This window comes from Notamacropus eugenii, chromosome 4 (genome assembly GCF_028372415.1).
Source record: "Notamacropus eugenii isolate mMacEug1 chromosome 4, mMacEug1.pri_v2, whole genome shotgun sequence".
Classification (NCBI taxonomy): domain Eukaryota; kingdom Metazoa; phylum Chordata; class Mammalia; order Diprotodontia; family Macropodidae; genus Notamacropus; species Notamacropus eugenii.
In genome coordinates, this window is record NC_092875.1 from 128900278 (window position 1) to 128972366 (window position 72089).

Sequence of the window (72089 nt, forward strand, 5' to 3'; positions counted from 1 at the left end):
TCTATAATGCCTAAGATGACAGGCCTACAGAGAAGAGAGTATTAATGTTCACGTAATGAACCCAATTTCTTTCTGAAATGGGCTCTTTTATTGGAAACAAAAGCAGATTCTGAACAATTTCATTTCCCTTTTGCATGCCACTAAAAGTAGGTTTGTCATAAGAAATGCTTATGCAAAGTGGATGCAGGTAAAGTTTATGGTGCTATCTTTTAGTTAATAACTCCAAACCTTCCCTCTTTATAGTTCACAATCCAAAATTTTTTAGCTTAGCTATAAAGCAAGGAAAGTATTAGGGGATCCAGGCTAACAAAAGTTTGTTAAATTGCCTGCTGTGTTGTAATGAGATAATCAGGGGACTGGGAGTCATGAGGCCTGAATTTTAGCCCTGACTCTGATATGAGCTAGCTGTACGATATTATCTAGGTCATTGTTTTTTGGGGGCCTTTGCTTCTTTAACTGCACAATTTAGTTCTTTTCATGTATTTGATATGATTTGAGCCTCACGACAGCCTTCTGAATTAGTCAGGTCAACAATGAAGCTCCTATTTTAACAATGAGGAATCTGAGTCTCACATGAAGTAACTTTTTGCTTCTAATTAATTCGTTTGTAATGGTAATTTAAATGGGAAGATCTTTCTCATTCATTAATAGGCCCATGTGACCTGCTTAGGTTACATGGAAGCCTGAGTCACATGGAGCCTGTAGTGGGAGGAGCTTGCTGAATGGATGGGACAGGAAGAGGCTGAGCTAGAGCAGAGCTGAGAGGAAGTGAGTGAGAGAGTAGTCAGAGGTGAAGGAGGCAGGGGGCAATTCCACAGCAGGCTGTGAGTGTGAGAAGGGAGCTTTGTTTAAGGGAAGGCTGTTTCTGATTTGTTTAATTGAACTGGTTTGTGGGAAGCCTGGCAGGGGAAGGCTTGGGGATGGAGTTGTTCTCTACATTGTTACTGTATACAGATTTTTGTTGCTATGATGGATTTGGCTTCCTGGTGTCTGAATGGATGTTTTGGTTCTGTCTTTCATGGGGAGAGTGTGGTATTTTGCAATTCAGAATTGTGCCGGGATATTCATGGCCTCCACAGGCGCTGTGAATATCACTACCTTGCTCTATACCACAGTTAGACTAGATGATCCCTTCTGTCCTTTCCAATTTTAAATTCTCTGATTCAACAAGATGAATTAAAATGGAGAAATGAATTGAGGAGTTCATGTGGTACCTTCCCTTAAGTGTGATTGATTTGTCTCTGAATGGGCCTGGATAAGTCTACCCATTCAAAGAAATGAAGAAAGAAGATACTTGCAAGGTCCAGTATCAGAGGAAAAAGGGTAGATCCAATCCTACCAGATGGAAGGTAGGTTTAAATTAACACTTTAGGGAGACTCAGAATTGCCAGCCTTCCTCTCCTTTCTGTTTGTTACTACCTGCCAAACTGCCAAGGGTTTCAAGAAATTCAGTAGGACTCTGTCCCTATAGTGACTGCCAAGAGCAATACCTCTCTGTAAATGACCTTGTCTCCTAATCCACTAAGAAAATGGAAGCTATTCATGATTCTTCATACCTTAGAACTCCTTTATGTCCTCACCTTCTCTCTGATTTCATAGGATGGCATGGTCTTCTTGCCAAGGCTAACCCTTCTACTTTTACCTTTGATTCTATCCTCTTCCATCTATATATATTTGACGAATTTAGTTCAATTTGCATAACTCCTATCAAGAGCGTTAAGTCTGTCCTCCCTGAATATTCTGTCTGCCCCTCCCACTCAAACCACAGTTGATACGCCCCTACTAATTTGTTTTCTTTTACTATGCCAACAAGAGGAAACAGTTCAAAACAAAAGACATTTAAGCAGAGATATATAATCAGTTAGCAAGAATTGGGGAATGGAGCCAAGATGGTGGAGTAGTAAAAAGAAACACAAGTGAGCTGTACACCATAACTTCTCCAAATTGATCCAGGAAATACATATGATTGTGTGTTCTTATTGTGAAAACTATTTTTAAAAAAATCACAGTCAATACCTTTTTTCAGCCCTGGTCAACATAGACAGGCAGACAGAGAGGTCTGTAAAAGAGGACATTCCAGCACAGGGGAAAGCTGTGCACCAAGGGAAGAAGAAGTTTCCAAATCTACCACAAAGGGGCTTAAACTTGTGTAGAATACCATAGGTACCAGCTGGCAGCTCTATTGCTTACTACTGAGTTCCACACAAGAACATAGGTGTATTGTTCAGGCCTGAATCCAGGTCAGAAACTTGGAGCAGTCAGATCAGGATGACAGTGATCACACTTTGCCCTGGATCAGACCATATTGAAAGCGCTAAAAACTTAAGGGTCACCACCCTGAGCTGTCCCTGAAATCCTGGAACATTATAATACAATACTCAATACCCAAAAAATAGTAGTAGCGTGAATCTAGAGGACACGAATATCAGTCCAGATGTTCCCTTCATAAATGCACAGAGCCTGACCCTCGTTTCAGGTCTGAATTTAAAAAGAAAAGTAGACTAGAATAATGAGGGGGCTGCAGAATAATCCCATTATAAAAAGCTATTGTAGTGAAAGGGATACTAAAGACACAAAGCCAGAAGAGAATGACTCCAAAACATCTACAAGTAAAGCATCAAAGAAAAATAGCTTGTACACAAATTCAGCTAGACATCCTGGAAGAACTGAAGCAAGAGCTTTAAAATATTTTTAAATTGGTTGAAAACACTAGAGGAAAAACTGATGGTGGGAGAAGAAATGACAGTTATGGGAGAAAGAAATGAAAAGAGAATTTACAATCTGGCACAAGAGGTGCAAAATCTTGCCCAAGCAACAGTCTCTCTAAAAATTAGAATGGGTCAAAAGAAGATGAAAACTCCAGGAGTCAACAAGAAATATTAAAACCAAGTCAAAAAAACTGAAAAAGTAGAGGAACATATGAAATATCTCATGGTAAAAAAAAATGACTGATCTGGAAAACATTTTAAGAAGCACTGGACTGCCTGAACATCATGCCCAAAAAAAAAAGAACCTATATAACATATTTCAAGAAGTCATAAAAGAAAACTGCTCATATCTCTTAAGAACTAGGGGTCAAAGTGGAAATAGAAAGGATCCACCAGTTACTTCCTCAAAGAAATCCCAAAACAAAACCTTCCCAAACATTACAACCAAAGTCCAGAGTTTCCAAATCAAATTAAAAATACAGAAAGCATCCAGAAAGAAAATTCAAGTCCTGAGAAGTCAAAGTCAGGATCACATGGTTTGGTAGCCACCACTGAAAAGGAGCAGAGAGCTTGAAATATGAATGAATTTTTAATGACATAGAAGACTTCCAAGTATTACTGATGAAAAGATAGCTGCATAGAAACTTTGAAGGGTCAACACAGGCATCAAGAGAAACATAAAAAATTAAATATAAGGGCAGCTAGGTAGCACGGTGGATAGAGCATCAGTCCTAGAATCAGGAGGACCTGAGTTCAAATTCAGCCTCAGACACTTGACATTTACTAGCTATGTGTGACCTTGGGCAAGTCACTTAAGTCTGATTCAAAAAAAAGTAAATAAAAGTAAGCCATCTTAAGAAACTAAAAAAGACTGAAATTGTTTGCATTCTAATATGGAAATATTTTATATATATATACATATATATATGTCCCTTTAGACCCTACTATAGTGAGGGGTCATAGGGAGAAGTTGACTTAGACAGAGGGCCTGGAAATGGTTCTATTTCAATGGTCTTAAAAGAAGAATGGAAAGAGACTGGAATAGAAATGCACTGGATGGGCAGAGGGTGAGGGAGGAGAGGGAAAATAGGGAAAATTATATCACATAGGATATGTAAATAGAAGCCTTGTCATGAGCCCTCTTTTATGTATATTTTCATAGAGCAAACAAGGGCAAAGTTGTGGGGGAAGTTGTTGATGCTTTGAGTCTCACTCTCATTTGAATTGATATGAGGGAAGAAGACACATACACAAATATACACACTTACAATTGAGTACAGAAGATGGAACAGGGAAATAGGAAGGAAAGGGATGAAAAGAGAATAAAAGGAAGGATTAAGGGAGGGATTTGTTGTTGTTTAGTTGTCTCAGTCAGATCCAACTCTTCATGACCCCATTTGGGGCTTTCTTAGCAAAGCTACTGGAGTGGTTTGCCATTTCTTTCACCAGCTCATTTTGCAGATGAAGAAACTGAAGGAAACAGGGTTAAGTCACTTGCCCAGAATCACCCAGCTAGTAAGTGTCTGAGGCCAGATTTGAACTCAGGAACATGAGTCTTCCTGATTCCAGGCTTAACCCTTTGTGCACTGCACCACCTCACTGCCCCACCAACCACTCTCTCTTCAACTTCCTGCAGTCTGGTTCCTGATCCCTCAAATCTAACAAAGCTGCTCTCTCCAAGGGATCTCCTAACTGCCAGATTCTGTGGTCATTTCTCAGTCCTCATCTTACTTGATTTTACACAGCATTTGATACCATTGACAACTCCCTCCTCTAGATCCTGTTTCCTCCTACTTTTGAGGTTCTTTGTCCTCCTTTAGCGGTTCACCCTCTCCTGCCTCTTGCTTGTCTATCCTCCAAGGCTCTGTCCCTCTTTTCTCTTCTCTCTCCTTTATTGATCTATTCTTCTACCATGACTTCAACTATAAACTCTGTATGGATGACAATCAGACCTTTGAATTAGTTTTAATCTCTGAGCTTCAGTTCCACATCTCCAATATCTCTTGGAAAATTTTAGTAAATATTATACTACACTGACAAATGTGACACATCTGCAACTCTCCTATTTCTTTTTATGACATCATCCTACCTTTCACCTAAGCTCAAAATCTCTGAGTAATCTCCAACTCACCCTTATTTCTCACCCCTCACATCCAATCAGTTGCCAAGATCCCATTTTATTCCTTCTATCCATCTCTTCCTCTCCACACATCCTGCCACTAATCTAATTCACATTCTTATCACTTCTCTCCTGGACTATTATCATGGCTACCTGACCAGTCTGCCTGTCTTCAGTCTATCCTTTCTATAATTTATCCTTTAAACAGCTTCCAAACCAGTCTTCCAATGCATTGGTCAAACTATTCACTTTTCTGATCAAAAACCTCCTCTTCCTGTAAACTCAAGTACCACTTTTGACATGAAGCCTTCTCTGACACTACCACTCCTCCCTCCTCCAGTTGAAAGTTATTTCTCCTCCTTAACATTTTCCTGGAGTATTTTGCATGTGTCATTTGTCTCTATCACATTTTATTTTGTATCCTATTTCTTTGCAAATATGCCTTAACTCCCTCATAGACTATAAAGTTCCTAAATTGCAGAGACCTTATAATTTTTTATTTCTTTACCCAAGTGCCAAGTACAATGATGTGCACAGAGTAGGAGATTATCACAACATTATTTAATTTAATTCAACAGCACACAGTGCATTACTAACCAAGTCCTATCAACAGCAACTTTTCTTCAGCTGTTTCCTTCCTTTTTTATTTTTCTTGCCACCACTCTAATATAAGCCTATGTTACCACCCATAGCTGTCATAATAGCCTTTGAATAGTTCTTTCTATCTTCTCTTTCTCTCTAATACAAACTGAAGTTTCTATTACTGTCAAATTGATCCTTCTTAGGCACATATAAAGAGAGAAACTTGACGATACCTAAAAAAATGCAGAATAAATGTCACTAGTTCCACCCCACTCCTTCATTGGCCTTGTTAAAGAAAAATCACTACGGGTAATTTGTATGACCTTAACTCAATAACTTGGTTCATGATAGAAGTTAAAAGGATATAATCCCTCAGTAGCAGATTAGGTTCAGAGAATTGCTGCTCTGAGAAAGAAAAAGCAAGACAAAAGACATATATGACCTAAAGGACTTTTTAGTTGTATTGGCTGGGTCCTGCTACAAGTCTGAATCACAAAAGAGCTAAAAGAAGCTGGGGATTATGGGCCAAGTATTCAAAAGCAATGCACCTTCCTGCCAGTCGCAAGTAAAAGGGAAAACAGTAGATGCCAGTAGTAGCCCAGTAAAGAGCCAGCTAGTTACAACGGCAGCTTACAATTTATAGCTAAGACAGCAGCCCAGTTTACAAGTAAGAAATCAGCTCAGGCAATGACGTCCGTAGATCAGGAGATAAAATGAGCATCTCTGTAGAAGAGCCCACGTGGCATCTTTGTAAGCAGACAGAAGTTCAAGTTGGGATACATTCTTAGGAGAATATGTTGTTTGGGAGGCATATTCTCTCTCCTACTGGTGATGTAGGTAAAAGAATGTACCTACCCTCTCTGTGTTTGGTACTATTTTTCCCTTGTTATTTGCTTTGCTATTTTGCTTAATTGAATGAAATAATATCTGAAAAGTGTTTGGCACATAGTAGACTTTTAATAAATATTCACTTCTCCCTTCCTTTTTGCTTGCTCTGGTGAAAGGAAAATATCAGATGAGGGCATGTGAATTGTGGATTTTAATAAATGCTGACCCAAAGTAAGACTCCACTTGAGGGAGATTACTTTTGAAGGGATTCTGGATTTCACATAGATACATAATAATTACTTGTTGAATTGAACTGAAATCAATCTGATCATTTTACTCCAGTGTTCAAAAATCTTCAACAGTGTTCTATTACTTATTAAAGTTCACACTCCAAGGAGTGGCCTTCAAGGCCTCCCACAGTAAGCACAAGCTCACCATCACTACATCCGGTGTACCTCATATCAGTCCAAAATTCACATCCCCTCTAGCTATTGGCCCTTATCATCTTGCCACCTGTCTGGCTTCCATGCTGGCCCCCTCCCCACTCCCTGCTTTCCACCTCTTGCTCTGAGTTCAGTAATCAAAATAATACTACCATACCACCATTGTTTATGGAAAGGGCATGTCAGTCAGTTGCCCTGTGAAGCTACTTACCATCCCTGTGACTCACCAGACACACTCTTTCCTGGCCAGAATTCCTCTATTTGCATAATCTATTAAAATATAAGTTCCTTAAGATCATGGACTGCTTCATTTTCATATTTGCATCCCCAACACAGCTTAGTACCTGACGCATGGTAAGCACTTAATAAATGTTTTTTTTTTCTTCTTTCATTCACTCCTTCCCAAATTTGCTTTGCTCCAGATGGACTAGACTACTCTGCTAAAATTACCCTGTGCTTTCTTCACTCTCCACTTTTGAACAATCTCACTATTCCATATATCTCTTCACCTGCTGAATTCACACCCAGCCTTTAATCTCTAACTCAATGTCACCTATTTCAGGAAACCTTCCATGATCTTCCCCTTTTGGCCCACTGAAACCTGTAAATCCAAGCTTTGTCCATCATATTGTCAGAGTGAAATCATTTAGGATTAGAGAGGGGAGGGGGACAGAAGGGCAGGATATTATGGGCTGTGGGACTTTCTACAAATCCACTAGGGGGATTCACAGGATTTCACAGGATGAAAATATTTCAAGATAGTGCACTGTGTATTATTTTCTCTACTGTGCCTATTAAGTTACTGTCAGCTGGCCGCTTAGATCGATGTCTGTGTACAAGCTCTGGCTTTATTAATTTCCATAAACTAGCCTTTTCTCAAAGAGCCTTGTTTGTAACCAAGCACCCAGGTTCTATGGTGACGGGCGTCTTTAAATACACAGCTGGCAGATAAGTTTCCTTTAAAAAAAAATAAAAACCAAGAACCTTCTATAAGCCTGATAAGCAACTGTAGTGCAGCTGTGAGTGAATAGCTGGTGAGTATCTTTTAAAGGCACTGTCTGCAGCAACAAGACTGTCTGAGTTTAATTTGTCATTTACACTGTTATCTCCAAGAAGCCGTTGTGTAATACTGCTAAATCAGAGTGCGTAGCTTGTTTAGCCACAGCTTCACAATTCATTTTAAATTAATAGCTCTCAAACTTGGGTTCACCATCATGCAGAGCCATCTTATGAACAGAGATAAATTAGCTAATAGATTTAACAACCAAAACTGGTATGCTTATACTTCACAATAAATGTCTATTTTAATAAAGAAAACTATTTAGGGAAATTTTATTAGGAACAATAATTTGAACACAGGCAAAGGTTAGCTTCATCCTACCTGTATCCTCTGAACTGTGTCCCCCAAAGATTAAGAAAGCCCACCCTCACACACACATTAATCAGATTTCATGTATATTTAAGGAACTATCAACCCCTTCGCAAATTAGTCCTTAATGGATGCTTGAGAACATAATACCTTTAATTTATAGAAAGTCTTTTTTCTGAATAGAGGTCTAAAACAGTTTTACAAAGATTATTAATCTTCGTAATACCTCTTTGAATTTGCTAGGAAGAATGAGTTACCAAGGGCAGATGGTGGGGGAAGGGTAGGGTGATACTAAAGGAAATATTCTTCTTTTTAATATTAAGAAAGACTCTCACTCTCACAGAATGCTTCATTTAGGGGTCTGGAAGACTTGGGGTAAGGCTAACCTTCTCAACCTTATACAGGCTCTTTCTAAGGTTTATAAGAGAAATGGAATCACAGCTGAAATTATTTCTCCTGAATCACACAGCGAACCTATATCTCGAGGATCTGAGAGAACTTCTCCATCCTTAGAGCCCTTAAATGCATTGGAAGAATGCCTTTAACTGGAAGGGACTTCAGAGTACAATCTCCTGTGAAGGAATAGGTCCAGAGACAATAAACGACTTGCCCACAGTCAGCCAGGTAGTAAGCATCAGAGGCAGTTTTGGAACCCATTTCCTCCTAGTGCTCTATCCACTATACAAAGCTCACTTCCATCCTCTATTCAAAAATACATTCCCACTCCTCCAGTACCATTAGAAGGAAGCAACCCTCCTCGGAAACCACCGACAGCCAGATTTTTGGTGTTACTTTCATAGCACTAACATCCTGGGAGGAGTGGGGAAACACCTCCTTACAGAGATCAGGTTGAGAGTCATGAAAAGAACAGAAGTTAAGAGAATGAAAAATCTCAGCACATCCAGATCATGATTAACAGCAACTCTGCTTGCCCATTTGAAAATCAAAGAAAAGAGACATTTCTGGGTAAATCATCTACATCTTTAGGCTCCCTTTCCTATTCTCTTTTCTCTGGGTATAGCAGGGAACAAGCACTGAACTGGAAATATTCAGATATGGGCTTTGCCATTTACTAACTACGAGATCTGTGACAATTTACTGAACCTGCCTATGTATCACTTTCATCATCTGCACATGGAAGGACTTTGACTAGTTTTCTTCTCTGTTCTTTCTCAGATCTAAATCTATCATCCTTATATTTCTATGCAATTTTAGTTTTGCAAACAAATAGGTGGGAACTCTGCCCTGCACAAACAGTTGAATGTAGGTAACCCATCATTTAAATTCATTCAATCAGTTCCTTTCAAAATAACTAGTTGGTGTACCTCCCTGGCCAAAGACAGATATCGACCTTTAGCCTGCCACTGGATTTCAATGAGTCTGCAAGAGAGAGTGAGCTGATGACTTTGCACAACTCTGCCTCCCTTAAATCCAATTCACTTGCAAATCCAGACATGACTCCATGATATCAATGGTCCTCTTTGAAAATGAAGGACAAAACACAACTATTTGGCTGAAAAAAAAGAGGGCCAAGGAGGGAGGGAAACTAGCTACACCTTCAGCAGAGGGGTCTTTACCAGAAAGAATCTTTTTTTCCCCTAAGTAGTGTTTTGTGAACACTGACTTAGCATAAATCAACAGAGTTATTTGTCTGATAAGGGAAAATGCTTCAAATTACAAAACCTTTCAGCACTGCACTTTGTGTGAGGGGGACGAAAGTAGCAACAGAAATGAGATAGAGGATTCTTGGTCAGGACTTCTTTCAGGCAGGATCTAAGGTTTGATCTGTTCATCTTAGATTCTGTAATGGGAAAAGGCTCCTTGATTCAAAGATTTTGTTTTTAGTAGTAAGGAAAGATAGCAACCATATCTCTCTCCCTTAAATTAAGATCAAAGAGATGAAGATAATACTTGGGTCTTTCTTCAAAGGAGCAAAAAAGCATTTTCCAGGCGGCTCATTAATTTTCACAAACTCTCAGGGAGACAAATTCATTATCCCTATCTTACTGATGAGGTAACTGAGACACAACAAAGGTTAAGTTCACTCATCTGAAGATATTCAGTCCATTAGCATCCAGAATGGATGCAAAATCAGCCCTGGGCAAAATGATGAAATAGATAGTCTGTCCTTGACACTGCCACCAATGACCTCCCCTTTCTGTGTCTCTGCTCACTCATTCCTTCCTCTTTATGTCCTCCCCATCCTCCTACCAGTAACTCAGTGCTATCACATTGCTTCTTGGCAGTGACTTATCAGATCTTTTCCCTCATACCTTAGCATGAATTAGTGTAATCTATCACCCCTGTCAGGGGGTTGCATTATAAAAGAGTACTGAGCAGAAAAGGCAATGTTTAACACAAAGAAATGAATGCCTAGTGGTAGAATTTGGGGAGTGAAAAATGAATATTTCTCAGATCACACTACCTCCATCTACAAGTAAAGTTGGCCCTGCTATCACTTTTCACCCTAACTGCAGAACTCTACTTAGTACCAACACTTAGGGACATTTGGGGGAAGGCAACTACCATCACCCTTCATACAATGTTACTGGAATTTGGCAATAAGCACACCCTTCGAATTGTTTCTAAAAAATCGTTTCAATAAGAGCGATGGAGCTTATAAGAGCTAACTTTTTGCTAAAACCTTGTGAAGATATAAAATTTAAAATCTGATAAACTAGCTTACGGCACTAGAGTGCCAACCTGGAGCCTGGAAATACTATTCTCCCTGATTTCAAATCTGTCCTGGGATACTTTCTAGCTGTGTGACTTTGGGAAAGTCATTTAGCCCTGTTTGCCTCAGTTTCCTCATCTGTAAAATGAGCTGAAGAAGGAAATGGCAAACTACTCCAATATCTTTGCCAAGAAAACCCCAAGAAGGGTCATGAAAAGTCAAGCACAACTGAAACAACTGAACAACATTAAACACTAGTTTACCAACTTATGCTTTAAAAGTATTGATGTAACCCAATAAATATTTATCAATTTATTACCCTATTCCAGGCCCCCAAGAAGCTCACATCTAATGAGAGGAGACAAGCAAATAAATATGGGCAAACAAGTTCAATGCAGGATAAAGAGGAAACAAATTAGAGATGGAAGGCACCAGAATTAAGAGGAGTTGGAAAAGGCTTCGTTAGAAGATGAGATTTTAAGTTGGGAACTTAAAGGAAGCCAGGAGGCAGAGATGCAAAGAGAGAATGTTTCAGTCAAGGGAGACAACCAGAGAAAATATCTGGAGCTGAGAGCTGGGGTGTCTTCTTCATGGAATGACCGAGAGACCAGTGTGGCTAGATCAAAGAATATATAGAGTAAGCTGTAAAAAGACTGGAAAGGTAGAAAGATACTAGGTTATGAAGGGCTTTGAATGCCAAACAAAGCAGATCTTGGAGACGATAGGAAGCCACTGGAGTTTATTGAATAGGAGGGGTGATGTGGTAAAACCTGTGCTTTAGGAAAATCACTTTAGTGACTGTATGGAGGATAGATTGGAGTGGGGAGAGGCTTGAGGCAGCTACTGCAATAATACAGGCATGAGGTGATGAGGGACTGCACTGGAGTGGTGGCAGTATCAGAGGAGAGAAGGGGAAGTATTCAATTAGCAATCCTTAAAAACAGATTGGACATAGAGCGTAAAAATTTGAAGCTGATGATAATTAGGTTGCCATTCTGAGGGACTGGGGGAAATGGTGCTGTCCTCTCTGGTGTGAGGAAAAGTAAGAGTAGGGAATGTTTAAGAGGAAACAAAATGAGTTTGGTTTTGGACATGTTGAGTTTTAGGAAATTACTTAACACTCATTTTTTTAGCTACTGAATAGAATATTTCATATCCATCAAATTTAAACAGATCCCAAGACCAAGAGGTATTTAGGGAGTGGAAGAATGGGGGCAAGTTCTTGGCAGTCTGGAACATGAAACACTGGAATCTTCAGAAGAATAGGCTGTATTTCCATCTAAATGACTCCAATTTAATAATGATGGGTCCTTTACTTTTTTTCTTTTAAAAACACATTTGAAACATTTCAGCAGCAAGCAGCATTTTGGCTTCCTTTGGGGTTCTTTTCTGATAGATATCAAGTACAAAATGGCATGGTAGAGGTCAGAGTAGAAGAAGCCCCCATCTTTGCTGAAATATGAGTATACTTAAAAATCAGTATATATGTGTGTGTGTGTATATATATATATATATGTGTGTGTGTGTGTGTGTATATATATATATATATATAATATGCATGTGCCGGTGTGTGTTATCAAAGGCTTCTGGAAGGCAAGTAATGTATATAAGAAGTGGAAAGGTAGAAAGTAGCCAGAATATAATATCACCTACCTCCCAGGGTTGTTGTGAGGATCAAAGGATATAATAACCTCCTAACTCTCTGTGGATATAAATCTTGTAGAATTCAGAGGCAAGAGAATGCCATGAGGATAACAACAGGAACAGCTGGCACCTGGGAGTCTAGAGAAGTTGACCTTGGACTTAGGACTGCCCTTATACCTGGCTCTTCCATTCATTGTAGATTTTGATGACTTTCTGACACTTTGCTGTCTCTTCATTTGCTCTGCTGCTGGCGTTGCTCAGAAATCAGACTCAGAGGCTCTCAGGTCCTTACTCTGATCAGTAATACCCAGCCACCTACACCTCAACACTGACAGCTAAGCAATTCCCTGTCACCCCTGGATATCTGTCTGTAGTTATTACTTATAACCAGACATCATTATCAAAGACATAGCATGCTCAACCACATATGTGTATTAATCACATATATTCTGTCTATTCCCTCCCTCACAATTGGTGAGTTGGAAGAGTATGTATAGCCAATCTTTTTTTATCATATATTTTAGTAGACTAATTGTTTTAAATGTGCCTTTCAGCCATTGTAGAAAGGAAACGCATTGTTTGGAGCTCATTAGTTATGATTTTTGAATGAGTGGCTAACCCAACAAAATACCTCACACCTGGGTTAGCTTTTTAGGGGTTAGCATTTTTTAGATAAAATGAGGGTTAAGTAATTTCCTAAAACTCAACGTGTCCAAACCAAACTCATTTTCTTTCCTCTTAAACATTCCCTACTCTCTTTCCCTCATACCAGAGAGGTCAGTACCATTCTCCCAGTCCCTCATGTGTGAAATAGGCCCTATATACTAAATTAGTATGCCCTTAAATTTCAGTGTCCCAAGCACTAAAGACATGGACATAGTCCCTAAGGTGAAAGCTGATATTATTCAATCCTTCACTAGATTGTAGCACTTGCTACTGGAAATAAATAAATAAAAACAAAGTTTTGAGTAGTTTTCTCTTTTCCCTGAAGTGCAAATGTGACATTTTCTCCTGGTTACAGATTGGATGTAAAAAATAACTACAGACAGATATCCAGGGGTGACAGGGAATTGCTTAGCTGTCAGTGTTGAGGTGTAGGTGGCTGGGTATTACTGATCAGAGTAAGGACCTGAGAGCCTCTAGTCTGATTTCTGAGCAACGCCAGCAGCAGAGCAAATGAAGAGACAGCAAAGTGTCAGAAAGTCATCAAAATCTACAATGAATGGAAGAGCCAGGTATAAGGGCAGTCCTAAGTCCAAGGTCAACTTCTCTAGACTCCCAGGTGCCAGCTGTTCCTGTTGTTATCCTCATGGCATTCTCTTGCCTCTGAATTCTACAAGATTTATATCCACAGAGGGTTAAGAGGTTATTATATCCTTTGATCCTCACAACAACCCTGGGAGGTAGGTGACATTATTATATTCTGGCTATTTTCTACCTTTCCACTTCTTATACATTACCTACCTCCCAGAAGTCTTTGATACACACACACACACACAGGAACACACAGGAACACACATGCACACATGCACATGCACTCACACATACACATGCTCATGCACACACATACGCACACATGCACACACATATGCACATGCACACATGCACACATGCACACGCACATGCACACACACACTCTAATTAACCCCCTTCTCTAACTCTCCTTGGAATCCCTAGCTCCCTTCCAGGCTCAGTTCATATCCCTACTATAAGAGGCCTGATCTATCCCCTCAGTTGTTCATATTATTAGTAGTGTCTCCTCCTCTACCTAAAACCCCTTCATATTTATTTGGCATTTACTTTTGCAGCAAAATGTAAGCTTCTTGAGGGTGAGATCTGCTTTTCGTTTTGTCTTTGTGTTTTCAAATCCTAAATCCAGTGCTTTGCATGTAGCAAGCCACTTAGTAAATGTTTGTTGATTGGAATTGGAGTTGGGAGACACTGGTCTAGCAAGTGGCATAGCTTATCCTACAAGCCAATGTTGAAGGAAGCAAAGGGAGAAAAACAAACATTTATATAACACCTACTATGTGCCAGGCATTGTGCTAAGTGTTTTACAAATGTTATCTTGTTTAAGGATTCCTGGTAGTATGTGAGGTCTTTAGGAACTCAGATTTCAGATAGAAAATAGGGAATACTAGATTCATTTCCCAGGAACTCAGTAGCCCTATATCACAAAACAAAATTTAGATAATGAATGTTGATTAGCCATCTGAAGTATTAATCCTCTAGGGCCAAGGAAGGCACATACATGAAAGGACAGTATGGTATAGCCAGGACTGATCTCTTGGTCCTTCTCTCCAGCATCCTCCCTTGTTTGAGTTTCTTCCCATAGTCATTCCAAAGTTTACAATCTGGCCTCAGTTCCCACTTGTAGGTCCAGTTCCTTTGCATTAAAGCAGTTAGCCACCATGCCCCTGAAATAGCTATCAAGCAGAGGCACAGAATGTCTCAGTAGGTGACCTGAAACACCCCAGAGAACTGAATGTACCACTCACTGTCATGCACCAAGTCTATTATGAATAAATATTGTGAATCATTTCATTATTCACGGGTCTTGTAGGAACACAGAACTTGTTTACTTTAATGGTTAGTGTGTGAAATTGGACTGATATCTAGTGGGCCAATATGCCTTGTAAAAAGCTATCCTTTTACCTTCTTCAAGAGGCCCTCTGAAATTTGTCCTAATCACTAATCCACCAATGTCTGAGTTCATCTAATGAGGCCATATTATTCTGAAAGTATTGAGCCTTTTGTGATGTTCTGGGAAATTTTACTCATGAAACCAGGTGATGGATTTGGGGGTGGGGGTAGGGAAGGTGGACCATGATAATGAGAATGGCCTTCTGTATTGGTGATGATGATGTGCTGACACAAGTCTACCCCCACTCCTAAGCAAGGTTTCAGAAGAATAAGATACTACAGGACTGAAGCGGAGAAAGGTGATGGTACTATTGCAGAAGAGCCTGGAAGGAGAGACATTCGTTTATAATTTTTCAGGGGCCATTTAGGCATATCAGAAAGTAGACAGGGTGTCTGCATGTGTGACAGGGAATAAGGAGCCACAAACCTAAGTGTCCTTGAACACTAAAGTGAAGCAGTAGTTTTGAGGGTGCATTTTGGAGTATATATTTTGGCATGAAGTCAGCATATGATCTTAGACAAAGGTAGAAGCCAGGAACATACAACAGCATGTTTGGGGCAGGGATTTCCAGTGAGAGCAAAGAGTAAAGGGACTCTGGTTTTGTGTGTGTGTGTGTGTGTGTGTGTGTGTGTGTGTGTGTTTGTCCTTCTTTGCCAAAGAAGACCATACCATCAAAGAAATAATGACATGACTTGCGCTTGACTTTGTTTTGAGTGAGGGCTGTGGAGGTCACCAGCCTTACTTCTTCTCCAAAGCCACCTGAATCCAGTGACCAGATATTCATCAGGATGATTAGAGATGACCCAGGACAAGGCAATTGGGGTTAAGTGACTTGCCCAAGGTCACACAGCTAGTGAGTGTCAAGTGTCTGAGGTGAGATTTGAACTCAGGTCCTCCTGACTCCTGCGCTGGTGCTTTAACCACTGCACTACCCAGCTGCTCCTGAGGTTTTTGTAGTGTCATCCTGAATATATACTCATAAGGTTCATAGCTCCTGTCTTGTTCATTTAACATAAATCTGTCCCTGAAGCAACAACCAAAAGCATTCACATGCCCACTTAAGACACCAGGGAGAAAAGACAAACCAAACAGTGGACTTTGCATTCTAGTGGGGGAAATGATGTACATTAAATATCAAATGCAAAATATACACAAAGGAGCATAGTCAGAGAGTTAGAGTAGAAATGTACAAGGTCATGAAGTCTTCATTTCACAGAAGAGAAAACTGAGGCTGAGAGGTTAAATGATTTGTCCAAGGATAAACACTTTATAAATATCTGACACAGTATTTGACTTCAGTTTTTTCTGACTCCAGGCCTGGTTTTCTGCCCAACTAGCTGTCTAGTTTATAAATAAAAACTAATTTCTGAAGAAAGAGGGTACTAGTAATCTTGGGAATCAGAATAGTCTTCCTTTAGCAGATGGCATCTGAACTCAACCGTGAAGGAAGTCAGAAATTCTGGGCTGAAGGTAAGGAGGGGATGTAGTATTCCAGGTTGGTAGATGTATTCCAGGCAGGAAATAGAATGTTATATTCCAGGAAGAGTTAGCAAGTCACTTTGGCTGGAACCTAAGTAGGCTGTTGCCAAACAAAGCAGTTTCCATTTTATTATTGTTCATGGGCAGCTAGGTGGCAATGTGGATAAAAGTACAGAGTCTGGAATCTGGAAGACCTGCCTTCAAATTTGCTCTCAGCTGTTTACTAATTGTGCTACCCTAGGCAAGTCATTTAGCCTCTGTTTGCCTGTTTCCTCTTCTGTAAAATATGGATAATAATGGCAACTACCTCCCAGGGTTGTTGTGAGGATCAAATAATAAAGTAATTATAAAGTGTTTACTTAACCCAGTAAGCTATATAAATGTTAGCTATTATTACTACATATGATTCTTTTATATTCATAAAATAAGAAACCCTTCTGGGAACTTATTACTTTTTAATTACTTTTAAATTTTAATTACTTTAAATATTACTTTGAAACATACACCTGCATACAATAAGTTGTGCTCAGTCTACATAGTCTATTCTGATTTGTCTAACAGTAGAATGAACAGAATATTATTTACCAGAATGTTATCATTATTATACTAGAAGAAATAAAAAGTCATTGGGCTATTTCACCAAGGGAGTGACATTGTCATGTCACTTTTAAGAATATTAATTTGGCTTCTATGTGAAGAAGGATTGGAGAAGGGAAATATTAGATTCAAGGAAACCCATTAGGATGACTTCAGTAGAACAGGCAAAAGTTGATGAGGAGTTTAATGAGGGGAATGGCTGTGTAGATGGAGAAAAGGGAACATGTTGTGCTATGTGGTGGTAATGGAATATTACTGTGCCGTAAGAAATGATGCGCTCAATGATTTTAGAAAAACAGAAGGATTTGCATGAGATAATGAAGACTGAAATGAGCAGAACCAAGACAACATTGTATCCAGTAGCAGCAACATTGTTTTAAAAATGTCTTTGAGTGAAGAAGTCATTTTGACCATTGTAAATATTCATGTTGACTATAGAAGATACATGAAGAAAGATGCTCTCTGCATCTAGAGAAAGAACTGATAAATAGAAGTATATAGAGAATAATTTTACATATATATGTGTGTATGTGTGTGTGTGTGTGTGTGTGTGTGTCTAGTGGTAGCCACCTCTAGGGTAGGGAGGAAGGGGAAAAAAAAGGAAAAAAATTTACATGACAATTTTGTGTCTTTAAAAGAAATAGGAAATTGTACATCATAGATTTGAAGTTTCGTGTGCAATCATCTTTTTCATTCTATATTATAGAAATGCTTGCTTTATTCCATAAATTAAAAATAAAAACAAATCTGAAAAAAAGGAAAGAAAAGAAAAAAGGAAGAGTCCTAGACCCAGGAGATAGAATGGGATGAAGAATTTGTAACACTTAGCAACTAATTTGATATGTGGGGTGAGGGAGTGTGAGGAGTCCATGATGCCTCCAAGGTTACTCACTTGGGTACGTGAAAGCATGATGGGGCCCTTGACATCAACAGGGAAGCTATGAAGAAGGGAGAGATAATGAGTTCTGTTTGGGATATGTTTGTAGTTTAAGATGCCCATTGGGTATCACTTAATCTCCCTGGGTCTCAGTTACTTCATCTGGACAATTAGCAGGTAGGACCAAATGGCTTCTAAGGTCTTTTGTGAGAGTTATGAGTTATCTTACGACTTTATGGGATAGTAAGAAAATAAGCAGGAGATTGTTTGAATAATCAGACTTCTCCAGTAATGGCAGCTGAACTACCCCCATCGCTACCCTTTGCTAACTACCTTTTACAAATCTTAATCCTTTAAGAGTATCTGTTTCCCACCTCTTACCTATGGCTACCTAGTCTAAAGAAATTTCCTAGGCTAATTTCCTTATTCCTCTAGTAAGTGTTCTTTATGTACAGGTTATTTCCCTCCAGTTGAATCCTAGAAAATAGGGCCATTTTATCCTAACCTACTATAGTGTCTATAGGTACCTAATAAGTGTTTATTGAATTAAAATGAGAGGCTCTTAAAGGCTTAAGACCAATCCCAGCCATGCTTCACTTTACTCCCTACTCTCTAGTCCAGTAGAAATAGAATACATAAAGAATTATTATAATGGATAATACATATTATACATATTATAATTTATAAAAATATAATTATATGATAACTATAAATTATTGGTTTATAAATTATAATTCTATATTATCACTTATAAATTATATAAATAGCTACATGAATGATAATTATGATATAATTACATAAATCTATAAAAAATTACAGAGTATTATAAACAGGGTTACCCAAGTATCACCTGTGCCGCTGCCATATTGATTCTTCTCAGACTGCCTACCTGTGTCTCCTACCACACTATGTCTGTGAAAAGTTCATCAAATCAGACCCTCCCATCCCCCCCATTGAATACTTACCCAACTGTAGCTTTCTGGTAGGGAGGCATTCCCCACTTCATCACCGTGTTTAGGGATGCAGAATTTCTCAATGCACCAGAGCCTCTAAACATCATAGGATATCTTATCTCTTCCATAGCAGGGCTTCCCAGCATCTCTACCCAAAATGGGGAAGATGATAAAGGATTCTTTTCCCTTATGGAGAAAGGGGAAGATGAAAAGGATTTTTTTCCCCTTATGGCATTTGATCTTGACCATTAGCCCAAAATTTCTACTTCATTCCCACTTGAACTCATATATATATATTTTTGTCCTTTAACAGAATTCCCTTGGCTTTATGGATATTGTCTACAGAGGTGAGTTAACTTTTCAAAGTCACACAGGGCCAGAGACAGGATTCAAGTAAGATTCAAAGTATCACAACTAAAACACAGTTCATGAGGACTCCAATATTTTCATATATCTAAGCATCCTTCTGGTTCCACTCTGAACCAGCTCCAGGCCTCAGAAGCCTTCTACTGGTTTCAAGGTTCTCTGTCCAGATACCAACTCTTTCATTTCCGGAGAAGTTCACTAAGTACATTGTCAAATTACTAGTATTTAAATATGCTGAAACACCATGCACCTGGCTAACTGATCCTTAAGCTTTTCATTTAATCCCCTCTTAAAAGTCTCAATCAGCATTGCTACTTCCATGCCCATTACAACTCTCAGCTTCAAGTTCCTTGAAAGAACCAATTAGTAACCTGGCATCTTGCCTTAATATCACCATTACAGGTTTTGTGTCTTTCTTTTTATGAAGTTACCAGAAAATTACCTGGAGCTCTTACCACATGTTTTTGGTTCCCTTCCTTGGGTGGGGTAGTGGGGTAGAAAAGGGGAGAGAGGAACTCCAAGCCCATACACAGCAAAGAGGCGACAGGAGAAAATCCAGGAGTACCAAATGATTACCCCTGTATCTCTGTGTCCTTGCTCATTCTTCATCTGTGCTGCACTCTGACCTCTTTCTCACACTACACATAATCACAGAATTTAAAAATCAGAAGGTGCTGAAAAGGGGCTACATCGGAAGCAATCCTATATTTGGAATCAGGATCTCAGTTCAGACTCCACCACTCATCTTGGACAAATCATTCCTATAAAATGAGGAAAATTGCCTATGTGACTTCTAGCCCTAACTCTGTGATCCAATGATCCCTTTCATCATACCAAAAATGAGCAAGAATCTTTTTTACAGCCAAAAATAATTATTCTCTAGCTGTTCAGTTTTTTCCTGTGTGCATTAATTCTCAGTCTTTCTCACCTCCCAGAGAAGTGTAATAGGAGTGATTGGTTACCTTTTCATGTTTCAATTATTTGTCAATATATATTTATGAGTGTTGGGGCAGCTAGGTGGCACAGTGGATAAAGCTTTGGACTTGGGAGTCAGGAGAACTCATCTTCATGCGTTCAAATCTGGCCTCAGATCCTTACTAGCTGTGTGAACCCAAGAAAGTCATAACCCTATTTGCCTCAGTTTCCTCATCTGTAAAGTGAGTGGGAGAAAGAAATAGCAAACTAGTATCTTTGCCAAGGAACCCTCCTCCAAAAGTAGGGCTGTGGAGAACCTGAAACAACTGATCAACAGCCAAAACATTTATGAGTATTTTGTTTTAATCATTTCTTTTGTAGTCAAGGGAATAATTAAATACCTGCCCTATTCCTGATATCTAATATTTTGTACTGTGAGTAACTTTTCTGGAAGAGATTCCCTGCTAATTTCTTTTGGGAAAACACTAGACATGAACCAAAACTAAACCTTTTTTAGAAGTTTTCCACAGAAATCTACTCTGGGGTGAGCACATAGTAAGCTAGAGAGTTTAAGAAAAGACTGACTTTTCTTTAGGATCAAGCTTCCACAAGGATGGACCCTGGTCCACATGAGTCAAGAACCAAATTCCTTTGTGAAAAAGGAATTCCCTGACCCCAGATTGTGGGTTAAAACAAAAACCCAAAGAATCTGTCTACTTTAATGATACCATACTAGAGTGGCCTATCTATAGGGTATGCCAGGCAGCTGGTCTAAAGAGGAACTCTATAGTAAGACCACATGAAGAGTGTTGCATACCATACTAGAGGTCATATTGCATATCTATTAGGAGAATCTTTCTGTTTTTCTTGCCTCTACTGCCTTCCTGTGGATCCAGGAGTTAGTGTTGGCTTCCAAGACATCAAAAAGGAAGCTACCACTTCAGCTGCCTGGATGGGAAATATTTTCTTAGCCATGGCATGGTTGGTAAGATTGAAGTTTTGAGTTTGTGGAACCCTAGGCTTAGGAAAACTACCTTAGATACTTACAAGCTATGTGACCCTGGGCAAGTCAATTCATGGATTAGTTTCTTCATTTTGAAAATGGAGGTAATAATAGTACCCAACAAGGTTGTATCAAAGACTAAATGAGATAATAGTTATAAGATATTTTGTATAAAGTGCTATGAAAATGCTAGCTATTCTCCTTAAGATTTTGCAATGTTTGGAGAACAATGAATGCTCTAACAAAAGCATTCCAACTCATCTGGAAGGTACTGAAGGCTGAGAACAAAAGGTCAGGGGAGTTCAGACCATTTTAGATGTGGTTCTAGATGTGATAGGCTGATATCCCCTGTCCATTAATTTAATGGGCACAGTGAGTCCCTCCATAAAAGTTGATGTCATGAACCCACTTCTCAATGGTGAAGCACTGCTGCCCAGAAAAAAACAACCTTTTTACCTGTGCACTGAAGAGCCACTCCGAATTTTAACACAATCTAATTAATTCTTATTTCATGCAATTAATACATTCTAAGCTATAATTTGATAGTGTTTTCATGTGGTCCACACAAAGTTGGGAAGAAGTTAAGAATCATATGGAATGGGGGCATGGTGAGCAAATTTGTGATAAATCTATGAAATATTATATGCAGATGAATTTGAAAGGCAACTGGACCCAGGTAGGAGGCAGGTGCTTTTGCACTGAGGGAAACTTACTGTAGTTATAGTATCAACTTCTTATATGTAAAAGAAAGGGTTTGTTGGGATCAGTCAATTATTAAATTCTCCACGTGAGCATTTACACCTCAGAAATCAGCAAACTTACAATCAGGCCTCAATTCATTGTTTTGTTGATCATATAAACGAGAAGTGGTGAAGAAAATGTTAGTAATGCAGATTAAATGCTAAAATATATTGTGCATTTTCAGAGAGTTGATTATTTTAAGCAGTTACCAAAATATCCCTGCATGGAGAGTACTGAAGAAATCCCATACCCCAAAATATAGACGCTTCTATTTTACCCTTAGCTCTGCATATTAGAGAGAAAAGTTTTAGGATAAAAATCGCAGAAAAGATAAATAAGTAAAAATCTTTGTCCTTGAATATTTGATAGATGTATCAATCTAATGGAAATTTGCAATCTGATAGAAATCTTGCTATCTTATAGAAAAGTTTAAAATGCTGATTGGAAAAATCCAAGAGTCTGAGGAAGGTGTGCCTGATTTGGGGCAGCCTGGTTTCAGACCTTGATCCTGCTACATACTACCTGTATAACTGTTCAGTTGACTTGGCCAATCTGGTCCTTCCTTTATCAATGTAAGATGGGTTCATCGAGAGGAATCCTAGATCAATTAGTGAAGTTCTGCATTCATCTTGATAGGATTATATAGCATGAGCCCTTTTGGGGAGGCAGATGAAGGGCACCTCCCTACAGAAAGTGTGAATATAACATGCATAGGGTCCTGAATGAGAGTCCACAATACTCCTCCTTTGTTCCCAGAGACTAAGGTTACTTCTTCGTGAATACTTGGCAGGAGTAAATTCTTATCTAAGGCATATAAAATGATACCTCTCACCAACTTTCTTTTCACATTGGATGACATAATACCCTGCTTCAGAGCTGTCATGTTTCCAGAGAGAACAATTGAATGCCCATGCATGGTCTCTCCTCATCAGGAATTGGAAACAGCTGCCTTGGGACAGAGGTACATGGGAAAAGAATGTCCTTGTCTGTGGCCTCAGAGGAAAGATGCTGAATAGACTTTCCTAGTCAAAGAGATGACAGCAGCTAGGGCATCAATAGATTTTTCCTGCATTAAACACATGGCAGAGGTTTAAATATGGGGTCCCTTGAGCCTACACTGAAAGAATCCTGTAGCAAATATTACACCTATAAAATTATAATAATAATACTTAAAATTCTCCCTACCTCATAGGGTTTTTGTGAAACAACAAGAAATGATATCTGGGAAGAATTTTGCAAACTTTAAAGTGATACCTAAATGTTAGGCATTCATGGACTTGGTTTGGGAAGGGATTTCATTGACATTGTTTCCTGGACTTCAACAAAAGAGTAAAGATTTTAGTTGACCAGAAAGTGTGATTCTAGAATCTAGCCATCTATCTAGAAAAAAAAAAAGGATTTCCTAGAGAGGGCCAGCTTTGAAGAGTTGCCTGAATAATTGCAAGTTCAGTAGTTTCCCAGTTTGAGATTTTCCAAGATCAAAAATTCAGATACTAAACCTTACAAGGAAAGATGATTTCTTGATGCAACATGCCCCTTTAAGAAAAAAAAGAATTGGTCTTATAGTTACTGAGTAGCAGCCTTCTTGGCCAGCAAGTTATTCCGACAGTGCAAGTTTAATGGAAAGTAGATAACTCGGCAGACCCAAAATATATTTGCCTTCTAGGGGGAATCTAAACCCCCACGTGAAGCAGTCATCTAGGAGGGACTGTGTAGAACCTTGTGGAAAAGCTAAGGATCACCTAGAGTGTCAAAGAATTGCTTTAAAGGCAACCCCAATTTCAGTACCCTCCTGGGAGGAATTATTGGGCTATATCAGTGTTTTATGTGTTTATCTGTTTATGGGCTGCTATAGACTAATTGTGTCTTCAGTCAACTACAATAAAAGCTGTCTTACCCATATGTATTACTTCTTGAGGGCTGGGATTCTGCTATTCACATTTGGGGAAACCTAGACATGAGCTAAACCTTAGCTATATTTAGAGATTTTCTTACAGTTACTCCAGAAGGGTGTAATGAGCCAAAGAGAGAAACTGGCCTTCCAGGATTAGCCCCTAGAATCATACCTAATCCTTCTGATGAGGCCAGAGTCTTGCCAAAGTCCTTTACCACATGTTATATCTATAAAATGGCAATAACAGTATTGGAAGGTCCCCCTGTCTCACAGAGTTATTGTGAAAATCAAATGAGATGATATCTGGGAAGCATTTTGCAAACCTTAAAGTGATATCTAAATGTCATTCATTCATTCATTCCTTTATTCATTGGTTTACTTATTTGTTAGGTATAAGAGGCAACATGGCTTAGGCTTTAGAGAGATGGCCTTGGAGCCAAAAAAACAAAAAAACCTAGGTTCAAGTTCCATCTCTGACTCCCATTGGTTGTGCAAACCTGGGCAAGCCAATTAACCTTTTAGTGACCTAGGCAATTTTCTAAGACGGTAAGTAGAAAGACAATTGCTAATTTACACTAATAAGCAATGTTGCTTTACCAAGAGTTCCCTGGGTCTTTGAAATCATAGGTCTGAACCCAAAACTAAAAGGTAGATAGTTTATGCTAAGGAAAGTAGAGCTATATGTTCTGATTATTTAAACTGATTCTTTTCTTGTCCAGAACCTCGATTTTTAGAGCTGGAAGAAACCTTAGGAAGTCAATCTCTTTCACCACTCTCAACTAGGTGTTGCAAAAGTGCTATTATATAGCAGGAAACACACAGACTGGAATTTCTCTGCCATAGTTGATTTCTTCCTGTCCCTCCCACCTCCAATTAAAGAGTTGAAAGAGAATGTATCTTCTAAGAAATCTAAACACCCTACTTTTCTCACTAAACTACTTGATCCCTTCTGGTTGCTCTCTGTGTCTACCATCATCTTAAATACTTTCCTTTCTTCTTTTCTGAAGGACTGACTGCCCACAGGGTACCATTTTGATTACAATGACTTTCCCTTTTCTCACTCTCCCTAGTTCCCTTATGGTAATGGCTTGGTTCCTTTTATCTCTCACTTCTTTAAGAAGTCACAAGGTTCCTCTAGTTTATTTAAAAGGCAGCTCAAAGGAGAAAAAGTTAACAGTTGAAAGCACATCCTTTAATTTCCCTGCTGATTCTCCACATTCTACCCCTAAGATCACTGACTAACATATTAACACTTAATAGCTGAAAACCATTTACAAGAATTTTTTTTTAATGAAAGGAAACTCATTTTTCTGTTACTAGAATAAAGAGAGTATCATTCACTACAAAATTCACTTAATGGTAGAATACAGATTGGAAAACTTAAAATAACTATAGTGCTCTAAAGAAGAAGCTTCCATTGTATTTCCATGTTGCTGGGCTCATATCACAGGCCAAGTTCCATGACTGATGAAGCCACAACAACGACATACAGGAGACCTAAGAAAGGCCATCCCCAAACAAAGGAAGAACATTAAAAAAAAAAAAACTTTCTCTACCAGAATTATAGAAAAGTCCATTTTTTTCAAAACCTCTGATTCATAAATCAAGAATGGTCTGAAAGAACAGATGAGATAATATACCTCCATCTTACATTCATCTTATCAGTAGAGAGACGGTGACCACAAGGGCAGAATGTTGGATACATTCTCATCTAATTCAATCATTGTAGTGATATTTTTTTCCTCCTTCACTATTATTCTTTGTCATATGTATAATGAGGGAGAGAGAAATGACTGTAATATTTTTAAAAGGCATCAATGAAGCTATTTAAATTACTTTTTCCTTACCAGAGTGTTTGGATCCCAAAATACAACATAGCATCAACAAAGTCAAACTGTAGATCTGAATTACTTAGCATTAATTACTTATACATCCACAAAACTGATCACCTCTCATGTGTACTAATCACAAAGATCTATACATGTTGGCAGCAAAGCACCCAATGGTTAGGAAAGAAACTACACCTTTTACTGAGAGTCATTTCTTGGAAAATGTATCAGTTCTTTTAAAAGGTAAGAGGTGCTAGAAACTGGGGGACAGAGGTTTATAGTCTATTCTTTGAATTAGGATTCATCTTGACAAAGGACTCAGTTTATCTAAAGAATAACAATGAATTTCTTCAAGCCGAAGGCCATAAAGTTAATTGGTAGACTAGGCCAGGTTCTCATCCTCTTTGTGCCAGCTAATCCTTCAATTGGAAATTCATCCATTCTCTTATTCTTAGAAACCAATTGCCATGGGCAAATATCACACAGTAATTCATCCATTATACCAGTGGGAAAAAAAGCTCTGTGAAACAGTGGATAGAGTGCTGAACTTGGACCTGGATGCAAATCTTGTCATATTAGTTGTGCAACCAAGGGCAAACTATGTAACTCCCAAAGCCCGTTTCCTTGTTGAAACAATAGGAATAATACAATACCTTGCTCACAATAAGTTTTTGTGAGACTTAAATGAGATTTCGTTTCTACAGAGCACACTGAAAATACTACATGTATTGGGAAATAACACAACTTTTAACATTAAAGGGATGGCACAGTGGATGGAGCACCAGCCCTGGAGTCAGGAGGATCTGAGTTCAAATTAAATTAGCTGTTCATATGACTAGCTTCTAATGATGGACTAGTCACTTAATGTCTCTAAAACTATTTCCTCATCTATAAGATGGTGATAATCATATCACCCAGCCGGGCTGTGGGGAGGAACGTGCTTTGTAAACTGAAAACAGTGTGTGTATTTGAGCTATTATTATTAAATAAAGATGATAGTTCTTTCTAGTCATCCTGGAGAAGACCTCCACAGACTATCTTGTGGAAGATGGATTAAATTTAGAACTATAAAAATAATTGACTGAGAGCTGGATTGAGGTCTTAGAAATCTCCTATTCTAATTTCTCATTTTATAGTAGATACAAGAAAAGTGAGGCCCCAGAAAAGTGACCTGACAATCACCCAGGTAACTGTAGAGCCTGAATTCAAACCCATGTCCTCTCACTCTTCTTTTTGGTCCCAGTGGACAGAACCAGGAGAAATGGATAGAAGTTGCAAAGAGTCCACTTTAAACTATCATGAAGAAAAATTGACAACAACTGGAATTGTCCAAAAGTAAAATCGGCTGCCTCCAGTGGGAGCAGGTTTTCTTTCATTGGAGTTCTTCAAACAGAGGTTAGGTTTGTTATACTATGGGTTCTTTGGAGTGTATGGTTCGGTCAAGATGGGCTCTGAGGTCCCTTCCACATCTAAAATTCTGTGATTTGAGCATCATCGCTATCATAATTGAGGACACAATTACTAATTTAACCTAGTTCTGGTGATTCCCAAATCTTTTCACAGGCATAATAATTAGAGGTGAAGAAAGGAAGGGAGGGAGAGGGGCATGCAAGAAGGTAGGAGAGAGGAAGGAAAGGAGAGGAGGAGAGAGGGAAGAGCAGGAAGGAAGGAAGGAAGGAAGGAAGGAAGGAAGGAAGGAAGGAAGGAAGGAAGGAAGGAAGGAAGGAAGGAAGGAAGGAAGGAAGGAAGGAAAAGACAGACAAGTGCACAAGATCTGTTTTTCATGACCTTAAGACTCTATTTTTATCATCAGTTATTGTTAAAGTTACATATATTCTAAGGGTGCTTTTTGTTTAGTGGGCTGTGGAGGGGCGCGCATGAGTATCTTTTAACAGAAAGGGATGCTTAGGTTTATAGACTTCTTTTGATTTCTCAGCTTTTAAACTATTTCATCTTTTTTAATGGGAAGAAAAATTCTAAAATAATAGAAAAGTATGCAGTGTTTTGAAGATGTATTTTAAATGTTTTCATTCAACAAGAGGAGATATTTTGACTCTCCAAAATGTGAAGTGATGAATAACTAACTACAGGGCACACCATTTCTGAAATTTAAGATGCCCTTGAACAGCTAAATTAGCAAAAGATAAATGAAACCAGTAGGGGATGCTTGGGGGAAGAAGTCAAAGCAGCCTCATACACCGACCACATTCTTTTCTTCTCTATTTTCCAAGGAACCTTTCAGAATGTACATAGGAAGAATTTTCTCCACATTGACTATTTCATTTTCCTTTCATTTTCCCATCACACCTGGTTCTGTTCTACAGAATTTAACTTGGAAGTTTGTGCATCTTGTTCATGATATTTGTGTCAGAATTATTTGTGGAAAACATGTTTTGTCTTTGGGCTTTATGTCTCCTGACATATTGTTTTATTATTCTGAGCTCACAGTGATCTTTCCCAGGGTTGGATATTCAGAAGCTGTGGACAGTTCATTTTCAACCTTCAGTTGCTGCATTTCCAAGTTTAAATCCACCAAAGTTTTGGCAAGCTGCCAATTCTGGAAACGCATCGGGGAAAAAATCCACGAGGGAGATTTTATTAGCTGATGATAATCATCAAGAAGAATGACTGTGCAAGACGAATAAGGAGTTTGTGGGGAAGAAAAATTAGATGGGTAGTAAATTCACTGTCCTTTTGGCTCGTTAGCTATATCTTTCTTACTAGCTAAAAAAGGAACTTTTTACATCAACAAATAGGTACAGTAGGAAGAACGTTTGGATTTGAAGTCAAAGGATTTGGGTTCAAGCTTAGCTCTGTCATTTACTATCTGTATGACTTTGGGATAATCATTTAACCTCTCTCTCTCTCTCTCTCTCTCTCTCTCTCTCTCTCTCTCTCTCTCTCTCTCTCTCTCCACTTTCTCTTTCTACAACTCCTCTCTCTAGGCCTCTACTTCCCCATCTATAAGTGAGGGGTTTAAACTAAAAGACCTCTGAATTCTCTTCTAGCTCTGAATTTATGATGCATGGTCCATATGAATCACTTCCAAAGTGATAGTGAAATTGAAGCAAAAGTAACTGATGAGCAAAATTGTTAGAAATTAGTTTTTATGTATGGAAAACCATTTTCATACAATTTCATGTGTCCAAATATAAATTCATCCATTCTTATAGGGCCATAAGATACATGTCTAAGGGTTACCTGAATATTCCAACTCTAGAAAGATACACAGTGGGCATATAAGGACACACCATATTACTAACAAGAGTTATCAGCTTCTTCATCTGTAAAATGAGGATTTATAATAGGACCTGCCTTGTAGTGCTGTTGTTAGGATCAAATGAGATATTTGTAAAGTGCTCTGTACACTTCAAGGCACTATATAAATGCTAGCCATCACCACCTCCACTATCATTATCACCATTGTGACTTTGCTGTTGCAATGCTGTAGGAAGCCAGTCATGAAATCAAATAAATTTGTTTAAAAATAATTCGTGATGATTAGGAATAGGAAAAACTAGCTAGCTATTACCATCATCATCATTATCGTCGTCATGCAAGAAGTAATATAAAAGGCATTGTCATGGATACAGGCTATAGGAAAGGAAGAGGCCCAACCATGTAGAAAAAGCCATGACTAACAGATAGGAAGCTTAGTTTTTGTGTGTTAATGTGTACCTGTGAGATTTTAAAAGGCCTCACAAAATAATTCTTGAGCACTAGGTGTGTGTGTTTGTCCTTCGTTGCCGAAGAAGACCATGCCATCAGAGAAATAATGACATGACTTGCCCTTGACTTTGTTTTGAGGGAGGGAGGGCTGTGCAGGTAGATATTCTCTGGAGAACTTTGGAAAGGTTATGTGCAAGAATCCCATGGAATCAGATGGTCTGAATGGCTTCCCATTTGCAAAGAGGAGGCAATACCCATATTAGATAATTGTGGGTCCATGGAAGTTTCAAAATACTTGTTATGGATGCTTCTAATAATGTAAGTGCTCCCCCTACCTTTCAGTGAAAACACTTAACTATAAGTAGTTCTCAAACTTTTTAGTCTCAGAATCCTTTTACACTCTTAAAAATTATTGAGCACCCCAAAGAGCTTTTGTTTATGTGGGTCACATATATCAATATTTACTATATTAGAAATTAAAACTGATAAAGTTTTAAAATATTTATGCATTAATTCATTTTAAATAACAATAATAAACTGATTACATGTTAAAATAGATACCATTTTTATGAAAAGTAGCTATATTTTCCCCCCAAAAAAAGCTATAGTGAGAAGAGTGATACTATTTTACATATTTCTGCAGATCTCTTTAATGTCTAGTTTAATAGAAGACAGCTGGATTCTCATATCGGCTTCTGCATTCCATCTGTTGTTTTAGTTTAAATATATGAAGAAAATCTGCTGTTAGCACAGATATGTACTTAAAATGAGGAGTATTTTAATAGATAAATAATGTATATGTTTTATTATGAAAATAATTTTGACCTCATGAACCCTCTGAAAGAGTCTTGGAGACTGTCAGAGGTCCTTGTGCAACACTTTGACATCTGCAGCCTTAGAAGAATGTTTATAGATATCTAAATTCACACAAACACATTCACACACATACAAGGGACCTTACAACCAGTTGGGACAATGAATGGAGCACTAAACCTAAAGTTGGGTACATCCAAGTTAAAATTCATTTTCAAACATTGGCTGTGTAACCTTGGGAAGTCACTTAATCTTTATTTGACTCAGTTTCTCAACTGTAAAATTAAGAGAATACTACCTACTGCTATCATTATAATACACTGCATTGTTGTGAGTAAAATGGAATAACCATAGTGCTACCTGTCAGGGTTGTTGTGAGGATCAAAAGGGATAACACATGTAAAGCATTTTGCAAACCTTAAAAAAACTCCATGCTAGCAGCTATTATTAGTTCAAGTCCTATTTCTGGCACACAAAGAGTAAGCGTTTGAGGCTGGATATGAACCCAGTTCTTCCTGGCCTCAGACCCAGCATTCTATCCACCATGCCACATACCTGCCCTAGTCCTCCTAGAATACTGTTTGATTCAATCCAGTAAACATTTATCAATCACTATTTGCCGAGCACTATATTAGATTCTGAGTGAGCCACAAAGTGCAGATAAGATAGAGTGCCTAGAGACACACAGAGTTTGTCATAGGGTATAGTAGGGTATCAAAATATATGTGGCAGTTGTGAGAAATGATGAACTCAATGATCTTAGAAAAACATGGAAAGACTTACACGAAATAATAAAGAGTTAAATAAGCAGAACCAAGAGAACATTGTGTACAGTAACAATAATATTGTTTTAAGAATGACTCGAGTGAATAAGTCATTTTGACTATTATAAATATCCAGATTAACTAATAATAATATATGAAGAGCTTATCTGCATTCAGAGAAAGAACTGATAAGTGGAAGGATGTATAGAAAATTTTATCTACATATACCTATTTGTGCCTAAGGCTAACCATCTCTAGGATGGAGAAGGGGGATGAAAAAATAGAAACTTACACAATAACTTTAAATTTATCCCTTCTACATTGTGGGGGTTAGGGGTGCCATGGCCTCAAGATCTGGAAAATCAGTGTAAAATTTTTTTGGCCCACCCTCCATACCAGAGAAGAAGTCTGAATTATTACGGTATTAAAAAATAAAATATGTTGATGTTATACAAAGCTATTCATATATTTTATGCATTTCTGAGTTTCTAAACCTTTTCTGTGTCATCTGCAGGCCTTCATGTGTCTTCCATGGCTTTTGAAAAACTCCCAAAAAATTCCCATTTAATTTCTTATGTCCACCCATGGTATATCAAAACCATGATGGGGAAAGTCACAATGGAGAAGGAATAAGTATATTATATATTTAAAAGGAATAGCAAGTAATATATAATCAATTTGTAATTTCATGTGCAATCATCTTTTTTATTAAGGGATGCTATGGAAATGCTTGTTTTACTTTATAACTTAAAGATAGATAGATAAGGCAGCCAGGTAATGCAATGGTTAGAGCACTGGGCCTAGAATAAGGGAGACCTAAATTCAAAGCCAGCATCAGACATTTACTAGCTATGTGACTCCAGCAAGTCACTAAACCTCTGTCTGCCTTAGGTTCCCCATCTGTAAAATTGGGAAAATAATAGCACCTGTCTCTCAGGGTTATTTAGAACATAAAATGAAATAATATTTGTAAAGAACTTTGCAAATCTTAAAGTGCTAAATAAATTGTTATTTATAAATAACTATGTATTAGGCACCTATTTTTAAAAAACATGTATTAAGCACCTATTTAGTACAAGGCAATGAGATAGGTATTGGTCATACAAATACAAAAAAGAAACTCCTTGTCCTCAAAGAGCTAACTTTCTACTAGGGGACTGATATAACAAGTGCACAGATAAGCAAATACAAGGAAATTTGGAGGGAGGGAGAGAGATTGAGAGACAGAAGGAGAAAGAGAGAGAGAGAGAGAGAGAGAGAGAGAATCATCAACAGCTGAAAGGATTCAGGGTATTTTGAACCCTGAAGGAATATATAGATTCTAAGAAGAAAGATCAAGAAGGAATTCATTTCAACCTTAGGGGACAATGCGATTTACAAATGTGCATAGTCATCCAGTTTGTTCAGAACTGAGAATGCATAAAGAGAAGTAATGTGAGATAAAGCTGCAAAGGTCAACTAGAGATAGAATGTGAATGGTCTTAAATACCAGGCTGATCCAGTTGTATTTTCTCCTAAGGGACACAGGGAACCAGTGAAGGCTTCTGAAAACAAGAGTGTCATGGTCAGACTTGTATGCCTTTTGGAAGCTGTGTGAAGAGACAAGGAATTGGAGAGAGGAAAAATTGGAAACTAGGAGACCAATTATAGTAGTCTAGATGGAAGAAGATCAAGGCCTGAACTAGGGTGACTATGTGAGTGGACAGAGAGTGCAGATTAGGAGGCATGAAAGACAAGACTTGACAAATGATTGAATGGGGGTAGGTGTGAGGTTGATAAGGGAGAGAAAAAGTCAAAGAAGATTCTGAGGCTATAAACCTGGGTCACTGGGAGGATGTAGTACCAGAAGATGGAAGAGGAAAGTTTGGAAGATGGACAGATTTGGAAGAAAAGAGAAGGAAAATGTTTTGGACATGTTTAGTTTGATAATCTGACAGTATATCCAAGGTGAGGAAAGACATAGTCCAATAGACAGTTGGTAATGTGGGACATGAGAAAGATTAGGACTAAACGTGTAGATTTAAAAGACATGTATAGAAACACTTGCATTAAAATAATGATTAGAATAGCTATTTCAAGTAATGAGATGGAGAATCAGGGAAGAATAAAAGGACTGTTATACATCAGTAATGGCAAAACTGAGATTAGATAGCATGAATTTGCTGGACATTTAGCACAGTTGCGTGACTGCTCCCTCCAGTTGTGTTCAGTAACATAGAGACAGAAAAAGAGAATGCATATTCTCTGTTTGAGGACTAGAAGGATGTGAATAGCAGTAGGACTTGAAGGTAAATAATTCAAAGATGGAGGACAAGGTATAGTTGAACTGATGAACTATAGGAGCAAAACTGTGAAGAGACAATGGCAAACCCAGAGAAGGTGTGATAGACTGTGAGAACAAAGGATAAAGGGACCGAAGGTCACAGTAGGCAAAACGAGTGTGTTTACAAGAAGTATAGCACAAGGAAAGATGAAAGAATAGGTGACTATAATAAAACGAGAATTTCATAGTTCAGGAAGATAGAAATCACATTGATATGGATGATTGGCGAGACACACCTATAACAACCTTTATGAGTAAAGACGGAGTTTATGGGAAGTGAGGGGGCGGAGATAGCTAGGTGTCATGTTGGATAAAGAGCTGGGTTTGAGTCAGGATGACCTGAGTTCAAATCCTGTCCCAGACAATTATTAGCTATGTGACCATGGGCAAGTCACAAATTCTCTGCCTCTGTATTCTCATCTATGCAATGGCTTCTAGGATCTCTTCTAGCTTTTATGACCCTATAAACTGGAAGTCTTAGGTGTCTGAGAGGAATATCAACATACCTATTGTCCTTTCAATACAACATGTCCCCCTCATATACAGTATGTATATTATGAAGGCAAGGGAAAGGATACAAAAAAAACTGTTACTCAGGTACCACTTAAGAAAAATGATCAAAAAAGCAAAATCCAACAAATGGGTTTTGATATTGATTTTTAAATTAGAATAGACATTTAAAAATCTACAAGTAATTTGCAAAATTCATTTTAGCTATTAGTCTCTTCTGCCTTTTAAATCTTTCAAGGAAGGGTGTTCAATCATTTATTCAACAAACACCTATTGAATGTCTATTGTTTGCATTATTTATTATTATGATTATTTGCATAGTCAAAAGATTGCAATATTGTAGTTTTAAGACATTTATATCCCCAGTGGTAAAGCATCCCATTAAATTGGCCCAGCAGTACATATTTATAGAGTATTGATGCAGATAAAGAGCAGTGCCCAGAATTTATTAGGAAGCCAAGACAGAAATTACCAGCTTTTTTCATCGTTCCTAAATTGTTTATTGCTATAAAAAGCTCTTGTTTTCAACACCAATGTTCTCCCATTGAAGCTATATGGCTGCAAACCAGGGAATGTCATCAAAGAATTAAAATGACAAACCAAAGGACAATGTATGGTGGTGATAAGCATGTTGCCAACCATGACTTGTACATGAGAAGAAAGTAAGAAAACATGATTGAGGATGTTTAATTAGTGGAAGAAATGAGCTGGATGTGTGAAAATACATGACAACAGAGAACCCAAGAAACACTGAGACAATTGAGATAGTAAAAGGAAAGGAGGGACTCTATCTTGTTGAGCAAATCCTCCATGGAGAATATATGGGAAAATGTACTTAAGAGTCATAAAGGATGGAAAAGTATTGGAGGAGCTACAGTCTAAACCAGCGGAGGGAATACTATATCATTGAAAACAAAACCCTATTCAACCATATTTACTGTTCAGAAAATGCACCTAAAGCAAAAGTTCTAAATAACCCCATAGTTGGGAAATCACTCCCAGAATAAATTTATTAGCAAATAGCAAGTTAATCTTGCAAATGTTTCAAGTGAATGAGTCGATACCCAACCCATCTTCCCATCAGGCTGTACTAAATCTATTTCCATAACATCAATCACCTGTATTGCACCATAGTCACTGTCCATAAAAATTGGCTGTTATGGCCATTTCTAGATAGTTTGTTTTTCCTGGGATGATCATCTGTTTCCTATTCAAAAATGTCTCTCTGCTTTCTTAACTATTCAGAGATCCACAAAGAAAACCTAGTGTTCTCTAAATAATGTTTGATATAAGAATAATGTTCTTATTTTGGACACAGCAAATCATAATAATAGACCTGATGTTCATAGGATCATAGGCGGTGCTGGAAGGAATTGCAGACATCCTCTAGTCCAACTCCCTAATTTTCCATATGTGAAAACTAAAGCTCAGAGACATTAAGTGATGTGTCCAAGGTCATATAAGTCAACAGAACTAGGATTTGAACCCTGGCCCTCTGACTCCCAATCCAGCACTCTCTTCACTGTGCCGTTTGCCTTCTCTATTGCACAAAAAAGAAAAAAGTCTAAAAAGTGTTTTAAAATAGGCTGACGGAAGAAACTTAGCTTCTGAAGTTTGCAATACCATGTAATTTAATGGAGAAAAGTATCATTTTGCTAAGTAGAATTCCCCATTATCACTCAATAAGCATTTATTAAATACCCACGAAATGCTAATAGCACTATTTAATTTTTGTCTTTATACCTCTAGCTTCTAATACTTAGTAGGTGCCTACTAAGTGCTAGAAGCTAGAGGTATAAAGACAAAAATTAAATAGTTCAGTTAAAGAATGTATTTTCTATCTGGGAAGACAACATACCTAAGTATAGAGAGAATATCTACAAGATAATAGGGAAAGAGGGAGACACACACACACACACACACACACACACACACACACACACATACACACTGCCAGGTAGGTATTTAAAGGATTCAACATTTCTGTTTGAGCTTCAGCAAGGATGCTTTGGTAACTTTCAGTACTCTAACTTGAACCAAAAAGTAAATCTAAAATATTTGATCTACTTGTTAAATATTTTATCTGCACTACTGAACTACCAAAAAGGGAAATGGATGCTGTCACTCTGTAGATTGGGGAAATACCCCTATGAACTTAAATTATATTTAATTTTCCAAAATATTACTCTCTAAGAAAAGAAAGAGGATGAGTATGACTCAAGGTCTTCAGTGTACAGATGACCAGTCACAATCATCACTAGTGGGCCAGCACCCAATTTGTTCATGGGATCATAGATTGAGAGCTGGAAAGAACCCTAAAGGCTGTCTAGTCCTTGAACACATGAAGAAACTGGGACTCAGGGAAGTTGTAACTTGCCCAAGTTCACTCAGGTAATATGTATCAGAGGTGGGATTTGAATCTATATCATGAAAATGCCACAGGTAATATTGAAGGATCTGCCATTTGAAACTGGACCTTTCAAACAGAATTAATCATTACCAAAAGTAAATGCAAAAGACAAAAGTAAACCACACATGGTGTGGTAAGAATCAGAAAACTCTGGTTCAGGGGTGGGCAATCTGCAGCCTCAAGGCCTGAAGCCACACTTGAGGACCTAGAGGGCCACCCATCCCTGCTTTGGTTCAAATGCTGTTTCTGTCCTATTTGTTTCTGGTGAGACCTCAGGCAAGGCACAATTTCTTTAGTGTCCTAAGTGAACTAAGGTGTGGATTGGATGACCTCTACATTCCCTTTCAGCTCTAAATCTATGATCCTTTATAATATATGAATAGAGAACTTGCCACCTGTCAGGAATATAACCAATTACTCAGGTAGTACTTGTGAATCTTCCTATCATTTTTCCTTTCAAAGGATGAAGGACAGAAGAGTGGGTGAGTGAGAATGATTGGACGTTCTTTGGGATGTTAACCTGTTGAGTGGATGATGAGATAATGAGGGTGGATAAAGGCAAGCCACTCCTTCACCATCTCCTCTCTCTTTCTCTCTCTCTTTCTCTCTCTCTCTCTCTGTCTCTCTCTCTGTCTCTCTCTCTCTGTCTCTCTGTCTCTCTCTCTGTCTCTCTGTCTCTCTTTCTCTCTCTCTGTCTCTCTCTGTCTCTCTGTCTCTTTCTCTCTCTTTCTGTCTCTCTCTGTTTCTCTGTCTCTCTCTCTCTTTCTCTCTGTCTCTCTGTCTCTCTCTGTCTCTCTGTCTTTCTCTGTCTCTCTCCCCTCCTACTAGAGGTTCAACACTTGGAGGCAAATGTTAAAATATAATAAAGTAAAAGTTAGGATAGGGGAGAAGAGCTGAGAAAAAGGAAGAAAGAAGAGGAAAGAAGAGGAAAGCAGGGACAGCTAGAAGGACCAGGCCCTGTTGGCAGGGCTCACCAGTTCTGCCCGCAGCCAAGATAGGGCTCCGTCGATGCGCGCCTTGCGCAGCACCTCCTGCACAGCAGTGGCCCGCCCCCGGGGGCCTTCCCAGGACTGCTGCGGTTCCTGTTGCTGCTTCCCAGGCTCCAGTGAGGGGCTGCGGAAAGCGCTCCGAAGCCGCCTCTGGAGGTCCTCCAGCAACAAGCTAGAGGTGACGTCCTCCTCCTGCGCTTCTGCACTCAAGCCTCCGTGCTGATCCCCAGAAGGGAAGCCGGGAAGGAGAGGGCAAAGTGGTCCAGTGCCTGGACCTCCCTTCAGTCTGCTCCGAAGTCCCAGGGCAGTGCTACCTTCTTTAGCAGCACAGGAAATGTCATTGTTAGCCCAAGTGGAAAGAAGAGAAACTCAGTCCCACCTCCAGCTCCCTCTTATTCTCAGTCTTTTGGAGTCGTAGCCATTAGGTAGGGGTCAGGTAGGGGAAGGGGCCTCTCTCTAAGTGTCACTCTGGGAAACAAGCCCCTTGCAAATGTGAGACGCTACTGTTTCTTCCCAGCTTAGAAAATCTCTATCTGTGCAACCCTTTACCACCTTCTCCTCCTCTTTCCCGCTCTTTCATTGCAGAGAAAGTAGATGTGGGAAATTTGAGAAGAGGGTTCAGCCGGGTAACCCGAGAGCAAGGGTAAATCACTCCGTTTAAAGAAGAATGCTTGTACCGCATAAGGCATGGAGAACTGAATAGTCCCTGCTCTATTGGGTAACTGCTGGGAGATTTGGGACTGAAAAACAGCCCTAGTCGGCTTCCTCATTTGCAACCTGACTCGGTTTACTGTCTTACCTCCCACCTTTAACTGTGGATGTTCCCCCAAATCTTCGTCTTTGGCTCCTCTTCTGTCCTTTTATTCCCTCCATTTAAAATCTCACCTTCATAGATTCAACCTTCTGCCAGTAACTCCAAGATCTCCACTTGGAAATCCCACTGCACTGCAAACTCAACATGTATAAATCCAAGGGGGATGCCCATCAATCGGGAAGTGACTGGACAACACATGGTGTATAAATATAATGAATACTATTGTGCCCTAAGAAATGAATGAAAGGACAGAGTCAGAGAAACCTTTGAAGACTTATATGAACTGATGCAGCATGAAGTGAGGAGAACTAGGAGATCAGTTTATACCACAACATTGTAAGGACAATTTTTGAAAGATTTAGAATTTTCATCCACTGAATATCCAACCACAATCCAAAGAACTAAAGAGGAAACATACTATCCCCCTCCTGACAGACTGATGGACTCAGGGTGTAGATTGAAACATATATATATTTTTTTGGACATGGCCAATTCTGGAATTTGTTCTGCTTAACTATGCATGTTTTCACAAGTTTTCTTTTTCTTTTCATTGGGACAGGAGTGGGGGGGACAGATGGAAGACAAAAAGGGGGGATTTTTGTTTCATCAGAAAAAAATCATATTTAATTTTTAAAAACTCAAAAGGTTCAAAAGTGAAGCACTGGTGGTAGAGTCAGAGGACTCATTTCAAATTCTTCCTTTCTTACTAAGTGTGTTTTTGGGCAAATCACTTCATTTCTTGAGGCCTCAGTCTGCTCAACTATAAAATGAGGGAAGGTGTTGCACCAAATGGCCTCTAAATCTGTGAGCTATGATCCCTGTGATCTATGACTTTCCCCACCCTTTCCCACACCCCAAAGCTGCTTCATGCCAGCTTTCTTATTTATTTACTGACTTACAATCTTTAGTGATCAATTTTGTTAATTGTGAGCAACTGGGTACTACTTTTCAAAGTGTCATAGTTGCCATGGTAATAGTTTATCTTAAGGTTCTTCTGAACAGTGTAGAAGCCAAAGAAATGCAACTAAGTCAGTTAACATAGTGTTAGAGTTAGATCTGGGAAGACTTGAGTTCTAATCCTGCCCCCAAAGTTTTCCAGCTGTATGATCTTGGGCAAATCAGCTAACCTCTCTCAGCCTCAGTTTCCCCACCTGTAAAATGGGGATGATAATATCACCTGCCTCATGGGGTTATTGTGAAGATCAAATGAGATAACATTTGCAAACATATTTGCAAAATTTGCAAAGCTAGCTTTATTATTACTATAGCTACTACAGCAAATTAGGGAGCTTTGTGGAGGAGTGGATAAAGCATGGGCTTAGAATCAGGAAAAACTCATCTTCATGAGTTCAAATCTAGCCTCAGATACCTCTGTGACCCTGGGAAAATTACTTAATCCTTTTTGCCCCAGTTCCTCCTCTGTAAAATGAGCTGGAGTAGGAAATGGCAAACCATTCCATTGTCTTGGCCAAGAAAACCTCAAAAATGGGGCCACAATTCAACAGCAACTACAGTGAGTGTGCCCTACTGTTACTGCACCTTTAATGACCACTTTGGTCAATACCTCTTATAACTTCTATGTAGGTCGAAATTTTTTCACTCTCTCTTAATCTGTATTTGGGGACTGGAATTAAATGTACTCAGCCTTCTCCATGCCCCCAAAGTGATTATTCTTCTCCCTCAAGCATACATTCACTGTGAGAGTAAAGATTTGTCATTTTTAACATCCACAACACATGAAGAGCAGACTCTAGACATTGTTTTTGCTTTTTCTGTGCCTGACACCTGTCATTCTTGTAACATCTCAGAGCATATGGCAGACACAGCTCAAATTTCTCCCTTAAGGTGACAGCATCTCCTATAAACAATAAATAACAGTTTCCTGTAGTTACTCAGAGTGAAAGCATATAACAGCTGTCAAGTGACTAGCCAAGACTTTATACCCATACTTCTGTGGACAAGGTCAGATTCAGGGCTTGTAATGAATTTCCCATTCTAAAAGTTTTGCCATCATAGAATCTCTGAGTTAGAAGAGAAATCCGAGATGCTCTGGTCCAACTTGCTCCTGAAGAAGCATCCACTCTATAACACTCCTGGTAAGTCCTCATCCTGCCTTTGTCTGAAGTCCCCTAGGGACAAAGAACTCAGTCCCTTCTATGAGGTAGGCTGTTCCATTTTTGGACAGTTCTTATTTTCAGAACTATTTTCTTTCCATCAATTCTATATCTGCCTCTCTGTAAACTTTCACCAGTTGATGTACCCTCTGGGACCAAGTTAAACAAATCTAGTACCTTTCTCATGCTTCAGTCTTTCAAATCTAGAAAACACTTACCATATCACCTGTAAGTCTTCTATTCATCAAACTAGACTTCCCCAGTTTCTTCATTTGATTCTCCTATGGCATGATCCTGAGGTCCTTTTCAATCCTGATTACCTTCTTCTGAAGACCCTCCACTTTATCAGTATCTCTCCAAAAATGACTGACAGCTGAACAAGGTCTTCTGAATATGGTCTGATCAAAGCAGAGTACAGAAAATCTATTATCCTAGGTAACTTCCTAGTCTTGGACATTAGGCCACTCTTAATACAATCTACCATTACATTGCCTTTGTTAGCCACACCATACTGTTGATTCATATTAACCTCAAACTCCACTAAAACCCCCAGATCGTCAGAAAATTTGCTATGTAGCCACCTTCCCCCATTTAGAACTTGGGAAGTTGATTATTTGAGTCAAAATGTAAGACTTTCATAAGCAGACAGACAGAGAGACAGACGAAAGGACGGACGGAGGGACAGACAGACAGACAGGTAGATAGATAGATAGATAGATAGATAGATAGATAGATAGATAGATAGATAGATAGATAGATAGATAAGCTCCACGAAGGCAGGAACTGTCTACTGCCCTTGGGTTGGAAAGGGTAGAGGGTGGACATTGAAGATTTCCTTCCAGATCATCCACTTAAGGAGGGAGTCCAGGGCAGCCATCGTATCATTTCCTATCTGGCTGTAGGAATCCATCATGCCTCTGGCAGAGTATCCTCTTCCCCTCACCTTTTCCAGTTTCTTTTAAATATGTTGTCTTCCCTGATTAGGTTATAAACTCCTTAAGGGTAGGAACTGTCTTTTCCCTTTATCTCCCTATATCTTAGTACAGTGCCTGCCACATAACATGTACTTAATGAGTGGTCATTGACTATCATAGTCATAAAAAGACAGATTCATTGGTGTACTGGTAAATGTTTAACGACTGGCTCTCTGAGGGGGAAAAGAAATGTACCTACAACCCCTTTTTAAATTTAATTTGTACTATTAACATTTTCTGTATCACTCTCTTAAGTCTAGACAATCTACAGAACAATAAATCAAACCCTGATTTGTAATATTTACTGATGTCTAAGGTTTAAATGTTCACACTGAAAATATAACAATCAATTCTGAGCAGATAAGGACCATCTCCAATACATCCATGGATAGGTTCCCCCTCTGCTGCTTCTGGCTGGTGTTGACACCTTCTGAAGTTCCACATCATTCCCAGAAGGTAGCAAAAGACATTAGTCTCCCATGGATACTCTTCTTAGCTGCCAACAGATGGTCTCAGGTGTTACCCTCCTAGTAGGAAAAATGACTTTCCCTGCAGATCTCTATCATTCCGCTAAGGTATAGTCAAACCCTCTGTCTGGGCACATCTTTCTATTTCATCTGAGATCTCCTCATACCAGGGAGAAGGTGGCCTCTAGAATTTTCCCTGTCTTGAGGGAGAAACAAGTGCTTATTTTTTGTAAAATAACACTGGAGATTTTCTGCCCACCAGCAGGCATTCACTTTCAAGGTCCAATTACATTCATTGCCCTGATAGACGTGAGTATGGCTCTGGTGTCACAATGCCAAGCTGAGGACCTTATTTCATAGGCTATTTCCCTTCCCCACTGCTCCTAATTACATAGTGGGCAGAACCCCAAAACCCTCCATCTACAACAACATGTGACAGAGTGGGACAAAGTTTGAATATGGTAACTGCAACTCTTAACATCCTTTTTTCCTTTAGATACCCTGGAAGACTGCCCTCCTAAAAAAGCAATTTACACTTGTTCAAAAACTGACAAAGCAATCCAATGTGTCCCTAATTATCTCTCAGATTTGATAGAATATCTCTATAGCAACCAGGTGGGATATTAAAATCAACCTATTACAAGTCAGGCAACTAGTCGGTAGTGGATAGAGAGCTGAATCTGGGATCTGGAAGACGTGAACACCAATCTAGCCTCAGACAATTACTGGCTGTATGGCCCTGGTCAAGTCACTTAACCTCACTTTCCTCATCTGTGAAAAAAGAAATCACAATAGCACCTGCTTCCTAGGATTATTGTGAGGATCAAATGAGATAACGTGTAAAGCGCTGTGCAAACCTTAAAACACCATGAAAAGCTGGCTATTAGTGCTCTCTTGGAGACAGGACCTCTTGTAGGGAGGAAGGCACATTGTTCATTATTACCTATTTATTATATGCCTATTATATAACATTATATACATATCCTATATATAGCTTGCTTTGTATACTGTATCTCCCTTGTCAATTCACTGTCTCACTCTCCACAATGGCTCTGCCAAACTTTTTCGTCCTTCTTCAAACCTCTCATAGTTCTCCTTTCCCATTTCACCATTCAGAGGATAATTGTAACTTACATTATGTCATTTTACGTTTTGTAGTTTACCACTTGATAAAACAAAGTGATATGAGTTTTGATCTTAAAACTTTAATGCTAACATTGCATTTGACCTCAATTTCATTGACTTTTAGTCTCACTTTCATTTATATTGCTGCAGTCATCAATCAACAAGGATTGTTAAGCACCTATTAAAAGCCAAGCTCTGTGTTAAGCACTAAGTATACAAGAAAAAGGATAAAAACACAGTTCCTGTTCTCACAGAGCTCACATTTCAAAGGGAAGACCATATGCAAACAACAATTTACATATAAGATATACATAGATTAGATGGAAGGTAATGTCAGAGGGAAAGACTAGCAGTAGGGAGTACTGGGGAAAGTCTCTTGCTTTAGGTAGGATTGGAAGAGAGTCTTAAAGGAAGCTAGAGAAGCCAGAATGTAAAAGCACAGAGGGACATGGGGGACAGTCAGTGAAAAGGCACAAAGTAGGGACTTACAGTGTTGTAAGGAAGAAATAGCAAAAAAGGCTAGTGTTGCTGGATTATAGAATATGCGAAGAAGAATAAAATATGACTGGAAAAATGGAAACAGAGCTCACAATGCATAAATTATTCTTGGGGCTGCTTTTTTCACTCTTCATTGCTCATGCAAGTTTTTCCATTTTCCAATTTTTTCATGTTCATTAATACTCATAGTGCAATTCCATTATATTTCAATGCAACAAAATTTTCAATCATCTTCCAATCACATATACAATTTTCCAAATTTTTGCTGTTATGTGTTGTTATTAATGTTTTGTTATATATGGACCCTTTTCTTGTAATAATTGACCTTCTTTGGATATAAACCCAGTACTCATTTAAAGTGCTAATGTCAGTGCCTGGCACATAGTAGGTGCTTAATAAATGTTTGTTGATTATTATTGCATAGTTTTCAAATTGCTTTCCAAAACAATTGTACCAATTATCACCTTTATCAGTAGTAAGTATACCCGTTGTCCCATAGCCTCTCCAATATTGAATTTTTCCATATTTGTAAATTTGATTGGTATGATAGAATAACTTAAAGTTGCTTTAATCAGCATTTTTCTGATTATTGTTGATATTGAATGGGTTTTCAGATACCTGATAGTTTGCGTTTCTTCTTTTGAAAACTATTTCTTTAGGAATTTCTAGCACTAACCTATTGGGGGATGGATTTTATTTATATAAATTAATATGAATTCCTTAAAGATTTGATAATAGATTTTAACCGTACATATTTAATACATGTGTTTTCCTGATTCATATTTTTCTTCTTATTCTGCATGCATTGATTCTTTCTGTGCAAAAACTTTTAAAAATTTTAAGTCATTGAAATGATTTATTTTTGTCTTTTATAATTTCCTTTATCTTGAATCTAGTTTTGAATTCTTCCTTTGCCCAAAGTTCTGAGAGCTATAAGCTATTTTCCCCTAAACTTTTAAGAGTATAATTTATTTGCATCCAATTTTTATATCCTTTTGGAATTTATTGATACATGCTATAACATGTTGCTCTAAATCCATCTTCCACCAAACTTCCACTCTATCTTCTCATTAGTTCTTCTGTAAGTCTTTTCTGAAGTAATTTTTGTTTGTAAGTTAATCAAACACTAGACTGTCATTGCTACTTCATTATCTGATCTATTCTGTTGGTCAGCTTTTCTCTTTTAACTTTTTCAGAACCATAATTTAATATCTGGCAATCAAATGTCCTTCCTATTTTTTCACTATTTCCCTTGAACCTTTGCTCCTCTATGCAAATTTTGCTGTCATTTTGTCTAAATCTGTAAAATTTTCTGGTTCAGTCAAATCAACTAACATTTTTTAGATACTGGCTGTCAAATTCTGTTCTAGGAATCAAGGGAAATGTAACATTAACTTTTCAAAATAAATTATTAGTTACTTTTAAATACCAGTATATTAATAATATAATATCATGTGAACATTCATCTCCATCTATGTCCACTTCAACATTAATTTCTCTGTCTCATATATCCACAAATTCTACATACCCTTCCACTCTCCATTAATTCACAGGTATTTTTCTTTTGGTAGTCATGTATACTTGTCTTCTGGTTATGCTTTCTTTACTTTGAATTACTTCATCTGACTTTCACTTTAATGGCATTGTACTATTTCATTATAGTGACATTTTTTGTTATTGTTGTTCCAGACCTGTGATTTCATCAATGTGAGAAATACCCTAGGTGGAAATACCCTCCACTAATGTCAAGCAGCATAAATTTTATTGAACAGTCAATAGAGCTCCTAAATATTTCTAGACAGAAGATGACCTGACCAGACCAATGCTTAAGAAAGATTTTGGCAGTATTATGAAAGACAGAAAGGAGAGAAGAGAGAGTAGTTGCAAGATGACATCTTAGAAACACATCACAATAGTCTCAGTAAATGGCAATGTTGTTCAGTAACAATCCACTTTTCATGATTCCTTTTGGGGTTTTCTTGGCAAATATACCACAGTAGTTTGACATTCACAAATATTGGAAAATTAGCTGCTTCCAAATCTTTGTAATCAGATATGATAATAAAATATATGTGTAAGTGAATATCTTTTTTTCTTTATGATAGTAGCTATAGGCTATATCTCCAATAATAATAATTGTTGGTGTTTGCTGTACATAGCCAGATTGTTCTTCATAAATATTCTGCCAACATGCAGTTCTGCTAGCAATGTATGTGAGCACATTTTTCTTCTTAACATCCCTCAACATTGAGTTGTGTCACTTTTATTTATGGCTGCTGATCTGGTGACTTTGAAATTGCATTTAAAGATTTATGATTTGCATTTTAATCAATCAGTTACTATGAATTAAGCACTGGCACTGTGTGCCAGACATTGTGCTAAGCAGTGTCAGGATGACATGTTAGAAACACTTGCAATAGTCTAGATAAATGGCAATGTTGCTTAGTTGTTTCAGCTACAATTGACTCTTCATGATTCCATTTATGGATACTAGAGTGGGTTTGCCATTTCTTCTTCCAGCTCATTTTACAGATGAGGAGACTAAGGCAAACAGGGATAAGTGACTTGCCCAGGATCACACAGTTAGTAAGTGTCTGAGGCCAAATTTGAACCTTGACCCTAGACGATGCACTCTATCCACTTCACTATTTCACTGACCTACAGAGGGCAGTGAGGGTCTACACACGGATGGCTATGGGACTAAGAGAAGAAGAGATGGATGCAAGAGATGGTGTTGACGGAAAAGTGAAAGGACTTGTTAAGTGAGAAAGTATGAGAGACCTTGGAGAAATAAAAATAGCAAGGTTCCAAACATGGTGGAGTGAAAGAATGGTCATGCTGTGGTCAAATCAGAAAGCAGAAAAGATATAGAGAAGAGATAATAAACTTAATCTTGGACTCATATTTGAAGTGCTATTGGTATATCCAAGAAGATATGTCTTATTGGCAGTTATGAGATATGTTTACACATAAAGAAACTGAGCCTTGGAGGAGTTAACTAAATTCATAAAACTAGAAAATGCTAGAACCAGGGACTAAATCTGTTCACAATTTTTCTACTGTCGTAGCCTCCTCCCCTCATCTTTCTCTTACTTTCCTTTCACACACACTTGTAGCAAAAGATCTACACTCTACTTGATGTAGAAGATAGATGCCATCACATCACTGCTCCTCTGCTATACCTCAAAATTCCTCCTTTCTCTTCCTTCTCTTTGATCATGAAAGGTATCCATGCTACTCACTCAGGTTAATCCCTCTACCTGAACCCTTAATTTCATTCCTCCCCTCCTACTCTAGGACTTTGCTTTAAGCTATCACTCCCTATATTTTATGCATCTTCAGTCATTCCTTTTCTGCAGGCTCCTTCTCATATGCCAAAAGAAAATTCTTAGTCTCTCTGATTCTAAAAAAAAAAAAAAAAAAAAAATCTTCCCTTGATCTTTCCTCTATCTCATTTAGGTATTGTTCCATCTCTCTCTTCTCCTTCACTGCTAAAGGTCTTGGAGGAAAAATTGTCTCTTTTTAGGTCACCTATAATTTTGATTCTTCTGAGATTTATTATGTTCCATGATTCACAACCATACAACATCTCAGGAGAGAATATTGGTTTTTAAAAGAGGTTTTCCATGGCAGGAAGCAGCTTTAGATCATTAAAAAAGTAATCATCCATCTTTAGTGCTTGTCCAAGATAAATTTGCTGATGGACTAGCTCAATAAATTATCCATCCAACTGTAATATTATAATCTGGACAATAACTGAGGTTATATACCATAATATTTCTAGTGGGTTTCATTACATGAATTTCTCCAGTGAAGCTTATCAGTCATGCAGGAGAATGCCAGTAGGAGCAGAGAAATGGAGTAATGGGAATTGATTCCTGCTGAGAATTCAGAAGTCTAGAATGGAAAAAGGTCCTGGATTGTAAAGGATCCTAGCATCAATGCTAGAACTTGGAGGCAAATGGATCCACAGTAAAAAGAGATGAAGTGGGAGAACAGACAGACTGAAAGATTGGAAGTGAAATTATGAAAAGAAAAATAATAGGTTTAATGTGAATAAAATAGTAGAAAAGGCATAAAGTTAAGAGGTTATTAAGAGTAAAAATTTATTAAGTGCCTGCTATGTGCTAGTTACTGTGCAAAACACTGGGTGTACAAAGAAAGGTAAAAACATAGTTCCTGCTTTCAAGGAGTTCACAATGTAACAAGGGAGACAACATTCAAGTAACTGTATAAATAAGCTACATACAGGGTAAATAAGAAACATAACAGAGAGGGAAAGCAGTAGGTGGTGTATCGGATACATCAATAAATCCAGAATCAAGAAGACCTGAGTTCAAAAACCAGTTTCAGACACCTACTAGTTGTCTGCCTCAATTTCCTCATCTGTAAAATGGGGTTGATAATAGCACCTACCTCCCAGGGTTGTGGTGAGAATCAGATGAGATAATTTAGAAAGGACCGAGCACGATGCCTGACACATAGTAGGTGCTTAATAAACGCCTTTTCCATTTACCTTCTCTAGAATTAAGAGGGACAAGGAAAGGTATCTTGTGGAAGATAGGATTTTACCTGAGCCTTAAAAGAAGCAGACAATATAATTTCAAAGTTCTGTATCTTGAGGGTGGTACATGAGATTTGATCCGAGAATGTACTGAAAGAAGGATGGAGGAGTCAAGAAGGCTAAGGAATTGAGAGGTCAACTTGTTAAAGGGATCAACACAAATAGTGCTGTTCCTGAGGATGACATCTGGGATAGGAAACAGAAGGAAGGCTTAAGTCATGTGTTAAAGACATTTTGTGGCTTACTTATGGTGCTCAGACAAAAACTTCTGTCAGCCCTTGTTCTGCAGGAGACTTTTTCCAGGTCCCCAGCTGCCCAGACCTTCCTTTCTAGTTATCTTAAATCTACACTGCATGTACCTTCAATGTATCTATTTATGTACATATGGTTGCCCCCTACCAGATTGTAAGGTCCTAGAGGGCAGGAACTTTACCTTTCTTCATACCCTCAGTGCCAAGCACAAGGCCTAGAATGCAGTAAGTACTTAATAAATGGTATATTGATTGATTGATTGGTTGGTTGTTACCAAATATATAAAATGTTTTAGTGTACTTTTCTGTCTTGGTAATTAAATAGAGTTAGTTGATTGAGCATAATTTGATCTTTGGCAGCTAGATGGCACAGTGCATAGAACACTAGGCTTCAAGTCAAGAGTACCTGAGTTCATATCTGGCCTCAGGAACTTGCTAGTTTTGTGACTCTAGACGTGTTGCTTAACCCCATTTGCCTCAGTCTCCTCATCTGCAAAATGAGCAAGAAGGAAATTATCTTTGCCAAGAAAACTCCAAATGGGGTGGCAAAGAGTCAGACATGACTGAACAACAAAAAAGTTAATCTTATAAAAGAATCTTGCCTTAGGCAATGCTTTTGACTATTAATGACTCTTCCACTCACTTGTTCGTTCATACCAAAGCTGATTTTCACTCTCCTCACACTCCCTGAGTCCTTTGGCCTCAGTTGTCCACACATCCCCACTCTGGTTTTACTTACTTTCTACCATCAGCTTCAACTTCATTGTCTGGCTATTAAAACTTTAAGTTAATCCCTTGTCCTTCTTCTTCTCCTCACCTGCCACTTCTGGACGCTGGATAATCCCATCCACCAGATCCTTCTGTTCCTACTCTCTAGTACTATAATAATTACCAGCACTTATGAAAAATGACAAGCAAAATGATTTCCAAAAAAATCTGGAAAGACTTACATGAACTGATGCAAAGTGAAGTGAACAGAACGAGGAGAACATTATATGCAGTAATAGCAATATCATTCAATGAAGGACTGTGAATGACTTAACTATTCTGATCAACACAATGATCCAAGACAATCCCAAAGGACTAATGATGAAGCATACTATCTGCCTCCAGAGAAAGAACTGTTATTGTTTGAATACAGACTGAAGTATGCTATTTTTCACTTTCTTTTTTTCATTCTTTTTCCTTTGTTCTAGTCTGCTTGTACAAAATGATTAATATGGAAATGGTTTACATGGTTGCATGTGTATAACCTATTTCTGATGGCTTACTATCTCAGAAAGCAGGGAGGGAAGGAGAGGAGAGAGGGAGGGATAGAATTTGGAACTCAAATTTTTTTTTAAATGTTAAAAAAAGGTTTAACATGTAATTGGGGGGAAAATTTTTATACACATTTATACACACACACATATGTGTGTATGTATATATACAGACAGAGTGTGTATATCACTGACCTTTTTATTAAGATGCTATAATTGTTAATGACCCAGAGGAAAACATCTAACTAGCACTTTTATAGCATTTTCAGGTTTGCAAAGCAATTTACAAATATTATCTCATTTTATCATCACAACAACCCTGGGAGGGAGGTAGTACTATTGTCCTCATTTTACCAATGAGGAAACTGAATTAGACAGAAATTAAGTGACTTACTCATGACCCTGTAGACATCTTAAACTCAAAACTGAACTCATTATTTCCCACCCCTTCCCTCAACAAAATATTCCCCGCTTAAAAACTTCCCTATTAATGTCAAGGGCACCACCACTCTCTAAATCCCCAGTGCTTGAAACATAGGCATCATCTTCTCTTGACTATTTCTTACTCCTCTTTATCCCATTTGGAGCCAGGGCCTATCAATTTTGCCTCTACAACATCTCTCAAATACACTCCCTTCTGTCCTCTGACAATGCCACCAATCTGGTATAGGCCTCATCATCTCATTTTTGGACTACTAAAATAACCTGTTGGGAAATCTGCCTGCCTTAAGAATCTCTCCATTTTGGACCATCCTCCATTGAGACACTATTGTGATTTTCTTAAAGTGCAGGTCTGACCACGTCACTCCTCAACTCAATAAACTCTACCTCCAGGATCAAAAATAAATTCCTCTATTTAGCATTGAAAGCCCTTCATAACCAAGCTCCCTCTGCTCTTCTAGACTTCTTAATACCTCACTCCCTTCCATATATTCCTTGATACAGTGACACTGTCCACGTTGCTGTTCCGTGAACAAGAGACTTCCTACTTCAGTTTCAGCCAGCTCCACTGGCTGTCCACCATGTCTAAGATGTTCTCCCTCTTCATCTCCATCTCCTGGCTTCCTTGGCTTCCTTCAAGTTCTAACTAAAACCTCACCTATTACAGGAAACTTTTCCTAATCCCTCTCGATTCTAGTGCTTTCTCTCCGTATTATTACTATATCTTATACATAGCTTGTTTGTACATAATTGTTTGTATGTTTTCTCTCCATTAGACTGTGAACTCTTTGAGAGCAGAGACTCTTGCCTTTCTTTGTATCTCCAACACAATGCAGGGCCTAGTGTATAGTGTGCATCTAATAAATGTTTATTGACTGAGTAAATAAACTTTATTGGCTGAGTAAATAAATATCTCAGGCTGGATTTGAACTCAGATCTTCCTCACTCTAAAGTCATCATTTTTTTTAAAAGCATCTAAACATCAGTGTTTTTAAAAAGCTGACCTTTATTCACTCTGAATATATGATAAGTAAGCACAACCAGATCCTCACTGATACTCAGCAGTCCTTCTCTTCTATTTGACCTCTTTTATCGCATTCTCCATTAGGTTCTTGTATGCCTTTTCTGATTTCTTGAATTCTTTATTGTTACTTTCACCCTTCACATGTATTGCAGATAACTTAACCTACTACTTCATTAAAAAGAATGAGGCCATGTCATGTGGAATCCCTTTCCTCTTCATCTTCAAAATTTATCTGTGCACAGTAGGTCCTTAATGTATGTTAAATGAGTGAATGAACGAACAATTTATACTATAATGACACAGTAAAAATGAATGAATGAATTGTGTTCTCTCATCCTTCCTCCCTGTCTCAGAATGAGGGGTATCCCTTCCCTTAATAAGGCTTATTCTTCTACTGTATCCTGTGCCCAGCATCCTATTCCTTCTTGTATCCTCTAGGACCTTGCTCTGTCATTCATCCTACCTTTTGTATGCATCATCAATCTCTCACTCTCCACTGGCTCTATTTCATCAGTAAAAAGACATGTTCTCCCCAAAACAAAAGAAAAAAATTCCTTCCTTTGACCCTTCTAAACCCATTCATCTACCAACCTACTTTTCTCCTCCCCTTCCCTCACAAATATATTGGGGGGAGGGGCGGCGGGGATTGCCAATAATAAATGCGTGCATTTCTTACCACCCACTCTTGCCTGGGAGACAACATAACACAATGTAAAAGCACAATGGATTTGTAGTTAGGGTACCTAGGTTTATATCCCAGCTCTTCCCCTTGAAATTTGTGCAACCTTGGTCAAGTCTCTTAACTTCCCTGGACCTTAGTTTCCTCACCTACAAAATGAGTGGGCTATATTCAATGATATCTGAGCTCCTTTTCAGATCTAAACCCTAGGATTCAATGAAATCCTTTGCAATTAGGCTTTTTTTCTGGCCATATTAGAGCTCTATTCTCAAAGGTAATTGACAGGTAATCTCCTAAATACCAAAACCTGTGGCTTCTTCTTTCTCTTCATCCTCCTTGCAAATGTAACATTTGACTCTGTCGATCACCCTCTGTTACTGGATACTTTCTCTTTTGCCAAAGAGATACCAAGTTCTCCTGGTTCTGCCATTCTTAACAGCTCCTTCTCTATCTCCTTCTGCAAACTTCTCATCTTCCTTCTAACTCTTTAGATGGATATTCCCCAAAGTTCTCTGCTCTTTGGATCACTCTCCCATTTTGCCTTGACAACCTTATTAATTCCCATGATTTTAGCTATCAGCTATATGCAAATATCTCCTTATTCCTTATCTATAACCTTGACCTCCGCCCAGAACTCCAAACCCAAATTTTCAGTCACCTATAAGACATCACCATCTCTCTATCCTACTGGCAGCTTGAACTTAACATGTCTAAAACCAAATTTATTATTTTTCCCTTAAACCAGCTCCTTCTGATTTCCCTCTGTTTGTGACCCCACCATTTTACTCAGTCTCCCATATTTGAAATCTTGGTGAGATTTGATTCTTTCCTTTCTCCTTTCACAACCAATTAGTTTTCAATCCAGTCAATAAAATATCTCTTACAACTGCTCCCCTCCTCTTATTCCATTATCCCTATATTAATACAGCACTTTGCAACTATTCATATGACTGTTTTAAAAAAAAACCTCCTATAAATCTTTCTGCCATTGTTTTCTCTAACTTCAAAATCATTCTACACAGAATGATAAACATATCATTTGTATAAACATCTGTCCATATCACTCCACTGTTCCAAAATCTTTAGTGATTTCCTGTTCACTACTAAGTAAATTCCTTCACCTAGCATTCAAGGGCATCCATAATCTGGCATCAATCTGTGATTCCAGCCTTATCTATACTATTCTTTGCCACATTCTCTTAACATAAACTAAATTGTGCTATTTATAAACCCCTGTACATGCCTCCACACTTTCCTGTCTCTATGCCTTTATTCTTTCTCTATCCCACGAAGTTATCCATTCCTAAAATCTACCTCAAATGCCATATCTTTAAGGAAATTTTTTTCCCATCCTTCCAATCAATAATAGCCATCTTTACCGTGGACCTCATTTAGCTCTTTACCTCACTTGTACTTCTGTTTTGCCGTTCTTTTAAATACCTAGAGCTCAGTATAGGACCTAATACATAGTAATAGCTTAATAAATGCTTGTTGATTGATTGGTATTACATATTATATAGTATTATTATATTAATTGTGTACCTGCCACATCATTGTAGATTTCATGAGCATAAGGGACTATGTCTTATTTAAGCAGTCTCTCACCCAATATCCAGCAGTGTCCTGTACCCTATGTGCATTTAATGTATACTGAATTCCTTTTGAATTATTAAATCCTAGAGCATTTTAGATGTGAGGATTATAGAAGAAAGAAGATTGGGGAGGCAATTGAATAGATCCTGACCCTAAAAGTTTGCTTTGGAGGAAAAAAAAAAAACTCTTGCAATATCGTATTTCTGATCTGCTTCTTTTTCTTAAATGTGGATAGCAAGATGGGGAGGGAGGGACAGATCTGGTTACCTAAGCATTCCATTTAACCAGAGTTTTAATTTCCTATGAATAGAGCTAAATATATTTGTCTCACACGACAATGAGGTTGTTGAAAAATGAGCGCTATAACCAGGAGATTCTGGTAACTGTTCAAATAAATGTTTACTTTTTTTCTTAGATAAAGTATGTGAGCTTAGTGAGTCTGTTCTGTATGTGTGTGTGTGTGCGTGTGTGTGTTTAAAAATAATTTTGATGTTGATGGAGATTATGAAATGGCTCCTAGGGAGTCATACAATTTTAATCTGTCAATTTACAGCCTGTGAATGCAATCATAGTCTCATTTCCACATCAAAAAGATTTTATTTTTTCATTTGTTTTAAACGTTCATCTTGCCCTCAAGTTCTGCATCAGAAGTTTATCTCTTTGAAGGGCCTGTCCTCAGAGTTACCTAAAGCTGCCAGGTAAGCTGCTGGCACGAAGTTTATGACAATATCTCTAGGGGACCTTAAGTGTCAAGTATCATCAAGGACTTTGGGAAATGCAAACAAGCATCAGATTTGCCCAAACATATATCAATGAATGGATTCAGATATTGCTGTCCGTGCTATTTACTTCTACTGTGAATTTTAGTTTCTAAGAAACACTCTGAAGACCGTGGCAGTCTTTCCTAGAGCCAATATTTACAGTATTTTCAATGTGACCTTCCTTTAAAGTGAAATTGAAACACTATCCAAAGTAAAATCAGTCATCAGGCATTGCGGTAGCTGTGGCCCCATACTAGGAGCCCCTTAACAGGCAGGTGTGGACAACAACATGTGCCTTTTGTGACTGACAAATCAAGGACAAACTGAAAGCCTTGATAACTGCCAAAGTCACTTATTTTGAATATGGATCAATATCAGAAATCCTCCTTTACTAGCCTGAGATAGAAAGGCATCACCCAAGCCACAATCATCATTGACTTTTTCTGGTGATTTAAAGCTTCCAAAGTACTTTACATGTTGTCTCACACCTTACAATAGCCTTGTGTGGTGAGTACTACAGGCATTATTTTCCTAACTCCAGATAAATAAACTGAGGCTCAGTGAGGTTATATGGTTGAACAGGTGGTAAGTATGTAGTACGTCTGTGCTAATTTTGGCCTAATAATTAACACCAAGAAAACACAGGTGCCCCATGAGCCACCACCACACCATCCATAGATGGAACCATCAATTACAACAAATGGAGAAGTTTTGAATGCTGTGGATAAGTTCACTTACCTTACTAGTGTACTTTCCAGGGATGTATACATTGACAATGAGGTTGATGCATGCATTGTCAAAGCTAGGTCAGTGTTTGAGAGGCTCTGAAGAAAAGTTTGGGAGAGAAGAGGTATTAGACTGACTACCAGACTGAAAGTCTACAGAGCTCTTGTGCTGACCTCATTGTTGTATGCCTGTGAAACATGGACGGTCTACCAAAGCCATGCCAGGAAATTGAATCGCTTCCATTTGAACTGTCTTAGGAAGATTCTGAGGATCACCTGGCAGGATAAGCTACCAGACACTGAAGTCCTTGCTCAAGTTGAATTGCCAAGCATTCAAACTATGCTTCAGAGAGTGCAACTCTGATGGGCTGGCCATGTTGTTCAAATGCAAAATGTACACTTGCCAAAAAGACTATTTTATGGAGAACTCGATCACATGGTGGTCAGAAGAAGTGATACAAGGACAGTCTCAAAGTCTCTCTTAAGAACTTTGGATTTGACTGTGCAACATGGGAGACACTGGTACAGGACTGCTCAGCATGGTGTGACCACATCTGAAAAGATGCTATGAGCAAACAGAATTGAGACAGCACAAAGGAAATGTAGGATATGCAAATTTGGAGTAACCACCCCAAAAATTCATATGGACTATCTGTGCCCAACCCGTGGTAGAGCATTCCAAGCTTGTATTGGTCTGATCAGTCACAGTTGGACACACTGACCCTTCACTTTAACATGGTGATGTCATTTTGGTCCTCATCAGGAACAAAGGAGCACAACCAATGAGGAGTGGAACTTGAGCCCAAAATTATTGACTTCAAGTCCAGCTTGACTCTAGCCAGGATTCTATGAGGCTTCTGGGAAAAGAGAGACATGATGGAATCCCCCACTTTCTAACTGGTCTTCCAGATATTAATACATAGGTGGGCTCTGTTTCAAGTAGGGGAAATTCCCACCTCCAAATTTTACTAACTCTGAAAATTAGCCTGTGAGGCCAAACAATGTAGTAGGAAAACTTAGAATCAGTCACCTACTAGTTGTGGGACCACAGTAAGTCACATAAACTCTTTGAATCTTTGGTCCTCAACAGCAAAAATTTTCAGCCTTCCTTGTCTCCTTCCATAGAGTTGAGGTGATGATTAAATGAGATAATATATATCTTAAAGCTTCTGTAAATAGTAACATATAAAGTTGTTTTTTTGTCCTTTCTTCTTGAAGAGAACCCTGACATCAAGAAGGTGATGCCATGACTTGCAAGTGAATTGGATTCCCCCCTAATGAACTTATCATGTATTACTTCAGTAGTATGCTTATGCCTCATACCCCTCCCCGCATTAGATTATAAACTCCCTGAGGACACAGAGAGCCTTACCTAAACTTTGCATATCCTCCAATATTTAGTGCAGGGCTCTACACTGTGGGGGCTTCAAAAGGTATTTTTTGAATTAAATTGATACCGTGAGAAGAACATTGTTTCAATTACACTGTGAAAACAGAAATACTGGATTAGAATATCTGGGGCCTAGAATTGATTCATTTTGTCTTGATTTTGATTCTATTTTTCTTTCTGTTCTCATTTCAAAATTATATATAAACAAAATGTAAATGACTGGACTGAATTACAACACTAAATTACATCTATTTCCAGCCTGATTTATATCTTTATGAATTCTTTCTATTGGATCACAAATGATTTAGCCTTGATGACATAGTGAAAAATAGGGAATGTTTACCTGGTTCTGAAAAACCAGTCAAAATGCCACAGGAGAGGGACAACTTAAAAGTCAATGCATCCTTTGTGAAATAGTTGGTCAAATGAAACAGACATTTCGTAAAAGTCAGTGGGAGTCGCACCATGAATTGAGTGCATGAAGTGTCTTCAGAGTGAAATGTTGAGGGTTTTTTTAAGGGGGTACAACATCTCATCCTCTACATACCAGCAAAAGATGATTTCCAAAGTTTTTCTTCTCTTATTTATCAAAACAAATTTTTCAAGGCATTGGGTCCATGGTCATAGGATTTCAAAAGGTAAAAGTTATCTAACCCAACGCCTCTCACTTTACAGATAAGAAACTGAGGCTCACAGAGGCTAGTTGAAATTTTATCCTTAAAAGCCCTGAAAATAAAGAAAATGTATTTGGTTTCATTTCATTTTATTTTTATTTGTACAATTTACTTGTAAATCTTCAGGTGCTTTGTGGAATTCTTTCTGATTTATTTAGAAGTGGAACTGATATTACAGATCCTAGATGTGAGTATTTAAACAAAAAATTTTTTTAATGTATCTTATTCTTCCTGTCAACTAGAAGAAATATAACATCTAATCATTGTTAAGGGGAAGAAGTCTGGGTCTAAAAAAAAGAAAAAGGGAAAAGAAAAAAGCATGCATGTAACCTAGTGAGTTTTAGAGTTAATTACGTTTTGTTGAACAAAAGTGGCTTTTATCAGTAGATGGAGTAGATTTGTTAGGCATAGGGAGACTATTTCTTGTAACAAAAGGCAACTTCCATCTGACCTACAGGAAGTTTGATCAGAAAGGAAATCAGAATTTCCCCAAGAAAGCATGATTATTCTTTTCCTTTTTATCTTCTTCCTATTAAATAGAGAAAAGAAGGACATTTCACTTTCTCCCCAACTCAGACACAAATGTTGCTTTTATGAAAGTCCTCTGAAAAGGACACTTTCATGAAGTAATAATAATGCTGAAAATTTCAGAGTGTAAGAAAAGAAACACTTGAAACAAAGCAACGCAAAGCATAGGATGGAGTAAAGCAAAATATTTCGTTTGTGAACCTAAAAAAAAAATCAAACAACTTATATTTCAATTTGTGGTTTGTTGCTTTAGGAAAAACATCAATATAATCAACTGTAAGAATCATCTTTGATCACATTAAAAAGTATTTTGACATCAAAGCTGTGTGTATCTATGCATGTGAAATTTCATATTCCAAGAGTGGGACAGCTGTTCTGCTACAACGCACCAGTGACTCTTGGGTCAGGTGAAAGTACATAGTGTCCAGGATAAGGAGAGTGGTAACCTAGCTATCCTCTGCCCGAATCACATAGCATCTGGAACACATAGATCTGGAATACATTTTGCTTAACTAGTTTGATTTCTCATGCATCTTAGTTCTGGGTCAGTACTCAAAGACACACCGTTTCTTCTAAGATTAGGCTACTGATGAAGGGTCTAGAGTTGACTCTATAGGAAGCTCAGCTAAAGGAACTGATGACATTTAACCTGTAAAAGATTACATTTAAAGGGCTGATGATTGTCTTCAAGTATTTCAAGGGCTATCATATGGAAGAAGAATGGGACTCATTCTGATCAGGCCCAGAAAGAAGAACTAGGGACAATGGGCAAAAGTTGCAAAGAGGCAGATTTTGGTTTGATGTGAGTAAAAATTCCAGAAACAGTTGTCTCCAAAAATAACCTGGGGTGCCACAGGAGTTCCCTTCCACTGGGGATCTTCAAGCAAAGTCTGGATGATCATTTATAAGATATGTAATAGAAGGAATTCTTTTTCAATTATGGATTAGCCTCTTTTGAACCATCTAGTTCTCACTCTATGACTTGGCATGTTGTCATGATTAGAACATGGAATTTTAAGTCAGAAATGAGTAGGTTCCAATTCTGTGGTACATGCTCACCAGCTAACAGACCCTGAGCAAATCATTTGATCTCTTAGTGCCTCAGGTTCCTCATCTGTAAAATGAGGATAATATCTAGCTTCTTTATCTCTCCCTACCCATGTGTATCCAACAAGTAAATGTATCTGAATACTTTTATAAATTGTAAAGTAAAAAGTAGAAATGCAATACATTATTATTATTATTGTCCCACAAAAAAAATCGCTCCTCCAGTGCCTTACTGTGGTAAGTAGGTGGCCTATCTGGGCTAAGGAAGCAATGGCTCTTGCCAGTCTTGCAATGTTGGGAGGGGGATAGGCTTAGGAATGGACTGTGCAACTGCCATAGGAGAATCATTCTTGCTAAGTTTAGGGGGCCTCTTTACCAAAAGATTGGCCACCAGTTAACATTATTATTTTAAACACAGTAATTCGAGAAGATTATCTCCTAAGGCAGTTGCAATCTGTGTCCAGGAGAGAAGTGCCCATATAAATGAAATCATGGGTCTTTTGAAATGTTAAACTAAATATTATCATTAGTTGCCCAAGGCTTAAAATAAATTGCTCAACCTAAAAAAAAGATTAAAATAATAAGTCCTGACTTTCTTTAAATGTCTGTTTTATGTTATTCAGCAGAACTTGACTGAATGGGTCCATTTTGTATGAATTTGGCTGTAGGCGTCAACCTGTGCTCTGTAGGAGAGTATATGAGCTTAGAGAAAGAATTAGTAAATGTGAGTAGGGACAGTAAAAATTTGGGTAACTGTAGAATTTTTTGCACATACAAGGCTGAATTGCAATGTTTTCAGATTAGTGATTCTCTGCAATTAATCAACTAACATTTATTAAGCAACTATTAGGTGATTAAGATAGGCACCAAGCTAAGTTCTTGACAGGACTTATCATTATCATCACTATTATTTAAGTTGATAACTGAAACATAGTTGTACTGGGAAACTGCAAACTGAGAAAATACAAAGAAAATACCTAAATAAAAATTGGAAAATAAATATAAGTAAGAGAAAAGCTTTTATTGTGAACAGTAGTTTTAATAAACATTTTATGAAAAACATATTGTAGAAGAATTATGTGAGAGCAAGAGAGACAGAGACAGAGAAACAAGAGAGGGAGATTCCTAGATCAACAAGCTGGAGATTCACAGTTCTTCTGATAACATATGATGGAAAGCAGTATGGGACAGCTAGGTGGTACAGTGGATAGAGCACCAGTGCAGGTGTCAAGAGGACCTGAATTCAAGTCTCACCTCAGACACTTGACACTCACTAGCTGAAACGAAGTCAAGTGCAAGTCATATCATCATTTCTCTGATGGCATGGTCTTCTTCGGCAATGAAGGACGAACACACACACTTAGATGGAAAGCAGAGTTATAGTAAAAGAAATCTGGGTTTTAGTCCTGGTTCTGGCACTAACTAGTTGTTGACCTTGGCCCAATCATTTGACCACTCTGACCCTCAGTTTTCTCATCTATAAAATCTAAAATATACAAAAATAGTAATTAGATAATCTCTAAATTCTTATCCAGTTTTAAACACCTATGATGCTTAGTCTCAACCCCTGGTCCAAGTGAATCTTGCGTCTCTAATAGAAAAAGAGACATATATATGACTCTAGAAGTACTGATGCTACTTCTCTCTGTAGTTTTTTGACAGCAGCCTTGACAATAGCCCCGGATGGGATTGCTTCAGTTTTCTAAACAACAGACAGGAAAGTCAGCAGGCCAAAGCTCTGGGAATGACTGCCTACCCAATTCAAACACGTGAAAAAAAAAAAATTTTTTTTTTACTTGCTACTCTCCAGTACCTGGGAGCCCCCTGCTGTCCAAAAAGATAAAAAGTCCCATACCCTGCCAACATTTTTCCCAGGGCCATGGACAGTTTATAAGCTTGTAAACTAAAAGGTATACCATTTATATTTTAGATCAAAGAGAACCATTTTTTCTCATAACTACCCTATAAATAATATTTGACTAATCAATATCTCTATTAATTCAATTCAACAAACTTTTATTGAGAACTTACTCTCTACAAGGCACAGAGCTAAACCCCAAAGGGAGTGTAAGCAGCAGAAGCCTCAAGTGTTGCTTCCAAGAAGCAGTAGGATTTAAATTAATAGTATTTATAACAGGAGGGGACCTTGGAGATCTTCTAATTTGTCGGCTCATTTTTACAAACTAGTGGGTAGGATACCCTATTCACAAATAAAAAATATATTGTACACATCATTAATCAGTTTAGTGTTGTTGTTTTATTTTATTATAGCACTAAACTCTGTAACTCAATCTCTGATTGCAAATTAAGCATAGTTACCTGCTTAACACTGAAAAAAAATTAAAGGAAACATTTTTTGTGTGTTCTGGCCCAGATATACTGGTCCCATTGATTCACGTTGTTTAGGATTGCCCTAATGGAGCTAATATTGAGGCATCAGGCATATAGTGGTGAGAGTATAGGATATTATTCTATAACAGTCACAGTTATATTATTATTTTCATCATCATTCAGAATCAAAGGACCTGGGATTGAAATGCAGCTCTACTGCTTACCACCTATGTGACCTTGACCAAGCCTTTCACTTTTCTGTTCCTCTTCTGTAAAGAGGAATTAGTTTCAATTCAATTCATTCAGTAAGCATTTAGTAAGCATCTGCTGCTACAGGCTTGTGATGGATGCTAGAGATAGAAAAACAAAGATGAAATAGCACCTGCCCTCAAGGAACTTATTTTCTACTGGGGATAAAGAATTTGTTCTTGAATAATCTTCGAAGGCCCCTTTCAGCTCTGAATATATGGTATAGACCAGTGGTGTCAAACTCAAATACAGACACCCCACTAAACCATACATAAACATCCTTGCTGGCTGCTTATTGATTCAGAAATTCACATATTTAACATTATCTATGCTCTGTTGCATTTTTATTTCTTGTATTAAATATTTCCTAATTGCATCCTACTCTGATTCTAACCACACTGTAGAATGTGGGTTGCATAAACTGTGTGTACATGCAGCTCTTGTTAGAAATGTTCAATCACTGGTATCATTAGTATAGACTATGATAAAAGTACAGTATGAAAGGTTACAAGAAAGTTGCCAGGTGTTATGGGAAGGTCATAATATTAATGGTATAAATGTTGCTCATAGGGCATAATCAATAGCAAAACCTTTACGTAGTTAGCACTGCCAAACATTAAAGGTCCCTTTATGTAATGTTGAGAAAGGTATATCATTGACAGACCCTAGCAACATTACCACATTTATTCAGTACCTGCTAGATGGCAGGCACTAAGATAAGCTCTGGTGATAAAAAGATGAAAACGAACCAGCCCCTGCCTTCAAGAAGTTTCTATTCTACTGAAGGAAAGGGACCTGCTATTAACCCACATCATACATATAAAATAAACATAAGGTAATCACTGAGTGGGAAGGAGAGCATTGATAATTTGGGGAAATAGAAAGTCAGGCAGAGGTGAAGAAGGATAACATTTTGGGGACAGAGAACAGACAGTGAAAAGAATGCTACTGAATGTCCTGTGCAAGGAACATCAAGTTAGGCCAATTTACTTGGACTGCAGTATGTAAGAGGAAGTAATCTGAAAAATGCTGAGAAAGAACTATTGGAGCCTGAAAAAACTCAAATGCCAAATAGAGGCATTTGTATTTTATCCTAGAGATAACAGGGAACCGCTGGACCCTCTTGATCAGGAAATGACAAAAATCAGATACAGCCAGTAAGCATCTGAGGTCAGATTTGAACTCATGAAAATGAGTCTTCCTGATTCCAGGTTCAGCAGTCTCTCTCCACTGTTCTACTTAACTGCCCCATATTGTGACTCAAGAGCATCAGATTGAAAAGTAGGAGATCATATGAATATTTGATTTTAAGAGACTATTGATTTGAGATGGGGAAATGTGGAAAGTGGTGATTTTTTTTATAGTAAAAGGCAAGTTCCTGAGAGTCATCTAAGTCATGAAATGCAGAGGAACAGGTGGCAAAATCTGAGAACAGCAAGAGTACTGAAAATCTTCTCTGGAAAGCTGTGGTAGGCAGCTAGAGGACTTTAGATGATAGAGGGCTCCTGCTGGGTGGTTCTTGACTGGTTGATTTCAGCGATGGAGAGCTCCCGTGACAGCTACTGCCCTTCTGCACTACATAGAGAGAAGGGAAGCGTCTCATTAGGGACTGTTGCTCTCTGCTGCCGCCTCTGGTTGGAGAAGGTAAAGCAGAGGGGGCTTTGCCCCGCTTTCATTCTCTGGTGAGCTGGCTTTCAAGAATCATCCTGAACTGAGCTGCTGTGAGCTCTGTTCTGGACATGAGTGAATAACTGGCTGAGCTGGTCTGTATAACCAAGGACAGCCAGTTTGATGAGCTCTACAGTTCTCTGGCTTCATAAGAAGACCTAACATTTTCTAAATGACCCTTTAAGGACGGTGGTAAAAGGAAAGAGCTTGTAAAAGCTATATTCTAAAAAAGAAAAGGATTTTCCCCGCTAAAGAGTGGCGAGGATCAATAGTCAAGCAGCGAGCAGAGAAACTGTTTTGTGTGATGCAGATGTTCCTAAATGGATCAGTCATGTTGAAAGCTGCACTCCACAGCCGTGTTACCCTAAGCACCTGGGTTTTCCCATGTGGGGTAATATTTGTAAAGCACTTTTCAAACTTATCAGAAATGCTACATAAATGCAAATGTCATCATCGTCATCCTCATCCTGTTTCTTCCAGCTGGGTTCCTATGAGTACTCGTTCTTCACTCTAGACATTGAGTGCTTTGGAGGGAGAGAGAAGGTGACCCGGATTAATCCATGCAATTTGACATATTCCTAACTAGCTTCAAACGTCAGTCTCAATAATATGTTCATTTCTTCATTCCTTTGGAGACTGCATTGTTGACTCCTCTCCATAGGACTTACTCTACCAAGCCTTAGGAATTTCTTTCACCCTAGAAGCTCACTCTGATGAGGTGAGGGAACCATAATGGTGAGGTGTGGGGTGCTGGGAACCCCAACATACTGACATGCAGGGTCCCTGCTGAATAAATTCGACTCAAGCCTTCTTTCGGCCAAAGTAAAACAAAGTTTTTAAAGATTCGCCATATTGGGTTGACTCTTAAGAAGCCAACATTTTATTGTGGGGAGTGAGCATATGGGCACTCTACTGTAATTTGATGTCTCACTTTTGCCACATTACACTTGAAATACTCTGTCCTCTCACCTCTGCCTCAGTTTCCCTATTTTCCTTTAAGACTCAGCTCAAAACCTACCTTCTTTATAAGGCTTTTCCTGGTAACCTTTAACTGCTAATGCCTTCCCTTTCGGCTTCCCTTCCATCTTCTCTGTAAATATTTTGTATGTACCTAGCTATTGACATGTTGTCTCCTTTATCAGAATATGAGCTCTTTGAGGATGTGGACCTCTTTTGGTTTTGTTGTTGTTTTGCTTTATTTTACACATATATGTATATGTGTGTGTGTTATGTATATGTATATACATATACATCTTTGCATTTCTATCACTTAGAACAATGTCTGATCCACTCTCAGCACTTAATAAATGCCTGTTGACTTACTAGGTGCTTGTATTGGCAAGAGATGGGAAGGTTGAAATAGTTCGTTGGGGCCAGATTGTGGAGAGTCTTGGGGGAAGAACTTTGAATGTGACCCTGTAGATATTGTTGAGCCATTACGGGTTTTTGAACAGGAGCCATAACAAAGGCTGTTTTTTTTCTTTAAGAAAATTAATCTGGCAAGTGTGGTAAAAGAAGATATGGGAGGAACATCCATTCTACATAAACTAGCCCAACTTTATAGAACATAAAACTTGTAACAAGAAACATTGACTTAAAAGTACATGAAAAATGCAATGGACACGGATGTAGCATTGATTTACTGGGATGCAGCTACCCTGGCCTGGGAGTCATTCAATCAGAATTGGATGTCAGCTCTCAGGAATACCCCAGCCCCCTGCATGCTAGATTAGGCAACCTAGAAACTGCATGGATAGGTCAAGCCTTAGCTCCCTGGACAAACGATCCAGACAACAGAAAATGTGGGTCTGCCTGCTTGCCTGCCTGAGTCCGCTGTACCCCAGGAACATTTTGTTCTCCTTGCTAAGAATATCTGCTTTTCCTCTGCCTGGAGATTACAATGGCTGTGAGAGCCTTGGGACTGTTACTTGGGTGGCTACATACTTAGTGCTCCCTGAGTCAACCTCAGATTCAGCACATCTGCTGAAAGTAGGCTCCTCCTCTAACACTCCCATGCCTCTCCCTGCCCCCTCTCCTTTTCCTGGAAGGTGAGGCATGTTCGGCCTCTTTGGCTGTTGTCTGGGATTAACAGGCTCACACTGGCACGGACACAGACCTTTTTCCTCTGTTTGTTGATATGCTGTCTTTTTGCCAGTGTCTACAGCCACCTGTTGTCGACTGGCTTCCTTCCCTAGTGCCTGTCAGCTATTTCAGACCCAGAAAGGTCATAGCCTTCCCATGCCCACCACTCTTTTTCCCCGGGCTTTTCCTTCTTACTTAGCACTTTAGGGGCTGGGAATGGTTCAGCCATTCCAATTATAGACTGTTCTGACTATCTTTCTAGGGTTCTGCCAGGAGGGGCAAACCTCTGGCCCACCTTGGGCCCACCTTTATTGCTGCTTTCCCATTTGAGGCAGCAGCCTAAATTTAAATATTCTGTCTACCATGAGATTCACTACCCCCTTGGAGGTAAGGACTGTGTGTTCATATAATGGATGCCACTATTTGGTACCATTCCTTGTTTACTCCAACTCAAGTCCCTAACCTCTCGGAGCACCAAGAGAGTCTCTCAGGCTAGAAGCTGCAGAGGACAGATCTGCATTGGTGAAGAGAATTTTCACACTGGGACTTCTTTACACTGATAAAATCAAGGACATGTGGAATACTGGTTGAATTTTTCAGGCGCTCAATAGCCTTAATTTATATATCAGGGTTAGAAACTGGGCCTTCATTTGGTTCACCCCTAGGTGAGTAAACTCTGTATCAATGCAGATCAGCACCTTCTCTGTAATTTACAGTCTTAGTTGCCTAGAGCTCTGAAAAATTAAGTGACTTAGCCAGTGTCACATATGAGGACCCAGCTCATCCTCTCCCTTCTGTCTCCCTCTCCCCTTCCTTCTCTTCTCCAAAGGAAGGTAAATTTGGATGGCCAGAGGCTGCCCAGTTAACTTGGGGTTTACTGGCTAGATGTCTTTCTTTCTTTCCTTCTTTCTTTCTCTCCCTCCTTCCTTCCTTCCTTCCTTCCTTCCTTCCTTCCTTCCTTCCTTCCTTCCTTTCTTTCTTCCTTCCTTCTTTCTTTCTTTCTTTCTTTCTTCCTTTCTTTCTTTTTCTTTCCTTCTTGTCTTTCCCAAAACCTTAAACCCACTATACTCTGAAACCCATAGATCGAACAACAATAAGTCCCTGCCCAAGCTCCACTCAATGACTGTTCTCTGGAGCCTCTTGACTTAGAATGATTATCAGTCCTTTCCTTTCCCTTTCCCTTCCAGCTTGATTTACTTATTTTTCCTTTTGCTCATTAAAAGGGCCATTCTCTGACTACTTCTTAAAGAGGCCTATTTACTGAATGGGCATTACCTCACTCTAAGTGAGTACTTGAAAAGGCCTTAGCCTAAAAAGTCCAAGGTCTCCCATTGCATCCTGGGCCATCTCCAGTAATCCTGATGAATATCTGGTCACTGGACCCGAATGGCTCAGGAGTAGAAAGTGAGGCTGGTGACCTTGCACATCCCTTCCTCCCTCAAAACAAAGTCAAGTCTAAGTCTTGTCATCATTTCTCTGATGCCATGGTCTTCTTCAAAATTGAAGGATGAATGCAACAGCCAGTACAGATCAAAGGCAGAACCAGAGCCCAGTGTTTCCTGGTTTCAAGGCCAGCTTTCTATCTATTATACCATGTTCCCTCTCATTTTATATGTTACCAGATTTAAACATTCAGTGATGATAAAGTACTTTAAATAATGCACATTAAGGATCCAGAGGAGCCTTTGTGCTGCAAAGTATATCTGGTCCAGCCACACCTGGCTTCCTGAATCCAGCTGGGGACTATCCATTCTATATGAGTTCCCCTCTCCCCCCAGGGTTTGCTGGATAGCACAGAATTCCACCGTTGAAGGCCATTTTCATGCTGCCAGACCCAGCAATTGTTGTATCTGCAGTATATCCATTAGGACAAAGCATAGGGGGCACACACACACACACACACACACACACACACACACACACACACACACACACACACACACACACCCAAGGAACGTGGAGCATCAGAGAACCAAGGACACAGTGTTATTATAGGCAAATTTAGCCACAGGCAAATATTGTACCCATTATAGATTAATGGGGTAAGCAGCATGAAAACTGCCTCCCCTGTTAGCCTCTTTTATTTGGCTGTTAGCCTGTTGGCAGTATGCAGTTAAAAAGAATAAAATTCAACTAAATCTCTTCTGGAAATCTTTCTGGGATCTGGGCCTAAACTGCGAGTCCCTATATTGACATCATATGTGCCAGAAGTCCATGTAATTTGGCTAGACCTTTCAGAAAATACCAAGTTGTTGTAAATGCTGAAGGCCAATTCAATTACAGCATTAGGTGGTACATTTACAATAAGCAGTCTACTATCACAAAGGCAGTCCTATAATCATAGTTCACATTTCTATGAACTTTATGCTTTATTGTCCCCAAGTTGTTTCCTCAGAACAATTCTGTGAAGTAGGTCATGTATGTTTATTACCCCATTTTACAGATAAGAGCACTGAGATCCATAAAAGGTAAGTGACTTGCCCATGATCACACATGTCAAAGATAGAACTCAAAATCCAGGTCTTCTGACTCATAGATTCAGTGCTTTATCCCTTTATACCATGATGAAAGTGTGTGTTCATCCTTCATTGCTGAAGAAGACCATGCCATCAGAGAAATAATGATACGACTTGCACTTGACTTTGCTTTGAGTGAGGGAGGACTGTGCAGGTCACCAGCCTCACTTCTCCTCCAGAGCCATCAGAATCCAGTGACCAGATACTCATCAGGATGACTGGAGATGACCCAGGATGAGACAATTGGGGTTAAGTGACTTGCCCAAGGTCACACAGCTAGTGAGTGTCAAGCGTCTGAGGTGAAATTTGAACCCGGGTCCTCCTGACTCTTGCACTGGTGCTCTATCCACTGCACCACCTAGCTTCCCCTGCATGATGAAAGTGTGGGATGAAACAAGATACCAGAATCATAACAGAACAGCTGAGATCCAAAGAGAGATCATATATATATATATATGTATATATATATATATATATATATATCATATGTGTCTTGTAGGCTCTGTCTATGGAAGTATATAGAAATAGAAAGTTGAGGAAATTATCTGGATAATTTCAAAAGACATTATTGAGTAATCACAATCATCCTCATAGCTAGCATTCTTACTAGCTCTGACTCTAACATACCAACTTATTTAATTGTCACAACACTGTGATGTAGGTGTTATTATCATCCCCATTTTAAGATTAGGACACTGAAGCACATAGAGGTTAGGTGACTTGTTACCCAGGCTCACATAGCTAGGAAGTGTCAGGTATAATTTGAATTCAGGTCTTCCTTATTGCAAGTCTTGCATTCTATTCACCGAGATACTTAGCTGTCAGAAGGTATTACTTAGGTTATCCCTCCATAGATTCCCTAACATGTAAACAAGCCTGAGTATCGAGAAGACCTAACCTGTGTTAGATTCTTTCTACCCCATCATCACCTCATAACTACCCCCAAAGCTGAGAGTGGGTTTCCTGATCCTTCTCAAAACTGACGGGGCTTCCAATTAGAAGGGCAACATGAAAGTGCAGAGAATATCAAGTAAAGCAATATCATTTAAATTCATGCAAAAAATTAATTATTATCCAGGATGTGACTACACAATAGATAATTATTTAGATAATTTGAGAAGAAGGAATCCCTACTATTAAGAAAAATGAGGATTTTATTCTACAGCTGGATTGTGCATTGTAGCTATAAAGACCAAATCAAGCCTCTCATGCACTAATCATGTAATATTGCATATTATAACCATCTGTGTAGGTATCTCCTTTTAGACTATAAGGCTGTTGAGGGCAAGGATTATGACATAATGCCAGGGGCAGCATCAAGGCCACATGTGGTCTTCTAGGTCCTCAAGTCCAGCCCTTTGACTGAATCCAAATCACAGAACAAATCCTCTTAATAAAAGGATTTGTTTTATAACACTTGGACTCAGTCAAAAGGCTGCACTTGAGGACTTAGAGAGCCACATGCAGTCTCAAGGCCATAGGTTCCCTACCCCTGGCATTATGTCATATCAAAATCTGGCTTCTATCTCCCCATTGCTGAGCACAGATTTCTGTGCATAGCAGATGCTTAAAAAATATTTATTCATTAACTGAATGAGCAAGTGAATCCTAGAAAGATGGATGGCAATAGCTCTATTCTTAGGGTCTTTGAAGACTGAGCCTTTTCCCAGTCAGGACAATGTTTTAATTTCATCCTGAGGAATAAATAACTCTGGTAATTGGCAAGCAGCTCATTAAGTTAAGTAGCTAACCAAAGTTTATGTGTTTGAGTATAATTTAGAATATTAATGTGGAGAATCTCCATTGAAATATTAAAAATCCATTTAAAACCGTGCTTCTTGTCTATGATAAAAGTATAGTCTCTACTATCAAGGTGCTTCAGTTTAATTAGTGTTAAGAGGCATGACATATATCCCATTAAGCCTGATAACTGGTCGTTTATAATAAAAGCAAAAATAATCTAGGAAAATTTTAGTTGGGAGAGACTCAGTCAATGGGAGTATGTTTTCTATTTCTGCACTAGGAGCCATCATGGGTTCATCAAGAATAGTTCATGGCAGAATAAAAGATTTCCTTTTTTTGGGAAGAGTTAGATCAAAGCCACATTGTAGATATGGTATACGTACCTAGATTTCACCAAAATACTTAACAAACAAAAACTGATGAAATGATGATTTCTTTATGGAGAAGATGAGATATGGCAGCTGTTGTAGAGTATTGGACTCAGCATCACAAAGACCTGAGTTTGAACCCTGCCATGCACCATACCTGCTGTGTAACCCTGTAAGCCACTTAACTTCTCTCATAACAATAACACAAATTTAGGGTTGTAGAGGGATCAAATGAGATAATATATGTAAAATATTCTGTAAATCTTAAAGTGTTAAATACATATTAACTATATATAAATCATATCAAAATTAGATGGATTTGGAATTGGTTTGATTGGGTCCAAAGTATGCTGATTAATGAGATGATGTCATCCTGGATGAAAGTTTCTAGTGGAATATCCCAGGGATCTGGCCTTGCTTCTATGCTAGTCAGTATTTATATGAAAGACATTTGCAGAAGTCATAAAATTAGGATATATGTTTATATATATACATATGTATATATAAACACCCATATATATGTGAGGATATATAGCATATATATTAGGATATATATGTGTATATAAGGATATATATGTGTATATATATACATATATATGATAATAAAATCAATATCCAAGAAAGCATCATGGAAAATTGAAACAAGATAGAAAAGGGATTTTGTAAGTTGAAATTTGATAAATCTGATAAATTTGATCATTTTTAAAATCCTAATACAGCATTTACCCTTATTTACCCTTTGTATCTATAATCTACAATTAATGATTAGAAATAATTACAAATAATTTATGTTTTTACAATTAATTTACAGTGATATTGATAGTTTGAATCTAAATGCAGCACTTACCTTTATTTACCTTTTGTATTTGGGTGTATAAAGGTAAATTTCAAATTCAAAAAATCAATTCCATAGAAACAGAATGGAGAAGTCATGTGGCTATCCAATAATGTATCTTTTGAAAAAAATTAGTTCTGGGGACTTTAATGAACTGTCAGCCCAATATGAGTGGGTTGGTTGGTTGGTTGTTGTCCTTCATTCTCAAAGAGGACCAAAATTACATCACTATGCTAAAGTCAAGTTTCAATGTGTCCAGTTGTGGCTGATCAGATATGGGCTCAGAATGGTCTGCCACAGGTCAGGCACAAATAATCTGTGTGAACATTTGGGGTGGATACTATAAATTTGTGCAGCCTACATTTCCTTTGAGCTGGTTTAATTCTGCTTTGCTCATGGAACACAGAACTATCTCTGATATGGGCACTCCAGGCTGAGCAGTTCTGCACCAGTGTCTCCCATGTCACACAATCAGTTCCAAAGTACTTAAGAGAGACCTTGTGAGTGTCCTTGCATCACTTCTTCTGACCACCACATGAACTCTTGCCCTGTGTGAGTTATGCATTAAACAGTCCTTTTGGCAAGTATATCTTTTGCATTCAAACAACATGGCCAGTTCATCGGAGTTGCACTCTCTGAAGCATAGTTTGAATGCTTGGCAGTTTAGTTCAAATAAGGACCTAAATGTCTGGTACATTGTCCTGTCCTGTCAGGTTATCTTCAGAATCTTCCTAAGACAATTCCAACAGACAGTTTCCTGGCATGGCACTGGTAAACTGTCCAGGTTTCACAGGCATACAACAATGAGGTCAGCACAAGGGCTCTGTAGAGCTTCAGTTTGATAGTTTAATACCTCTTTTCTCCCATACTTTGCTTTAGAGCCTCCCAAACACTGAGCTAACTCTTGCAATATGTACATCCCCTGGAAAGTTACACTACCAAGGTAAGTGAACTTATCCACAGCATTCAAAACTTCTCCATTTTCAGTGACTGATGGTTCCATGTATGGATAGAGTGGTTATATGAGTTAATAGTATAACACAGAAGACAAAAAAGTTGATTAAAGTCTTTTTTAAATTATTTTTACAATTAATAATCATTTATTTTATCTCTTTTCTAGCCCCCATCATTAGAAGAAAAGAAAAACAAAATACTTGTGACAAATGTTCATAGTCAAGAAAAATGAAACCCCATATTGGCAGTGTCCAAAATTTGTCTCACTCTGCATATTTAATCCATCACTTCTCCATTAAGAGGTAGGGAACATTCATCATAAATCTTCTAGAATGATGGCTGATCATTATGCTGATGAACGTTTGGGTAGATACTCTAAATGCAACACTTACCTTTATGTACTTTTTGTATTTGTATCAATTCCATACACAAAATCCATTTGGGTAGATAACTCTAACATTTTCAAACTTGTTCATTTTTATAATTTTTTGTTACAAAATTTAATTGTTCTGATTTTGATCACTTCATTCTGCATCAGGTTATACTGATGAAAATTTTCTGTGTTTCTCTGAAACTGTACTCTTTGTCATTTCTTACAGCACAATAGTATTCCATCACATTCATAGACCATAATTTAATCAACCATCCCAAATTGATAGGTTCCTTGCCACCATGTAAAATGCTACTATAAATAGTATTGTACATGTAGAACTTATTTGTCTTTCTTTGATCATAAGGTTTACTTGTGGAAGTAGCCCAAGCAAGAAGTAATAAGGATGTGAAATAAGGGGTGACAGGACAGGACAGGTAGAAATAAAACAATAGATATGACAGATGTAAGAACTAGAACATACACAATTTGGAAATTCCCCACTTGACATTTTTTTAATGAAAAATAAGCTAATCTTTAAAATTTTCAGTATGATATAATTTTTACAAATTCTTTTTATATTTGAATAGCTTAATATAAAAATAATAGATTAAACATTTCATTTTAATAACAGAAAGTTGTAAAAGAAAAGATATACAAAACAGTATTAATTGTAAATTGATTGAAATTATAACACACAAAATCAAAGGAGTGTAAGAAAAGCTGACAGTCACTAAATGAATTTGAAAATCTTGATCAAACAGACTGATCAAATAATGTATTTTCTCCAAATACTACCAGAAAAATATTCTTTCCTAAATCAATACATTAAAAACAGAGAGATGAATATAAAAGAAAAAAATATATATAATGATGACTTTACTAGGGTATAATACAGTACA

At 38.3% G+C, this 72089-nt stretch overlaps 1 protein-coding gene across 1 annotated transcript; it reads right to left on the bottom strand.

Annotated features, from left to right (window-relative positions):
* Positions 1–28062: 28062 nt before the first annotated feature.
* AARD (alanine and arginine rich domain containing protein) lies at positions 28063–37825 on the bottom strand. The gene is made up of 3 exons (XM_072606570.1): positions 37693–37825; positions 37129–37457; positions 28063–28267 (listed from the first exon to the last, which is right to left on the bottom strand). Exons 1-3 carry the CDS (start codon positions 37823–37825, stop codon positions 28097–28099), a joined length of 633 nt encoding a protein of 210 aa, XP_072462671.1. The 3' UTR covers positions 28063–28096.
* Positions 37826–72089: the final 34264 nt, after the last annotated feature.

Excerpts from the sequence above, each read along its gene's own strand:
- AARD (XM_072606570.1), bottom strand. The coding sequence starts at position 37,825 with ATGCGGTACAAGCATTCTTCTTTAAACGGAGTGATTTACCCTTGCTCT. Across the intron at positions 37,458-37,692 it reads GGAAAGAGGAGGAGAAGGTG|GTAGCACTGCCCTGGGACTT; the intron begins GTAAAGGGTTGC and ends CTGCTAAAGAAG. Across the intron at positions 28,268-37,128 it reads CTTGGCTGCGGGCAGAACTG|CTAATAAAATCTCCCTCGTG; the intron begins GTGAGCCCTGCC and ends GATTATCATCAG.